This window comes from Culex pipiens, chromosome 1 (genome assembly GCF_016801865.2).
Source record: "Culex pipiens pallens isolate TS chromosome 1, TS_CPP_V2, whole genome shotgun sequence".
Classification (NCBI taxonomy): domain Eukaryota; kingdom Metazoa; phylum Arthropoda; class Insecta; order Diptera; family Culicidae; genus Culex; species Culex pipiens.
In genome coordinates this window covers 20,512,164-20,584,252 of record NC_068937.1, presented here as the reverse complement: position 1 = coordinate 20,584,252, position 72,089 = coordinate 20,512,164, and the positions used below count along the sequence as shown (strand labels likewise).

General features: G+C 36.2%; 3 protein-coding genes, 1 long non-coding RNA gene and 1 other non-coding gene across 5 annotated transcripts in view; 1 reads left to right on the top strand and 4 right to left on the bottom strand.

Annotated features, from left to right (window-relative positions):
• LOC120416933 (lipase 3-like) overlaps positions 1-2,946 on the bottom strand; it is an 8,491-nt gene extending 5,545 nt beyond the window's left edge. Inside the window, exons 1-2 of the mRNA XM_039578846.2 lie at positions 2,728-2,946; positions 2,256-2,663 (exon numbers count right to left, since the gene is read on the bottom strand). Of these exons, the coding sequence (XP_039434780.1) occupies positions 2,256-2,663; positions 2,728-2,847 (528 nt within the window). The 5' untranslated portion in view covers positions 2,848-2,946. The remainder of the gene's footprint in view (positions 1-2,255; positions 2,664-2,727) is intronic.
• A 708-nt stretch (positions 2,947-3,654) lies between these two features.
• On the bottom strand, positions 3,655-4,539 carry LOC120416921 (uncharacterized). Its single transcript, XR_005605402.2, has 4 exons — positions 4,378-4,539; positions 4,209-4,312; positions 3,847-4,034; positions 3,655-3,791 (listed from the first exon to the last, which is right to left on the bottom strand). It is a non-coding gene; the product is annotated as an uncharacterized LOC120416921 (long non-coding RNA).
• A 4,761-nt stretch (positions 4,540-9,300) lies between these two features.
• LOC128092606 (uncharacterized) lies at positions 9,301-9,831 on the bottom strand. The gene is made up of 2 exons (XM_052706812.1): positions 9,585-9,831; positions 9,301-9,524 (listed from the first exon to the last, which is right to left on the bottom strand). The coding sequence occupies exons 1-2, from the start codon at positions 9,752-9,754 to the stop codon at positions 9,383-9,385; spliced, it is 312 nt and encodes a 103-aa protein (XP_052562772.1). The 5' UTR covers positions 9,755-9,831; the 3' UTR covers positions 9,301-9,382.
• A 15,444-nt stretch (positions 9,832-25,275) lies between these two features.
• Positions 25,276-71,271, bottom strand: LOC120416906 (protein bric-a-brac 1). The gene is made up of 5 exons (XM_039578805.2): positions 70,317-71,271; positions 44,207-44,265; positions 29,856-31,265; positions 29,587-29,782; positions 25,276-29,218 (listed from the first exon to the last, which is right to left on the bottom strand). Exons 3-5 carry the CDS (start codon positions 31,232-31,234, stop codon positions 28,895-28,897), a joined length of 1,899 nt encoding a protein of 632 aa, XP_039434739.1. The 5' UTR covers positions 31,235-31,265; positions 44,207-44,265; positions 70,317-71,271; the 3' UTR covers positions 25,276-28,894.
• Positions 63,387-63,459, top strand: Trnav-aac (transfer RNA valine (anticodon AAC)). The gene has a single exon. It is a non-coding gene; the product is annotated as a tRNA-Val (tRNA).
• Positions 71,272-72,089: the final 818 nt, after the last annotated feature.

Below are 72,089 nucleotides of genomic sequence, written 5' to 3'. Positions count from 1 at the left end.
ATCCAAAAACATAGATCCGGACAAAATCGGTCGAGCCAGTTCCGAGAAAAGTGAGTGAGAAAAAAAATTCTACGTCCATCCACACGCACAGACATTTGCTCAGAATTTGATTCTGAGCCGATATGTATACGTAAAGGTATATCTTGGAGGCTTATTTAAAAAGTTCAATTTCTGAGTGATTTTATAGCCTTGCCTCAGTGAGGTGAGGAAGGCAAAACGTGAATTTCAATAACAAATTCCTAAAAACTTCACTTCAAAAATCGAACCATCATTTTGATTAAGGGTAAATAGATAAAAAAAATCAGTCTTTGAAAAATAACCAAAAGTTTTACAATACCTATTATTTCAATGTTCATTTTTAAAATTATCTAGCATAGAGTTTTTTGAAACTTTGATTCAGTTGGCTATGAAAAAGATATTTATTATCAAAGCTTTACACATCTTTACACTTGATTACAATTATTATTCGTTTAATAGATATTTTTACCAAGTATCCTTTAAAATTTTGTAAATTTGAATATTAATTTTTTTGAATCAATGTCGATTTATAGAAGTGTCAGTATCACAATTTTTAAACTTTTTTTTAAATGAAAAATCCAGTTTGATAACACTTTATATTTTATCACTTATTTTGTACGAATGTTTCTAGACAAAAGTTCTTTAAACTTATTTGTAATAACTCAAACAAATTCTTATTAATTTAATCAAGCCAATACAAATTAAAATCCAATTTGTCCCGTCATTTAAAAATCATGTGAAGTCTGCTATTAAGAATACATTGTATAACGTTTATTAATGAATTACTTAACAAAAATGAAGGCTTTTTAAATTTTTAACAAATTTTGTATTATGAGAGCACAAAACTGAAAAAGACAGAACTTTAGAAAAACAATATTTAAAACACATCTAATTTTAAAAACACTTTGATTTAAATTTTTACCAGCCATATTTGCAATTTCAAGATTTTGAAATGTATTCAAAGTGTATTTTTTTTCCTTTTTTTTTCATTCAGGACGAAAAACTTTTGGATTTTTTTTTTCGATTTTTAAGTTTTCCGAAAACTGAAGCTTTATCTATAGTTGTGGTACCCATAATCACACAAAAGTTTAAGGGAATCAAACATTTGGAAACAATATTTGAAATGACTGAATGAATTTAGTTTAAGATTAAAAAATATTTACTACAAATAAAAACTATAGCCAAACTGTAATTGGATTTGTTTTTTATTTATATATATAACAGAATCATAGCTATACGCTGATGTAATCGTCAAAATTAAACTCTTTTTCATATTGGCTTTGTTGTTGTCTAAAGTTAGATGGTACCTTTTGTTTGATAAACATAGTCAAAAATAAATAACAATCTATTGATTCATAAAAAAATATTTTCGAAGTTTGGGTCAAATACATGCCACCGTAATCATTAAATATTTCCCACTGAGAATTTCGGCTCGAGCCTCGAGTCGATCTGGCCAAAATTCTCAGTGGGTTATTAGGATTTTTAATGTCTTACGTCTTAAATAGCCTTTTCATTCTCATATAGACTGAAATAGTGAAAGGAAGCCGAAATTTAAAGTTAGATGCTGAAGACGAATTGTGTGAAATTAATTTCAAGTGTGTAAAATTATTTATTATTATTTTTCAAAATTATTTATGAGTTAAAAAATATTTTTAAACAAGGACGCTTTGAATTCAAGACTTTTCCCGACTTTCTAACAAAAAATAACAAATTCCCGACTTTTTCCCGATTTTTCGTGGATTTTGGCGAATTCCCGACTTTTTCCCGACTTTCCCGATTTCCCGACTTGAGTGGCCACCCTGCTTTAAAGGCTATAAAAACAATAACAATCGGCGGCCATATTGCTGGATGAGCGATACGGGAAATTTTGACAGCTCATCCCCTCTGGGTGCACCCGTCAACGGTTTTTAGAACAGACCGTTCCCCATCGACACGATTTCTTTACGTGTGGGAACGTAAACTCTCATCGTTTAGTTTGATCTCTCATTTTATCTGATGTTTGCACGTGCTCAAAATCTGTTGCACAAAACTGCCCATAAAATCAAGATTGGAGTGCAACTAGAATGCGCTCATGGGGGCAGCAGCTGACTCTCAACACCTTTTGTGGGAGATTTTTACTTCCTGTTTCACTTTTCAAGCATTTTCCTTTTATATTCTCACTTTGTATTTTCTTTGCTTTGTTAGTAACTAGTTGAATCACATTTTCTTCTTCTTTTTTGTTTGTTTGAAGGACTCACCTGTGAATATCCAACATAGTGCAACTTTTTCTTTCCACTCTTCTCCAGCACATAATCGATCAACGCGGGCACATCGTAATATCCAATCTCGTGAATGCTAAAGTCCCAAAACTGTTTCGATCGCACCTTAAGCTTTTGATGCCTCCGCGAGTACCGATTTCCACGGGCATTTCCCAACCAAACGTCGTACCCTCGATCGGCCAGCAGGTATCCGAGGGCGTTTCCCGGACCAATTAGGACATAATCCGCGCAGCTACTGAACCACGAGTGCATCATTAGCACTGGATGGTTCTTGGATATTGTTGAGTTTCTTTTTCCCGGAATTCGGTACAGTCCCAGGAGGTAACCGTCCTCGGTTGGAACTTGGTGTTCCTCCATTTTGTAGCCATATTTTTGGATTAGTTGGGGCTGAAAATTTAAAAATTATTAAAAGTACATGAAATTTTGAAAAAATACCCTAAAATTCACTCACCACCCTCAACTTGGCGTCCCGTTCCTCCACGTGAAACGGGCTGGAGGCCCAAATCGAACTCCTCGCTAAAAGCGCCAAAATCACACAAAGTAACTGGAGAGCAGCTGCTGACAGTTCCATTTCTTACCCCGGTCATAGCACTAATGCTTCTGATGACCGCGCGGTGACGGACCCTCCGCTGATTAAACTGATTTAATTGTCGTCGTCGTCGTCCCCCCTTAACGTACTAAGTCTGAGGCTGGAGAGCTCCCCCTTCAAAATGTGGAAAATTGATACAATCAGTTTTCCATATCATGCAAGTGTTAACTAGCGAGCTGCGGCAATTACGCGCTGGCAGTGCGTAGCTGGTGTGACTTAGTAGTCACCTGGATAGCGCGGCTACTGTGCCGGGGCAGGGCACAGACAAGTGTACACAGAAAAAAAAAATTAGGTAAATTTACATCATTTATGATGTACCAAAAGTGCACGTCGTAAATGATGCTAATTTAAATTAGTTTCATTTTAAATTTACATGTCATCCAACGTAAACGGGCCGTACGAAAAGGAACTTGAAATCATGTAAATTTCCGATGAAATCAACGTAAATTTACCAAAGCTGAAATTTTTTTACCCCGTTGAATCTAGAATCTGATGTAATTTTCAAAAACATTACGATTTGTGTTTGCACGCAAAATACTTAAACAAAGCGTTTATTTGCAAATGCTCAACACAAAACTCAAAATCAATGCTTATGAAAACTGTCTATCAGAATCTCAATTCAACGGGTTTAAAGCAGCAAAAAAATAAAAACGTTTCGTATTGTCACTTAAACTATCATCTCGGTCGTGAGCATATTCTGAATAAGTAGCATTTTGTTGACTAATTCACAGTTATACGTCATCGTTTAACCATAGTTCAACCGGTCGGTCGGATTTATGCTGGCTTGCTTTGAACGTCCTAGGGGATTTAGAGTCGGCAATCACCTTGAGCCGCTTAGACGGCATTCGAGAGGTCGGTCCAACAGGTTGACAATGTTCGACGATCTGATCTGTCGAGCTCCGCAGCGTTACGGATTCGATGTCGGGCTATTGAAGAGGGAAAATGTTTTAAATTTTCTTTTTTATATCATAATAAACTTACCATTGCCACCGTACTGCTCGTCATAAGTCTTGCTAAGGATTGCCGAGAGTGTGTCGCTCATAGAATAGTTGAACATTTTACACGAGAAGACTTGCGGCATGATGTTGAAGGCCACGATTGGTACAATTGGCCTAAAGTGACGAATCAGTGATGAAAAAGTCGACATTTGGAGAATTTTCCCGTCACATCTGAAATAAATCAAATTTGTTTTATTAATTTGAAAATTAAATTCAGTTGAAAAGCACACTAAGAGCATTTATGTGATCTTTTATCTGTCTTTGCTGCTTTGTACAATATGTAAGTACTTAAGCACATTCATGTAAATTTGAGCTCACTTTACAAAGTTTAACAAAATTACTCACTTGCTTTCTTAAACAGCTCAATGAAAGATCTGGCTTTCTTAAAATCCAGCATACGTCGTCATCTTCGAACAGCGGTGAAACTATCGGGTCGACCTTCCGTTTTTCTGGAAAATATTTAAAAATATTCATATTTAAATTGAAGAGATTCATAAAAAAAAGATTTACTTACCGGTGGTCCTGTTGTCACAAATGGAACGTTAGAATTTGATCATTATCAGAATAAGATCATTCTATGCTACAATACCTAAAAAAACGTATGAATTGAAAGAAAAAAATAATTCAAAATCTAAAACAGACCAAAACACTCGACCAAAACAACAACATACACGTTTCACGAAGGTTGTAAAGAAGCTACCGAAGATGACATTAAAACCCTATATAAAAGTGTAACAATCAGTCTCTAAAAAGTTAAACATCCGAAACGTGTAATTTGCTAAAATCCTCTTCCCTCTTGCGGTTAATGTGAGAACTAAGTATCCAAGACAACCACCAGAGAGAACACGTTTCTAGAAAAATACTGACTTAAGATGAAGTTCGAGTGCTGTAACTCTTCGAAAACGTGTAAGTTTTTTGTCATCATTTTCGCATTTTCTACTACTTCTCCTGCAGCGTGCCGTGCTTGTTTACTTCTTAAAACCTTTAAAACATGGTGGTGAAGAAGCTTTGATTTTTATCGTTGATTGTTGTGTGTTAACAATAGTTGGGCTACCTTGATTTGAAGTAATCTTTCTAGACTATCAAAATTGGGCGCTGGCACCCGATCACAGCATTTTGCTATCGCAATTGCAGCTTTTCGTGATGTTTGCTTTCTCCCGACTTCTCACCGGAAAAAAGCCCCGAGCCCAAGGCAGGAACCGGCATGGTCTATCTACAGATTTTCCATTATTCGGAACAGTACACGAAAGAACCACGCAAGGTGAGGGCTGTCGTGATCCGGAAAAAGACATCTTATCGCTAAGGGAATCAGCGGCGGAACTAAAAACAGGTAAAACTGCGTTGGGTTAGCGACGGAGCTGCGGAAGAAGCGCCGCTGATCTAAAACGTTGTCCAAGGCAACAATTCCACCCCTCGCCGTAGAGGACCAACATTTACCCGTTGGGAACATCTGGATTCATTACTTGGAAGTTTCTTGGCCAGCCGGGTCGAAACGGCTTGGTTTTGGTTCAACAATTCTTGATGTTGGCCTTCCTCAGGACCACCGACCGTCCGGAAGCCAATGTTATAGCACCGGGAAGAGAACTCTAAGACGATTTCGCCGGATACCGATCCAGATACCGGATTTTGCCGGAAGAGATCCGGCCGCAAGTTTTTACTGTATGACGTACGCTGGGGGAGTTGCGACAGTTGAATGTTTACATTTGGTGCATGTTTTTAAAGTTGAGTTGTCTCCAAATTCCTAAAAAACACATCAGAATCTGATAATTATTCAATATCCCGACAATTAATGCTCTTATCATATCAAGCAACACAATGCAAATGATCGAATTGTAAACAAAGAGTATCCTGCTCATGTCAGTTGATGTTTACATTAGGAACGAACAGGATAGACTCTTTGTTTACACTTCGAGATTGGCCGAATTACATTGTTTTGCTAGAATATAACTTTTATCTTGAGTACAATTGTTTGTTTATATCAGATGCTAAGACTTATTTCAAATTTTCTGAAATATCGACGAACACCAGACGATTCTTGCAAATGAGTTTTCTAACACCACCAACACTTCCACTTCCATCTAAATGATATGAAAGTCAACAAACAAATGCTTAGATTATTGTTTTAAATGTTAAATCCAGCTATTTACCTTTGACCTCTTTATTCCACTCCGCACAAACAAACATCAGCAGATTTGTTCTCGTCTTCTACTTGAGCTGTCATTTGCGAAACAAATTGAAATTTAAGTGGTATTTAATTTAAATGTTCAAATTTTTAAATCAAAAGTGCATTTACATGCTTTTCATATTTTCAAATTTTAGATTTTGCGAATCCAAAACATTCATTTACATGATATTTGTGCGTTACGTTTAATCTCATTTTAAATTGGGGCTGTTTAAATGCAATACAACTTTTTACATTGAATTTCAAAATTACATTGAGCATGTTTACGATAAAAGCATGGTTTCAGTGTCGGGTAAATTTACATTTTTTTTTCTGTGTATGCCTTTAATTATTTTCTTTTGAAGTCCTGTTTTTCCTCTGTTGCTCATGAGAAATCGAGAAAATAGCGCAGGATTTGTCACCAGAAAACAGGTCTTCTCATTCCTCCTGTTCATCTTCTTGGGCGCGTTTCCGTCACCTTCTTCTTTTCTTCTTGAGCCCCAAAAAATCTTCCGATTCTTCAACTTCACGACATCTCCTGGGCTTTTAACGCCACGGTTGTTAACTGGCAGCCCTGTGAGCAAGATGTTAGCATTTTCAGTGACGGGTATTTTTTTTGACAGTTGATTTTTTTTTGTTTATGTCGCGGCATCTGATGTTTATGTTCATTGCTTGTTTACGCTTCAATCACTCCAGTCGCAAATAAATTGCTCTTCAGTTTCAAGCTACAAACCCCTGTTTTTTGCTGCACCTGCTGTGGTGGCAATAACGGTCACCAGATCTGATCTAGCCGTTTTCAACCCGGTGTCCCACCGAACGCGTGCCGCCGGCCTGGGATTTTGTGCCGCACGTCCCTCAGCTCTTCTCGTTGAAACATAATAAAACTACTAAAATTAACATCAAGCAACAAAAACAAGACTCCACATTTTCTTTTTTCCCCTATCTTGTCAAAACCACTTTTCACCAGTTTTCTTTTTTGACATTTTCACAAATTCAATAAGCATTCAGAGGCATCGATTGGCAGAGTTCGTCGTTCACAAATGTGCCCGCAATGCTTTATGTGCCTTAAGATTTTTGAAACAAAATAAAAAATATACACACGCGCAGCGATTTTTTAACTTTGACGCAACGAAACAACAATATTTGAAATGTGTAAAACAAATGTAAAAATCACGATCGTTTGACAATTCAGCCCTCAAGAAACGTAGCACTCGCGTACCGCTGTGATCGATCTATGGCTCTGCGTACCGCTATCAACAAACTGGGCTTGCTTTTCCTGTCATGGCAACCAAAACATTCATCACAAGCCAACATTATTTTTGCATTATTCTACGCACAACACTTAATTTCTATTTGAATTTAACTTTTCCTTGCTAGCAAAACTTCTTTTTTAATAGATCCTGCAATTTTTTCCTCAATCCGAAGCAAAATTCACCACCAATTCAATTAAAAATTCGGAGCACACTTAACAACTAAGGGTAAATCACTTCGGATATACCACATACTCATGTTGGCTAATATACCGGGCGGTCAACCAAAAAAAAACGGCTTGATGTCGCCTGACAAAAAACTTTTGCTAAAAAGAGATAGGAAATTAGATGCAAAAAACCGTCCAGCTGCCATGGAAATATACCTTGAATGTGTTAGTAAATTTTTGACTAGAGAGTCTTATGAGCATGGTTGACTGCCAAATGAGTTGCTACTCCGTTATTGACAGATCTGCTGAAGTTAACTGAAGTTTACTGTTTAACCCCAGAAGACCCCTATTTTATTAGTCAATACCGGCGCCCTGCCAAGAAGCCTACAGCCCAACAAGGGTAGGAATGTTAGTCCAATACTTGAATTTGCAGACCCTTCAGACATGGAGTTTGTAGCTCCATTCCTGACGACACCGAATGAAACCGTTGAACTAGTACATACACCCGACGTCGAGCCCGCCGAGCTACGAAGCTATGGTATCTAAATATTGCAGAATCTTGAGAATTCATAAGCGTGGAATTTCTAAAGAATTTGGCTGGTTAGGACTAGATTTGTAAGGACAATTCGTGGAAAAATATATTCTAAGACAAATTAACCCCTTTTTATGTTTATTTTATATTTTTGGAGGATAAAAAAGAAATAATAATAATAATAATACAATAAACTTTGAGCTATCAGTAGCAAAGTCAAAATTTGTTTAGCAGTGTTGCTAAGTTTATGAGAAAAACATTTTTTTGGAAACCTTTTTTTTAAAAAAAAAAACAATCGAAAAATAAATTTCACTTCATTTCTAGATGCAAATGATCTGATTAATTTTGCATCGTTTGCGAGGTAAATTCACCTAAAGTTGGATTGTGTTCGAAGTGTCTATGGATGTCAAAGTTTGCCTAAGAAACTTTAATGAAGAAGAAATAGGAAAAATGGAAAATTGTGATAAAACTACAAGTAGGCAAACAAGAATGATTCTAGTTTGTTAAATAGGCTTAAAAAAACCAAAAAGATTTTTTTTTTCGTGTTTTTGTGAGTTTTTGATTTTTTTAACATGAGCATTTGTTTCGATAAATTACGCCGTTTTCAGGTAATAGGGATTCCCTTGTATTTTATTTGAAAAGTGTTCAACTTTATGCATTTTTCAAGAAGGAAAAGCACTTATTCAAAGAAGAATTCCTTTCCTTTCCTAAAACAGCAACTAATGGTCCGATTTTCAATGTTAAAATATGACACATTCGTGAAATTTTCTACTCTTTTCGAAAAAAATATTTCAACATTTTTTGAATCAAGACTAACATTTCAAAAAAATTAAAAATAACATGGACAAACATGGACACTAATTTTAAAAAAATAATGACTGCGACTATTTTCAAAAAAGTAACCACACACAAAGAAAAAATACTCTAAATTTAAAAAGATCGTTCGTTGCATTAAAAGTTCGCGTTGGTGAATATTCGTAGAAAGTTGAAAATTTTTAATTTAAAAGTTGGATAGTTTTTGATACTACCATGCATTTATGGAACAAAATCGTTGTATCAGTAAGAGTTTTTTACTTTTAATATAAAAATAAAACTTTTTTTTGGCAAAAATAAACAACATTTAATACTACAGTATCATTTTTAGAAAAATGTGCTGGATTTTATTTCACTACTTTTATATTTTAACAGTATGATTCAAAAACAAAACATTTTTTTTATTTTGTATTTAACGCTTCGGCTTCGGGTTGGCCAACTTCCGAGTCCAAGCTGTATCGATCCTTCCGGTCACGTCCGAATACCTCAGGCAGAGCCGGATCCGGATGACCGTTCGTTGCGCAGTAGCATCGCAGCCTTCATTTTAGAGCGTGTCAGCGATGTAGAGAACAGGGTGGTCATGTTTTCGGCCTTCATCAGGACAGGCTCGGAGGAGACGGCCGTTGGCGGATTCGGGAAGGGTAGTCGACTTTTCCCGGCTGGGAAGTAATGTGCCTGGGAGGTTCATTCGGCCGAAGCTGCGCCATCGCGAGGTGATCGTTTGCGAGCGGGTAGTTGCTGAAAGAGTTTGAAAATAAGTAAAGTTGGCTAGACACTGAACAAGTTCTCAATACTCACCAGTGACTTCTTCGGTATTCCGGGAAGATGTTCTTGATCAGATTCTTCAGATCTCGTTCCAACTTCCGTCGAAACCGAGTGCAACATCCGGGCTGACCACCTCCGATTATGCTTCTCGTCGTCCTCCTCTTCCGCCGGATCCTTCTCCTCGCCTTGAACATTAACTTCATACTTGTCCAAAAACTGGTATAAATCGACTTCAATGCAACGCTTGCAGCATTATCTTCTCGATGATCTCCGGCCACCGGCGCAAATTCACATCGCGACCTCCGATCTTCGGTAACTGCATGAAAGGCGTCCTACAAAAAAAAAAAAACAAAATCAATCACAAATCCTACAAAACATCGATGCTTCCTTCTTACCAACTCTGGTCGTAAAACAGATGCAGGTCAAGCAGGAAAATGGCCTTGTCCTTTTCGAAACCAACTTTTCCCTAACCCCCTGAGTGCAACATCCGCGCTGACCACCTCCGATTATGCTTCTCATCGTCCTCCTCTTCCGCCGGATCCTTCACCTCGCCTTGAAAATTAACTTTTTCGTACTTGTCCGCACCGGCACCACCCACCTTCCGCTGCTGCTGTTTTGACTCACAACGGTGTACGCGTACGACTCTTGGCTGCGGCCGTGTTCGGATTTGATTCGCGTGCTGAACAACTCACTCACCACCGGCACTACCAAAATGTTTGTTTACATTTGGGACTTAGGCATGCGTACACGATTTCACGAGAACGACAAAATTAAGGAAATTAATCCAGTCGTATTAACCCTTTAAGTACCACGTGGAAATTTAATATTCAAAAAATCATATCTTGGCTCAAACACAACCAATTTTCGATGTTTTGGGCTTGTTCGCTCAGGATTTTAATACGGAACACGATGCAATCGGAAAAATCCGGATTCCGGTTCCCTGGCCGGAGATATTCCGGATTTCCCAGGGCCAGATTGGGGCTACGCTAGCCTGGTCATTTTTCTGATTACAAAAACCATCCAAAAAAGATGAATACGAGTGAAGTACTATGGAATTTTATCATCTGCAATCAAACGAAGGCCATTTTATTGAACTAGAACCATGTTGGACACGGGAAACCTGGTCAGTAACCTGGGACCGGTTCCAGGGTCCCGGTCATAATCCGAATATATGGCCAATACACTTTTCTTGTCCAAAGTGGGCATGCGACATGTCTATGTTCATGAAATTGTGTAACAAGTTCGGAAAAACTAATGCAATACCAATCGGACCGACTGTGGCCACCCGGAACCGGTTCCAGGTTCCCGGCCATAATCCGAATATATGGCCAATACACTTTTCATGTCCAAAGTGGGCATGTGACATGTCTTTGTTCATGAAATTGTGTAACAAGTTCAAAAAGACTAACCCATTGCCAATCGGACCGACTGTGGCCACCCAGAACCGGTTCCAGGGTTCCGGCCAAAATCCGAATATATGGCCAATACACTTTTCTTGTCCAAAGTGGGCATGTGACATGTCTATGTTCATGAAATTGTGTAACAAGTTCAAAAAGACTAACCCATTGCCAATCGGACCGACTGTGGCCACCCGGAACCGGTTCCAGGGTTCCAGCCATAATCCGAATATATGGCCAATACACTTTTTTTGTCCAAAGTGGGCATGTGACATGTCTATGTTCATGAAATTGTGTAACATGTTCAAAAAGACTAACCCATTGCCAATCGGACCGACTGTGGCCACCCGGAACCGGTTCCAGGGTTCCGGCCAAAATCCGAATATATGGCCAATACACTTTTCTTGTCCAAAGTGGGCATGTGACATGTCTTTGTTCATGAAATTGTGTAACAAGTTCAAAAAGACTAACCCATTGCCAATCGGACCGACTGTGGCCACCCGGAACCGGTTCCAGGGTCCCGGCCATAATCCGAATATATGGCCAATACACTTTTCTTGTCCAAAGTGGGCATGTGACAAGTCTATGTTCATGAAATTGTGTAACAAGTTCAAAAAGACTAACCCATTGCCAATCGGACCGACTGTGGCCACCCGGAACCGGTTCCAGGGTTCCGGCCAAAAGCCGAATATATGGCCAATACACTTTTCTTGTCCAAAGTGGGCATGTGACATGTCTATTTTCATGAAATTGTGTAACAAGTTCAAAAAGACTAACCCATTGCCAATCGGACCGACTGTGGCCACCCGGAACCGGTTCCAGGGTCCCGGCCATAATCCGAATAAATGGCCAATATACTTTTCTTGTCCAAAGTGGGCATGTGACATGTCTATGTTCATGAAATTGTGTAACAAGTTCAAAAAGACTAACCCATTGCCAATCGGACCGACTGTGGCCACCCGGAACCGGTTCCAGGGTCCCGGTCAAATCCGAATATATGGCCAATACACTTTTCTTGTCCAAAGTGGGCATGTGACATGTCTTTGTTCATGAAATTGTGTAACAAGTTCAAAAAGACTAACCCATTGCCAATCGGACCGACTGTGGCCACCCGGAACCGGTTCCAGGGTTCCGGCCAAAATCCGAATATATGGCCAATACACTTTTCTTGTCCAAAGTGGGCATGTGACATGTCTATGTTCATGAAATTGTGTAACAAGTTCAAAAAGACTAACCCATTGCCAATCGGACCGACTGTGGCCACCCGGAACCGGTTCCAGGGTTCCGGCCAAAAGCCGAATATATGGCCAATACACTTTTCTTGTCCAAAGTGGGCATGTGACATGTCTATTTTCATGAAATTGTGTAACAAGTTCAAAAAGACTAACCCATTGCCAATCGGACCGACTGTGGCCACCCGGAACCGGTTCCAGGGTTCCGGCCAAAAGCCGAATATATGGCCAATACACTTTTCTTGTCCAAAGTGGGCATGTGACATGTCTATTTTCATGAAATTGTGTAACAAGTTCAAAAAGACTAACCCATTGCCAATCGGACCGACTGTGGCCACCCGGAACCGGTTCCAGGGTCCCGGCCATAATCCGAATATATGGCCAATACACTTTTCTTGTCCAAAGTGGGCATGTGACATGTCTATGTTCATGAAATTGTGTAACAAGTTCAAAAAGACTAACCCATTGCCAATCGGACCGACTGTGGCCACCCGGAACCGGTTCCAGGGTTCCGGCCAAAAGCCGAATATATGGCCAATACACTTTTCTTGTCCAAAGTGGGCATGTGACATGTCTATTTTCATGAAATTGTGTAACAAGTTCAAAAAGACTAACCCATTGCCAATCGGACCGACTGTGGCCACCCGGAACCGGTTCCAGGGTCCCGGCCATAATCCGAATAAATGGCCAATATACTTTTCTTGTCCAAAGTGGGCATGTGACATGTCTATGTTCATGAAATTGTGTAACAAGTTCAAAAAGACTAACCCATTGCCAATCGGACCGACTGTGGCCACCCGGAACCGGTTCCAGGGTCCCGGTCAAATCCGAATATATGGCCAATACACTTTTCTTGTCCAAAGTGGGCATGTGACATGTCTTTGTTCATGAAATTGTGTAACAAGTTCAAAAAGACTAACCCATTGCCAATCGTACCGACTGTGGCCACCCGGAACCGGTTCCAGGGTTCCGGCCAAAATCCGAATATATGGCCAATACACTTTTCTTATCCAGTGTTCATGAAATTGTGTTACAAGTTTCAAATAAACTAACTCATTGAAAATCGGACCGACAATCTGCAACTGGTACCTTTTTTTTTGTCCTAATCCGAAGGTGTGGTCATTAGTATTTATGTCGAAACTAGGCATTTGCCATGTCTTGGTTTACTAAATCGTGTCAATTTTACAAAGAAATTCACAATCACTCAATTTATAATAATATAATTTTATAATTTTATAATTTTATAATTTTATAATTTTATAATTTTATAATTTTATAATTTTATAATTTTATAATTTTATAATTTTATAATTTTATAATTTTATAATTTTATATTTTTATAATTTTATAATTTTATAATTTTATAAATTTATAATTTTATAATTTTATAATTTTATAATTTTATAATTTTATAATTTTATAATTTTATAATTTTATAATTTTATAATTTTATAATTTTATAATTTTATAATTTTATAATTTTATAATTTTATAATTTTATAATTTTATAATTTTATAATTTTATAATTTTATAATTTTATAATTTTATAATTTTATAATTTTATAATTTTATAATTTTATAATTTTATAATTTTATAATTTTATAATTTTATAATTTTATAATTTTATAATTTTATAATTTTATAATTTTATAATTTTATAATTTTATAATTTTATAATTTTATAATTTTATAATTTTATAATTTTATAATTTTATAATTTTATAATTTTATAATTTTATAATTTTATAATTTTATAATTTTATAATTTTATAATTTTATAATTTTATAAATTTATAATTTTATAATTTGATAATTTTATAAATTTATAATTTTATAATTTTAAAATTTTATAATTTTATAATTTTATAATTTTATAATTTTATAATTTTATAATTTTATAATTTTATAATTTTATAATTTTATAATTTTATAATTTTATAATTTTATAATTTTATAATTTTATAATTTTATAATTTTATAATTTTATAATTCTATAATTTTATAATTTTATAATTTTATAATTTTATAATTTTATAATTTTATAATTTTATAATTTTATAAATTTATAATTTTATAATTTTATAATTTTATAATTTTATTATTTTATAATTTTATAATTTTATTATTTTATAATTTTATAATTTTATAATTTTATAATTTTATAATTTTATAATTTTATAATTTTATAATTTTATAATTTTATAATTTTATAATTTTATAATTTTATAATTTTATAATTTTATAATTTTATAATTTTATAATTTTATAATTTTATAATTTTATAATTTTATAATTTTATAATTTTATAATTTTATAATTTTATAATTTTATAATTTTATAATTTTATAATTTTATAATTTTATAATTTTATAATTTTATAATTTTATAATTTTATAATTTTATAATTTTATAATTTTATAATGTTATAATTTTATAATTTTATAATTTTATAATTTTATAATTTTATAATTTTATAATTTTATAAAATTTATAATTTTATAATTTTATAATTTTATAATTTTATAATTTTATAATTTTATAATTTTATAATAATCTAATTTTATAATTTTATAATATTATAATTTTAAAATTTAATAATTTTATAATTTTATAATTTTATAATTTTATAATTTTATAATTTTATAATTTTATAATTTTATAATTTTATAATTTTATAATTTTATAATTTTGTTTATTGCTGAAAGTTATAGCTAATTTGAACTTGTTTCAAAATTTCATGAACATTGACATGTCGCATATTTTATCTTGTGATGCAATGTCATGAACATTTTCAGAAAAAAACGATTCCGGGTGGCCACAAACGGTCCGATTGGCAATGGGTTAGTCTTTTTGAACTTGTTACACAATTTCATGAACATAGACATGTCACATGCCCACTTTGGACAAGAAAAGTGTATTGGCCATATATTCGGATTATGGCCGGAACCCTGGAACCGGTTCCGGGTGGCCACTGTCGTCCAATTGACAATGGGTTAGTCTTTTTGAACTTGTTACACAATTTCATGAACAAAGACATGTCACATGCCCACTTTGGACAAGAAAAGTGTATTGGCCATATATTCGGATTTTGGCCGGAACCCTGGAACCGGTTCCGGGTGGCCACAGTCGGTCCGATTGGCAATGGGTTAGTCTTTTTGAACTTGTTACACAATTTCATGAACATAGACATGTCACATGCCCACTTTGGACAAGAAAAGTGTATTGGCCATATATTCGGATTATGGTCGGGACCCTGGAACCGGTTCCGGGTGGCCACAGTCGGTCCGATTGGCAATGGGTTAGTCTTTTTGAACTTGTTACACAATTTCATGAACATAGACATGTCACATGCCCACTTTGGACAAGAAAAGTGTATTGGCCATATATTCGGATTTTGGCCGGAACCCTGGAACCGGTTCCGGGTGGCCACAGTCGTCCAATTGACAATGGGTTAGTCTTTTTGAACTTGTTACACAATTTCATGAACAAAGACATGTCACATGCCCACTTTGGACAAGAAAAGTGTATTGGCCATATATTCGGATTTTTGCCGGAACCCTGGAACCGGTTCCGGGTGGCCACAGTCGGTCCGATTGGCAATGGGTTAGTCTTTTTGAACTTGTTACACAATTTCATGAACATAGACATGTCACATGCCCACTTTGGACAAGAAAAGTGTATTGGCCATATATTCGGATTATGGCCGGGAACCTGGAACCGGTTCCGGGTGGCCACAGTCGGTCCGATTGGCAATGGGTTAGTCTTTTTGAACTTGTTACACAATTTCATGAACATAGACATGTCACATGCCCACTTTGGACAAGAAAAGTGTATTGGCCATATATTCGGATTTTGGCCGGAACCCTGGAACCGGTTCCGGGTGGCCACAGTCGGTCCGATTGGCAATGGGTTAGTCTTTTTGAACTTGTTACACAATTTCATGAACATAGACATGTCACATGCCCACTTTGGACAAGAAAAGTGTATTGGCCATATATTCGGATTATGGCCGGAACCCTGGAACCGGTTCCGGGTGGCCACAGTCGGTCCGATTGGCAATGGGTTAGTCTTTTTGAACTTGTTACACAATTTCATGAACATAGACATGTCACATGCCCACTTTGGACAAGAAAAGTGTATTGGCCATATATTCGGATTTTGGCCGGAACCCTGGAACCGGTTCCGGGTGGCCACAGTCGTCCAATTGACAATGGGTTAGTCTTTTTGAACTTGTTACACAATTTCATGAACAAAGACATGTCACATGCCCACTTTGGACAAGAAAAGTGTATTGGCCATATATTCGGATTTTGGCCGGAACCCTGGAACCGGTTCCGGGTGGCCACAGTCGGTCCGATTGGCAATGGGTTAGTCTTTTTGAACTTGTTACACAATTTCATGAACATAGACATGTCACATGCCCACTTTGGACAAGAAAAGTGTATTGGCCATATATTCGGATTATGGTCGGGACCCTGGAACCGGTTCCGGGTGGCCACAGTCGGTCCGATTGGCAATGGGTTAGTCTTTTTGAACTTGTTACACAATTTCATGAACATAGACATGTCACATGCCCACTTTGGACAAGAAAAATGTATTGGCCATATATTCGGATTATGGCCGGAACCCTGGAACCGGTTCCGGTTGGCCACAGTCGGTCCGATTGGCAATGGGTTAGTCTTTTTGAACTTGTTACACAATTTCATGAACATAGACATGTCACATGCCCACTTTGGACAAGAAAAGTGTATTGGCCATATATTCGGATTATGGCCGGGACCCTGGAACCGGTTCCGGGTGGCCACAGTCGGTCCGATTGGTAATGGGTTAGTCTTTTTGAACTTGTTACACAATTTCATGAACATAGACATGTCACATGCCCACTTTGGACAAGAAAAATGTATTGGCCATATATTCGGATTTTGGCCGGAACCCTGGAACCGGTTCCGGTTGGCCACAGTCGGTCCGATTGGCAATGGGTTAGTCTTTTTGAACTTGTTACACAATTTCATGAACATAGACATGTCACATGCCCACTTTGGACAAGAAAAGTGTATTGGCCATATATTCGGATTATGGCCGGGAACCTGGAACCGGTTCCGGGTGGCCACAGTCGGTCCGATTGGCAATGGGTTAGTCTTTTTGAACTTGTTACACAATTTCATGAACATAGACATGTCACATGCCCACTTTGGACAAGAAAAGTGTATTGGCCATATATTCGGATTTTGGCCGGAACCCTGGAACCGGTTCCGGGTGGCCACAGTCGTCCAATTGACAATGGGTTAGTCTTTTTGAACTTGTTACACAATTTCATGAACATAGACATGTCACATGCCCACTTTGGACAAGAAAAGTGTATTGGCCATATATTCGGATTTTGGCCGGAACCCTGGAACCGGTTCCGGGTGGCCACAGTCGGTCCGATTGGCAATGGGTTAGTCTTTTTGAACTTGTTACACAATTTCATGAACATAGACATGTCACATGCCCACTTTGGACAAGAAAAGTGTATTGGCCATATATTCGGATTATGGCCGGGACCCTGGAACCGGTTCCGGGTGGCCACAGTCGGTCCGATTGGCAATGGGTTAGTCTTTTTGAACTTGTTACACAATTTCATGAACATAGACATGTCACATGCCCACTTTGGACAAGAAAAGTGTATTGGCCATATATTCGGATTATGGCCGGGACCCTGGAACCGGTTCCGGGTGGCCACAGTCGGTCCGATTGGTAATGGGTTAGTCTTTTTGAACTTGTGATACAATTTCATGAACATAGACATGTCGCATGCCCACTTTGGACAAGAAAAGTGTATTGGCCATATATTCGGATTATGGCCGGAACCCTGGAACCGGTTCCGGGTGGCCACAGTCGGTCTGATTGGTATTGCATTAGTTTTTCCGAACTTGTTACACAATTTCATGAACATAGACATGTCGCATGCCCACTTTGGACAAGAAAAGTGTACTGGTCATATCTTCGGATTATGACCGGGACCCTGGAACCGGTCCCAGGTTACTGACCGGGTTCCCCGTGTCCAACATGGTTCTAGTTCAATAAAATTACCTTCGTTTGATTGCAGATGATAAAATTCCATAGTATTTCACTCGTTTTCATCTTTTTTGGATGGTTTTTGTAATCAGAAAAATGACCAGGCTAGCGTAGCCCCAATCTGGCCCTGGGAAATCCGGAATATTTCCGGCCAGGGAACCGGAATCCGGATTTTTCCGATTGCATCGTGTTCCGTATTAAAATCCTGAGTGAACAAGCCCAAAACATCGAAAATTGGTTGTGTTTGAGCCAAGATATGATTTTTTGAATATTAAATTTCCACGTGGTACTTAAAGGGTTAAAAGTTAAAACTTTTAAATATATTGGTAGTGAGATTTTCAAAAACTTTAGCATAAAAAGTTTTCGTTTTTAAAACAAGAAAAAAACTTTTGGTGAAGCAAATTTTCAGCACTTTTTAATTCAAAAGTAAGATACTTTTGTCATTACAGTAATATTTTTTTGTGTGCAACAAATGTGCTATCGAGCTGTCAAATCGCAACATGGAGTTAAACTTTCTGTGCAGTTGCTGTGAAGCTTACCAAGGCTTTTCAAAAAGTTTAACTCCATGTTGCACGCACACACTCTCACTTTTAATTTCTCGATAACTTGAAAACGGTGCACAAAATTTCACTAAAAATTTTTTGATTGCAAATTCGATTTTACTTCGAAAAATGAAGTTGAAAAATTTTTGCGACTAGTATTTCGGTTTTTTGAAAAAATCAGTATCTAATTTAATCTAATCTAACACAAACGCAGCCAGTCCGATGAAAGCATGCTGGAAAGTCTTGTGATTAGATTACGCCCCAAGCACTTTTCTTGTCCGAGAACACTCGAAAATGAATTGCAAAAATGAAAGCGGCCAGCCCTACTGCGTTGTATTTACCGCAGAGAGGATTCTGTGAACGGATCACATTTCACAGAATCTACAGGGGAGGAAGGATGCGTGGACATACCGTACCAAACGCTCCGAATCAGTTGTGGTTGGGTGTGTAAGTGTAAATTTGGCAAATAATTATATTTTAAGGGGGGTTCGTGGAAATGGAGAAATGGGGATTGGGAAAATGGAAGATGGAGAAGGGGTAGGAAAGATATTTCATTTAATCAATAGAATATAATTTGTATTGGTTTAGTATGAAAACAAATTATGGAAAGATCAAACCAAAACCTGGATAACTTCAATAAGTAGCTTCAATCTTCATTTTCCTGCAACCGGAATTGGACACAGCCTGACGGCGTGACGATCGTCACCTCCTCTGGGTTCTTGATAGTTTTCGGTCGACGAACCGAATCAAATAGAATCTGCTTCCATTTAGGGGCTGTTTAAGTGAAGGGACAGGCTCCGCAGGTTGCAAACAGCTTCTGGCTTTGCCGGAAAGGCTGGAACCATCAGGAAATCTTCACCGTTCCGCCATACGAAAAGGTTCACGGAGAGCTTCACTTTTGTCTTCAGCCACAGAAAGATTCTCTTACAGAATAAAGTCATCCGAAGAACAAATCCGAAACCGTCGTGGAATTTTGTAAAAATTGGCCAAAAGATGCCAACGAGAAATAACTTGAAAAAAAAAACCGGAGAAAACGTCAAATTTACGGCACCGAAAAAATTTTACGTCCAAACCCGCGCATGGCTACTTCGATCCCCTCGGTTTTTTGAAAAAATCAGTATTGATTAAAAAAAGTCATAACTCGGTCTCTAAAACATATTAGAAAATGAAAAAAAATAATAAAAATAGTGTTTTTATCAATCCAAGTTTTATTGATAAAAAGTGAAATTAAATATCACCAAAAAATTATTTAACGCGTATCATTTTCATTGTAGTCCTTATCCATACCTACAACTTTGCCGAAGACACCAAATCGATCAAAAATTCCTTCAAAAGATACAGATTTTTGCATTTTCATGCATCGTTTTTGTATGGACAGCTGCCAAATTTGTATGGAAAATTATATCCAGGTTTTTAAGCGAAGATGACGTTCGAATGTTGAACGTCTGAGATGTCAAAATCGCGCAGTTACACCAACATTAGAAAAAAAATGCGGCTGTCATGCCATGGCACACTTTTTTCGTAATGTTGGTACCACTGCGTGATTTTGACATTTCGGGCGTTCACCATTCGAACGCCATTTTCGCTTAAAAAACTGGATAGACAAACTAATGATGCAAAATGGCTTCTTTGGGCATACCGAAGGCACCAAAAAAGTTTCAGTCGGATTAAAAAATATCATTTATTTTATGCTCATTTGATTTTCATGAATTAAAATTGAAATCTAGATTAAATTTTCAAAACAACCTATCCCTCATGGGTTTCCTATGCAGATAGGGCCTATTGAAAATTTAATCAAGAAATATAGTTTTTCAAGACTGAAACTTCTAAAATCTGTGCTGTTTCCCATAACTTGTACTGTTATTTAACGGCAAACGGTTAATATTCCGGCCCTGTTGTATGTGTCAGAGATGCCGGGAATTGACCCCCCCCCCCCCACATGGCTTTCTACCTAAGGTACTCGCGATTGAGTGTGTAGTAGTGCGGTTGTCAAAATCGTTATCTCTGACTCTCTCACTCCACTGACACTGACATTGTTTATGTTTTGGTTTTCCTGGCACGGTCCATTGTTCGTTTGTTATTGTTTTGGTTTTAGTGGCACGGAGTCATGCACTCACACTAATGCAAAGCAAGATGACGAGTACCTTTGATATACAGCCTTGCCCCCCCCACTACCTTTGATGCAAACGATCCCTTAATTGTGTTACACCGTCGTTACACTGATCAGCGATCATTTAGCTAATTGCACTGTTTTCGCGTGCAAAACCCCTGCCTGTTGTAAGTTGAGCTTGAGATGCAGATTTCGTCATGAGGGCGGAAAACTCGTTTTATTAATTAAACATACGGCGCGGCATACGGGTTTTGATTTCGTGGAATTAAAAGGGACATATCTCACGGTGTGATGAGTGATGAGGTTATGGGAAACTTCCCATTGTTGCACTGTGACACAGTGGGAAAGTTTAGCAAAGGCATTGATGACTGTAACGGCAGGTGGAGAGTTTGATGATTGGGACGTTCACCCTAAATCGACGACTAAGTGAGTAAAAAGTAAGCATTTAATTGAATCTTATCGGCAGGCGGTGTGGTGGCCGGTGTAATTTTATAGCATTTGTGGAGAAGCACAGGTGAAAAACAGTGTTATCCCGTTGATTCCCATGTAAATCAAGAATAGTACTTATTATCGCTGTCAGTGGGAATGTTAGCAATTGCGTCAAGGTTATTAACACGATACATTCTACATTCCCCGAATATTGTTTGGGGGAAGGAAGGGGTGAAATGTATTTTTTAGATTGTTTTACATTTTTTTATTTCTTAGACTGAAATACAGTTTTTGTTTAATATTGTTGTTTGATTTTTACACTATTTTACTGCAACTTTTATTATAATTTTTCTCTTTTTTCATGAACCCCTTTTGAATTCTAGATTAAATTTTCAAAACAACCTATCCCTCATGGGTTTCCTATGCAGATAGGGCCTTTTGAAAATTTAATCGAGAATTAATCATCTTTGCGTTCAACTTTACATAGTAGGCCTGACCATTTAAAGGAAGGATATCGAACAGTATTCTTCAGAGAGATTCAGAATGATTCAATGATTGATTTGGTAAGATTAGATTAATTTTGATTAGATTCAATCAAGTTGAAACGAAAATAAAACGTCCTTTTCGGTTATTTTCGTTCTTACCAAACTCCCTGTTGATTAAAATTTATTTCTGCACTCGACAGATTGCTTCGTCCTATCTTTCGTCTGCAACACAAATAACCTTTGTAATTTATGCTATTTTCCTTTTAAAAAAATGCTTTCAATAGCTCGAGCCGAGGCTGGCTTCACGTTTCACCTCAATACCTTAGAAGTTATTTCGAGTTATTGGAGACCTTACGCATCTCTTTATTTTGCTTTATTAATATTTGGGATAGTACATTAGAATTTGGGATACTCATTAGCAATTCGGAAATTTAGTGAACCTTTGATAAACCTGAAATAAAATGCCCTAAGTTTTTTGCAAAAAAAAAAACCATTTCTAACTCTATTGTCGAGTGTTTTTTTTTTTTAAATATTTCTGTCTAGTTAATTAAAATACAATTAGATGCCATTGAAAAATGTTATATTGAACTCTCAAAAAAATCTTTAAATGATGGCAATATTTATTTATGCAGAAAAATCAAATAATATATTAACAATTGGTGGAAGCGCGAAGCCGTCACATAAAAAAGGATTCCCATACGAATTTTGAGTTGCATTTTTAACGGACGAGTTACGACGCCGTCTGTCGGTGGATACGCGCAACTAATAAAAACTGTCAACTTAGGGTGTATTTTTAAATTGAAAAAAAAAAAAAATATAAAAACAAATATTCAAGCGCTTAAAAATATTTGCATTGAAAGTGTATTGAACTCCCGACTTTTCCCGCCGTTTCAATTCTTTTTCGATTTTTGAGGATTCTTGGCAAATTCCCGACGCTTTCTCGACTTGAGTGGCCACCCTGATCCTTTTAACTTGTTTAATTTTTTGACATTGTTTTCAAAATGCATAAAACGTTATCAAATATTTTAAACATTTTAAGATCAAGAAAAATACTCTTATCTGATCGACATAATTCGCCAATTTTTTCTCAAGGATTTATCATAAAATAATGTTTTTATATAGAAATAGAATTTCATATAAATTTGTCCAAACAATTAATTGAAAACACAAAAAAGCATTTTTCTATTCCTACAAATGATTTGTTGTACCAATTGTATGATATTATGCAATTTAAAAATATATTTATAAAATTAAATATAATTCAAAAATCATTCGTCGTTCAATTTTTAAAAATTTGATGGTAACTTTTGATAAGCAATTTTGATGGGAAAACTGACTACTTGTCAGAAATTTATTTTTCGCTAGAGCTAAAAACAGCATTGTATCAACAGAAAAAAATTAAAAGTCAAGTAGCTTGAGTCTTTTACACAGTATCAAACATAGTTTTTATTCCAAATTATTCATGTAGAGAAAAAAATAAATACATTCAATTAATTTAATAAAAGCTTGCCTGAACAACATTTTCCGGGTCTGTTAGTCGAATTTCCAAGATTTTCTCGTTTTTTTTCAAGAGGTAGCCATCCTAATATAAAGCAAGAGAATTTAAAGTTTTCCGTGCAACAAGAGTTCTCAAAGAGGGAAAATACAAAAATGGCAGTGGAGGGGTCCACCAATGATTATTTTTGACATAATTTGTTCATTGTTTTGTGATTATTTGTCTGCAAAGATATTGTTGATCAAATTTACGAGTAATCACAAGATTTTTAATATATTTTAAACATATTTTAATATATTTTAAACATTTTGTCCCGCCCGTGTGGATCAATCGGACCGCGCACTGGACCCACAATCCAGAGGTCGCCGGTTCGAATCCCGCGGCGGGCGCACTAAAATTCTTTGTGTAAATATGGGTATTCGGCGCCGTCGCTCCGTGCCATACTTTCATACACTTAGGAGCCCAGGGCGGCGAAGTCCTTGTAGATAAAAAAGGAAGACACTAGTGGTTGGTACTAGCAATGGTGGCCGACAGCTATAAAGTCAACTTCGTTTTAAACATATTTGTTATGATTTTGCGTGACACAAAATCCAGAATTTTTTAGCACATTTTCGGAAAAACAAAAAATAATTAGGAAATATGAACATATAAATTTACTTGAAATTTACCACTACATTAATGATCAAAAAAGAATTACATGTACTAGGAAAAAGATGAAAATTTTACGTCGCTGATGTAATTTTACTCAGTTTCTGAGGTAAAATTAAACATTTTTTAACTACTTCAAGACTAACTACTACAGAATGGGTAAAATTTAGTCAGCGAGGTGAAATTCGTTGTACCGTCAACTGGGGCGAATTGGGACACATGGGGTGAATTGGGACAGCAGTTTTAACCATGTTGGAGCACAATATTTTTGTTTTGCTGACAGACCAACAAAATGTGTACATCCATTTCCAAATTTCAAACCTTTAAGTGCTCTAAACACTACTGTCCCTATTCAGACTTTAGTCTCCATTTGCCCCAGATGACAGCGCTACAAAAGCACGGTAACTCGATCAAATGAGAGCAAAGCTGAGAGAGGAGCGAGTGAGAAATAGGGAGAGAGAAAGAGAATTGCCCTCTTGCTCACTGTCTTGCACAGAGGGGAAAACGGCGTGAAAACGAAGTTATTATGCTGAAATCAAGAAGGATTTAAGATATTAAGAATTATTTCGGACAAATCAAACACACATTTGTTTAAATTTTCAATTCACCACGATCTTGTATTTTTTTTTCTTTTTATTATTTACGACGACAAAAAAACGTACTTCTTCCTTGCCATATCGGTAGTAATATTAGATACTTACAAAACAACTAGTTTGTCATTTAAGTATTTTGTCTTTTCTACGCTTCACAGTACTTACACGTTCTACCACTCTCCACTAGTAGCAGTAGTGAGTGTGCGTGTGTGTATTTTAGGAAACCATATAGGCACATTTTCACTTTTTATTTAAGTTTTGTTTAAATATTCTTTATGTTTTATCTTACGCTTGCTTTTTCCTCTTATAGTGCGTGTCTGTGTACAAATAAATTCCTCCGGTGATTAAATATGCACTTTTTTTTGCTTCGTATAGTTTACAGTAAGGTGATTGCACGTTCTTGTTTTAATATTTGTAGTTTACAAAATAAGGAAACTTTTGGAACCGGAGAATTGTCCAGTCTGCAGCAATGCAAGAGAATCGTTCGGCTTTTGTCTATTTTTTTTGCTACATCTTATATTAAGTTTTTTTTTGCTGCTTCTAATTGTAATAGAAAATAAAAATACCATTTTTTATCTGATTTGCTTTCAAGCTTTTTCGTTTTTATTCAATTTAAAGTTTTGTGTCTTTCCATGTATAATTTTTAAACAGTATTTTTTACACGAATAAAAAGAGAGAGAACTTTGCCTTACAAACTAATTAAATAGATTGATCTGCCTTCTTGGTTTTGCTGGATGAATTTGTTCGCAAATTGTTTTTTTTTCTTCTTGTAGATACACCAAAGTTTGGAATACTGTCCGGAATGCTTGATTGATTTAGTGTGAAATTTGATACTTAAAATTATGTTTTTTTTTTCGGAACTATTTACAAAGTTGGCGCGAAAATGGTTGGAATGTACAATGAGTTTGAGAAATCAGTCAAGTTTTTTTTTCTGAACTGATGAAATCCAAATGCTAACAAAAAGTTTTATAAAATAATTTAACAAAAAAAAAAATTGCAAATACGTCTAATTTGGCTAATCAAGAAGCTTCTACTTAGTTTGTCCCAAATTCATGGCAGATTTGCAAGACTTGGTCGCTAAATCCACGAGATGGCCGGGTCCTTACAGAAATAATAGTGGAAATTATACGATAAGTTTGTGTGTGTGTAAAAATAAGCACCTTTTTCCCCTTCTTTTTTTCCTGGCTGGAGTACGAACTAGTGCGAAATGACCTTAAACAGTTAAGTGGAACTTGTAACCTAGGCGGCGTAATTGTGTAGTTTTACAGGGCGATTGCGGGACAAATTTGATGTTTTCAGAATTACATTTTACAGAAAATTTTATGTTTTGAAAGAAATTTGGTTGGAATTGGCTTAAAAAAAACATGTTAAAGTTCAAAAACCAATTTGTTTAAACAAAAACAACTTTTGTTTCTTAGATTCGAGTAGTTTTGACAGTTAGTAAATTCGAGCAGTTATCAAAGAATTTTGGAAAAAAATATCAAAAATTTGTTGAAGCGAGGCTTACAAAAAAATGTATTTATTTAAAAAAAAAAACAATACAAAAAATTAAGCAGTTATTTTATAATTTTTGTAAAGAAAAAAAACTGAAAAGTTTTAACTTTTTTTTTCAATATTTTTAAACGAAATTTAATAATAACTTTTAAATATTTTTCATCTAAGGCTGGTACAAATATTTTTAAAAGTTTTTGTCACCCCCCCCCCCCTTCAAAATTGGCCCGAAAAATCAGGGGGCAAAAAAAATATTTTTACAATAAACTTCAAAATTTCAATGAAAATTCAAGTGCAACCAGCTGAAATCAAATTAAAATACATTCTTCTGCGTTTAAAATCATTTTTAGCATGTTTGGGTTTATTAAAAAATCTTAAGATTTTTGAAAATTTTCGATGCAGAATCTTTTTTTTCGATACAATTTTTGTTTTTGTCAGTTCTTAGATTTTTTTGAAAACTAATGATTGCAAAACAACTGAACTAGTGTAAAATGCATTTTAAAACACTTTTTTCATTTAAATGTGAAGACTATGGCTTGTTATTTAAATTTTTATATTTTTTTATTTTTTTGCTCCCCCCTTGACTTCGGCCAGGGCCGAGGGACAAAAACTTTTTTAAAGATTTGCATCGGCCTAATTCGAAATTAACAAAGTCAAATTTAGCTTGAAACTTCCACAAACCAACTGCTCAAAGTTGAAAATTTGTTACAAAATTGTTGAAAATTTAATAAAAAATTACGTTTGTAAATTAAAACATGAACTCAATAAAATTTTACATATTTTTTTAAAAATTCGAGTAGTTTTGACAGTTAATAATTTCGAGCAGTTATCATTGTATTTTGGAAAAAAAATATCAAAATTTTGTTGAAGCGAGGCTTGCCAAAAACAAGGCATTTAAACAAAAGTTTTTAAAAATTTGAAAAATCCATTTAATGATTTTCTGTAAAAACAAAAAAACTGACAAGTTTTATTTTTTTTTTAATATTTTTTTCGAAATTTAATAATAACTTTTAAATATCTTTCACCTAATTTGGAATTTACAAAGTCAAACTAAGCTTGAACGTTTCACAAATCAACTGCTCAAAATGGAAAATTTATTGCGAAATTGTTGAAAAATAATAAATAAAATTGGTAAATTAAAACATGAAATCAATAAAAATTACATTTTTTTTAAAGATTCGAGTAGTTTTGATAGTTAATAATTTCGAGCAGTTATCAAAGTATTTTGGAAAAAAATATTAATTTTTTTTTTAAGCGAGGCTTACATTTAACTTTTTTTTTAATATTCTTCAACTAATTCGGAATTAACAAAGTCAAACTAAGCTTGAAAGTTCCACAAGACAGATGATGATGATGACACAGATGACTTTTTGAATACTTACTTTAGTGTAAAAGAACTGTCAAAACTGTTCTAAATTGAAAATTTGTTGCGAAATTGATTATTTTTTTTTAAATTTCGTTCGTAATTTAAAACATTTCATCTTAAGAGAAATTAATAAAATTTTAAATATTTTCAAAAGAATCGAGTAGTTTTGACAGTTGATAATATCAAATAATGATTCGTTTATTTTCCAAAAAAATGAAAATCGAGGCTGCCAAAATTGTATTTTGCCAAGCCCTGAGTTTGAAAATAAGGATTTCCGCAATGTAGACTTGGAAAACTAATTTTAAAGGAGGTATTAGACTATGCCAAACAAACAAACTCGCACTTTTTCGTGTTTGACAGTTTGCGAATGCAGGCCAACTGTCAAACTGTAAAAAATGCGAGTTTGTTTGTTTGTCGTAGTCTTATACCTGCTAAGCAGACATTTCAATCCACAGTAGTAAAACCAACAAAAATGATTCAAAACTTGCGAAAACTTAAAAAAATTAAAAAAAAAATCTTTGAGAACGTTTAAATAGACTACAATGAATGTTCATCATAGAGAAATCGACTAAAAACTTAAACTAACTAAAAACTCAAAGTTATCCTGACTGCTCGAAATTTAAAATAAAAGTTTAAAAACACAAATGCAAAAATATTTTCTATGTAAATTTTTGCCTTCAGTAACTGAATACTTCAGCAAACAAAATTTTCCTAAATTAAAAAAAAAACAACCAAATTCAAAATAACAAAAGGAAATCAACCTTCAACAACTGAGTCAAAAATAAAAGAAAGGAGTGTCCGATTCAGGTGGTAGAAATTACAGTTCTCCCATAAAAATATTTAAAACAGAAAAAAGCTGAAACTACTCGAATCGAAGTGGTCCACTGTCAAAACTGCTCGAATTAAAAAAACAAAAGAAAATTAAAAAGTATATGTTCGTAATCTAAAATATGTCATCGCTGATAAAATCAATCAAATTTTACAAATTTTCAAAAAATCGAGTAGTTTTGACAAATGAGTTGCGGATTCGAGTAGAAGAAATTACTGCTTGAATGGAGGGGCTTCACTGTCAAAACTGCTCGAATTATAAAATGAATCTGAAAAAAGTTAAAAAATTACAAATTTTCTGAAAAATGAAATTCTGACATTTGTCAAGCAATCTTTAAAAAATGTTTTCGTGAGAAACTTAAAGTTAAAAATTTTCGCTACTCCTAAAATAAAAAAAATAAACCATCGTTGGGAGCGTTGCGCCATCGTTTCATTTTGAATGAAACACGAATTTCCGTTCTCCAATTTGCATTTTATCCAAAAAAATCGCAACAAAAAGGTAGAACCAATTAAGCTAGAGCAAAAAATATGCACAAAAATCACATTGAGTTTGCGGTTCCGTTTGCTACACGAAAAAAACAGAGCGAAAGCGTTATGGCCGTTACTTTTAAAAAGGCGTTTCCTCCGTAGCAAACGCAAGTGCTTCCACCTGGCGGCGAGTAGCGGGCTTAAGTATTCGTCGAAAGCTGCTGCGGCTGCGCCGCAGCCGACGTGGACGCAATGGCGCTCAGCGCGTTACTCAGGCTGGTACTGCTGCTGGTCGGCGCAGCCGACGAGTACGCAGCCGAGCTCGAGGGCGGCGAACTCTTCTTCAGCGCCGATATGCTGATTTCCGGCTTGATCCGGAGCTGCTGCTCGAGCTGGGCCGACATCTGGGGTGGCATTTGCGATTGTTGCTGGTGCTGACGTTCGTCTTCCGCGGCCATGCTCGCTACCGCCGAAAGCGCCGCCAGATGTTCGTGGTCGGGTTGGGCTGCGGCCGCTTCCTGCAGCTGGAAGAAGGTGGGAGAGGTTAGTGGGGTTAGCTTGCCCCACAGAGGGGGGCTGCGCGGCAAGCTTGCTAAGCTACTTGGACTAGAGGGGACTACGCGGGGTCTACGATCTACAACTTAGCAACGTCTACCACGAGCGAAGAGTTCCATGGTTGGTGCGGCCAGGACGCAGCCGGAGGCTGCGGAGCATTCACGATCGAGACGGTCACCGCAGCCGTTTGATCTGGGGACGATCGGCAGCTCATATCGAGGGCTTGATCTTGCTGATCGTCACCTGCGGTGACCGGGGTGACCGTCACGGCGGAATTCGTCAGCCGGCTGGCTGCGTCCTGATGGATTTGCTGCTGCTGCCGAACCATGGTACTTACTTGCTCCAGGTAGCTGCTGATGGTGGACGGGGTCGTGTGCATGAGTTCGGCCGCCCGCGGCAAGCTGATGATGCCGCGCTGAAGCATTCCGAGGATGTCGGTGGTGGTGGCGACGCCGGGATCGTTTGCGGAGGCGGCGGCGCTCGCCGACGCCGGCCACATGTTGTTCATCCGGGACGCGGCCATGAAGGGGCCTCTGTAAGAAGGGAGAAAAAAAGGTTGCGTTAGCGATGCATGAGTGGGAACGTTACAAATGCGTTCGAACTTACCGGTAGGGGTGCTTCAGGCAGCCGTACGTTTCGCGGTACCGTCCGTACAGGGTTCCGTACGACACTCCGAGCAGCTTGGCGGCCTTCTTCATCTCGAGGGTTTTGTTCTTGATGCCGTCCATGACCCGCTTGGTGAAGGGTTCCTCCCAGAACTGGGGCCGGCGGCCCTTGGTCAGGTAGTCGTTCATCTTGATCACGTCCTTCCACTCTTCCTGCTCCTGGGGCGTCAGGAACACGGAGTTGTTGTGGTCATTGGGGCTGGGCGGGGACTGGTCGTCGTACTCGAACTTGGGACCGGAACCGACACCGACCGCGGACAGGTAGTCTTGCGGGGTGTCGGGTCGCTCCATCTTGGGAATCATCTTCCGAGGGATGTGCGTGTCTTCGTCAAACTCCATCTCGTGCATCGCTTCCGGTGGCACCGTCCGGCTCTGCTGTTCCAAGTACGAAGCCGTGGCTGCGCTCAGCGGATGCAGGGGATGGTGATGGAGCTGCGAAGAGGCCTGCTGCTGCTGATCTTCCCGCACCTGATCGTTCGAGCTGTCGTCCATCATGACCGCCACCAGCTGCGAGCTGGACGTGAACGGCGTCGAACTTCCGGCACCTCCCTCCACGTGCGAGATCTTGGGCAGCTGCTGGAACGTGTCGTACTCTTCGTCCAGCGGAGGTCGACCACGTTTCTTCTTGTTGCTGCTACCAAAGTAGTTCATCGGGGAGGCACAGTTGGCGGGATTCCTGGGCGAGCCGGCCGTCAACGGCGTCAACAGGGGCAAGTTCGGCGAGTCGGAGATCCGATTCTCCAAACTGCTCACCGTCAGCGGCGTCAACGAGGACGACCTGGCAGCCAGCGAAGACGCGTGATGCGGAGCCATCAACTTCTTCGTCTCAACGATCTTAATACTGTTGTTGTTGTTATTGTTAGCACTGGCAGGGTTCTTCACCAACAAACTACCGTTGTTGTTGTTATTGTTCCCGCTGGCATCACTGCCCGCCGTACTCCCATTATCATCGTCCCGCCAGGAAACCTCCGCCAACCCCTTAATCCGCAACTCCTCAGCCGTCTTCAACAAAGAAGCTAAAGAACCATGTTCCACATTTATCTCCCCCTTGTACATGAACTCGATCAAGCACTTGATGTCCTCGAACTTGGCGTCCCGCATGATGATGATCGGATCCTTCTCGGTGGCGCCGCAGTTCGTCAGCAGCTGATCGAAGTAGGTGCTGCACGCGCACAGCACCACCCGGTGCGCCCGGATCGTCTGTCCCTCGCAGGCCAGCGTCACGTCGCAGAAGCAGCCCCGGTCGAGCAGCTGTGAGAACATGGTCTGCAGGTTGCTGTGGTGGTACTTCCACCGGAGGCAGTACTGCTGCGGGAGCATGGTTTGTGTCTCGGGTTGAAAGTGGGAGAACCTGGAAGGAGAGGACGCTGATTAGTCATTTGAATATCAACAAACAGTAGAACATTTGTATGGTTCTCTGTCAAAATTTGATGATTTGAGGCCAAATTAACGATTCAATATTTGAATAACATACAGCAATGGTAGAATACAGCAAGGAAATCATTAAATCTCATAAGGAACCTTAAAAGATGGTTTTATCCATCGCTAGCCCAACCTTTCTTAGCAAGCTTATGACAAAATTGTTTTTTAATAGCATTCACCATTAGATCTCAAGTATTGAAAATGTAACTATGAAAGCCGAATTGGACTAGCCCACCACCGAAATGGACCGAATAAAAGTAGTTTTAGGAAAAAACAAATAAATTTTGAAAACATTTGTAGTGTTCACTCTAACATTTTTGATAAGTGAAGGGCAACCAAACGGTTCGGGCATCATGCTGCAGTTGTAAGATATAGCTATGAAATTAAAATCTGTCATAAGAAACCTTACAAATGTAGTTTTGTTCATCGCTAGCGCAACCATTCTTATCAAGCTTAACCCTCTACAACCTAACCCCGCCTTTAGACGGGTTCGATCTAAAAAATCGCCAAAAATCAATTTTCCAACCGATTTTTGATCTGTAAAAAGCATTGGAAAGAAGAACTCTTAAAATTTTAGAAAATTTATTGGTTGGAAGTTTTACATGTTTTATGTGACTTTGCCAATGGTTTTAAAAATTTCCTTTTTTTAGGGGTCAACTTTGGCTGTGTTTTTTACTAACATTTCCTATATTTTCAGTAAAAAGAAGTTTGCAGTAATTTTTCTAGTGCCCTAGACTATGCCTCTACGCATTTATTTACAATTTAAATGATGATGGTGCCATTTTAGAGCAGAAAATGTGAAAAACATGCAAAAAATTGAAAAAGTTACTGTAAAAACATGAAAAAAATAGATAGGCAAAATGTAATGATAGGAGGTGGTAGGGTAGGCTAAATACTACCAAAAACAAACATAAACTAAACAAGATAAATGCAAATTAAAATACAAAAAATAAAACAAGAAAAACATAAAACAAGAGAAGTAAAGTTTTTCGTAGAACAAAAGTTGCTCAAAATGACCTCCTGAACACGGGAAAAATAAATATTTTCAAAAAAAAAAATTTGGGCAGTAGAGGGTTAAGTCAAAATTTACCTGATTTTTCAGCTTTTACCATTAAACCTCATGTATTGAAAAAGTAATTACGAAAGCCGACTCGGACTAACCCACCACCAAAAAGGACCGAATAAAAATAGTTTTAAGAAAAAAATATAATTTTTGAAAACATTTGCAATGTTCACTGTTTCAATTTTGACAATTTTGACAAAGCCAAACGATTCGATACATTGGCAACATGATACATTTGTAAAATATAGCTAGTAAATTAAAATCTGTCAAAAGAAACCTTACAAATGCGGGTTTGTTCATCGCTAGTGCAACCATTTTTATTGGGCTCCCCTCAAAATTTGATTGAATTTCCTGAGAAGTCATTAGTTATGCGAATTCGATCCACAAAAAAATCTATCAATATACAGATAAAAATCAAATTAGTTAAACATTTGTAAGGTTTTCGGTTACAATTGTGACAAGATACCCAAAAATTTAGCTCATCAACAACTATCAAAAACCCCTTTCGAATGCATCGATTAATCAGTATTTGCTTTATGATCACACCAAATTTTATTTGTCCATATAAAAGTTCAAATTAGAAAAAAAACATTTGTAGGGTTCCACATTATCTTTTTGTTTAAAAAAAAGACATCTAGTTTGACAAAATGTTTTAGCAAGTTGTAGATTTCAAAAACATTTCTCTAATCAAAATAGGAGCCTAGAACTCTACAAATGATGGTTCAAACAATTGTTATACGTCACTAAATCAACTGATTCAAAATTTATTAAGTAACAATCATTTAAACATCTTGTGCTAATCATCGCACTGTTGACATCAGAGCAAAAACGTGTTAGGAATATTAAATTGATTAAAAGTTGTTTTGATTTGCTCATTTTTAAACCAGTGTTTAAAGGGCTTCTTAAAATTTTAAGTAAATCGTCAAACATTTGTATGGTTCTATGTAGTCATTTTTTCTTTAGTTATATCCTGTCAAAATCGCTTGTCATTAGGATTGCTATTTCCAGCATTAACCTTCTAATAAAACTGTCAGTCTAGAAACCTACAAATGTTCTACTGAATGAGACGTTATGCGTCGCTAAGCCAACTGGTTTGACGATAATTATGGTTATTATCACTTATTGTTTCTAACAAACTAACAAATGCTTTGGCAAATAAAAAGCTCACCTTCGCTTATCAGAACACTAAAAATGATGTTTCAAACTATTCTTATACGTCACTAAATTAACTGAATCAACATTTATTAAGTTAAAATCATCATCAGAACAAAAACGTATTAGGAATATTAAATTGTTAAAAAGTTGTGCAATTTTCCCATTTTTGAACCCGTATTTGAACCCCTTTTCAATTAAATTTTAAGTGAATCTTTAAACATTTGTATGGTTCTAAGTTGTAATTTTTTTCTTTAGGTACATTTTGCAAAATCGGTTGTTATTAGGAATGATGTTTCCAGAATTAACCTTCTAATAAAACTGTCAGTCTAGAAACTTAAAAATGCTCTACTGAATTAGATGTTATTTGTCGCTAAAACAACTGGTTTGACGTTATTTATGATTAAAACCACTAATTGTTTCTAACGGACTTACAAATGCTTTGGCAAATAAAAAGCTCAACATCGCTTGTCTAGAACACTAAAAATATTGCTTCAAACTATTCTTATACGTCACTAAATTAACTGAATCAACATTTATTAAGTTAAAATAATCATCAGAACAAAAATGTATTAGGGATATTTAATTATTTTATTGATAAAAAGTTGTTTAAATTTGCACATTTTTGAACCCGTATTTGAACCACCCTTTTTTTATAAAATTTAAAGTGAATCGTCAAACATTTGTATGGTTCTATGTTGTATTTTTTTCTTTAGGTACATGCTGTCCAAATCCGTGTCAAAATCGGTTTTCATTAGGATTGCTGGTTCCAGAATTAACCCTCTAATAAAACTGTCAGTCTAGAAACCTACAAATGTTCTACTGGATAAGATGTTATGCGTCGCTAAAACAACTGGTTTGACGTTAATTATGATTAAAATCACTAATTGTTTCTAAAAAAACTGACAAATGCTTTGGCAAATAAAAAGCTCACCATCGCTAGTCTAGAACACTAAAAATTATGCTTGAAACAATTCTTAAACGTCACAAGAATAACTGATGCAACATTTATTAAGTAAAAAATCTATCAAACTTGTGCTAACGTTGCACTGTTGACTTCAGAACAAAATCTTGTTAGGAATTTTAAATTGATAAAAAGTTTTAAATTTTCTCTGTTTGAAACCCGTATTTAAACTTCTTCTTTTTTCAATAAATTTAATGTGAATCCTCAAACATTTGTATGGTTCTATGTAATCATTTTTTTTTGTTATTTCCTGTCAAAATCGGTTGTCATTAGGTTTGCTATTTCCAATATTGACCTTCTAATAAAACTGTTATTCTAGAAACCTACAAAAGTTCTACTAAATAAGATATTATGCATCGCTAAAACAACTGGTTTGACGTTAATTAGGATAAGAATTGTAATTTTTTTTTTAATCTATCAAATTCTTTGGAAAAAATCAATATCGCTAGTCTAATCTGCTAATTTTTCGCATCTCTTGTAGTTTGAAACCGCTAAGAGTGCAAATTTAAACATTTGTAGGGTTCCAAAATTAAATCTTCTATTCTCAGAGATCTGAAATAATCAAAACCTTTTTTCTGAGAGATTTTCGGTATCACAAACTTTGAAATTCGGATCCAGAACCATACAAATGTTCTACCAAATCACAAAAGCCGTTGTTAGACATCGCTAAATCAACATATCCAACAATGCTTAACTACAAAAAGCATAAAATTCGCGTCAGTTTCAAAAAAATAGTTTCCAGCACCCCCTTCAATTTCATCCGAACATGTCACTCTGCCGACATCGGAGATGACAAAAAAAATCCCCGCTGCATAAATTTAGGCGCACACGAAAATGGGAAATCGGGGGAAAATTGTGATGGAACGGTTTTATTTTTTTCCCGCTCGCTCGCTGAGATGCTTTTTTTCTTATTTCAATCCCATTTTTTTTGTTCGTTTGGTTGCTGAAAAAGTTGCTCCGGTGAGTTTCGAAAAAAAAAAATTGAAAACCCTTTTTGCGATGTTCGGAGCCTGGAAATTCAATATTATATAGAGAAGAGGAACACGCGGGGGTTTATACTTTATGGTTTTTCCTCTCGGGTTTTTTTTCTCTCGCTCGCTGCATGTCGTCTGCTTTTCTTTTTCATATTGAATTTTCCTACCCGATCTAGGATGGGTTAGGAGGAGGGGTAGGGAAAGTAACAAAAAAGGGCGACCTGGCGGGCGAGGGAGGGGGAATATGACATTTTTCCCGACCGGTTCTCGTTTTTCATTTTTTTGTCGTGTTACTTCTTTTTTTTGGATTTTTAAGCATTGAGTTGCTTCTTTTTTTTTGTTTTCACTGTCTCCAGAGTGGTCCCTTTGCGGGGTTTTTCCTCTCTTCTTTTGGGTTGTGTGCTTGTTGGTGTGTTTTTTTCTTATATAATAAAATTTTATGACGGGAAAATCGATACTTTGGTTTTTTTTTTATTTTGCACAAGCGAATCTTGACAATTTTTCCGAGAAATAGACAAGTCGGATTTTTATGGGGAGGGTTCAACGTTGACTCATTGGAAGTGTCAAAAATAATGAATATTCTCTTTGAAAACATCACAGCATTCGATTTTTAACTTGCAACGAAAGCAATTCTTATACCAAATGAAGAAAATTATAATTTATTAAACATAAATGAAAAACATTACAAAAATCTAACCAAATAATTGTTTTTTTTTCAGAGAATAACTAAAAAGAACTGAAAAATAAATATAAATGGAAAATGAGACAAAAGAGGGCAAATAATGTTTAAGATATTAAGTTTTTTTGAATAAATATTTTTTTGATTATTTTATGTTTTTAATTTTTAATTAATTAAATAAAAGGAGAAGAATCTTTTGTCCTCTTTTCTAATTTATGATATTTTTAGTAAAAAAATAATATAAAAAAATTGTAAAAAATAAAAAAAAATATGAAAATGATGATATCCCTACATTTTGGCAGATCACACCCTTTCAAAATTACAAAAATGAAAAAAAATGCAGCTAAAAATAGCAATAATAGAAAAATATTAAAACAAAATAATTGTAATATAAATAAAAAAATAGGAAAACATGATATTACAACATATTAAGTTTTTTCAATTAACATATTTTATTTAATTTTTTTTAACAAGTGTCATAAAGTAATAAAAGGAGTTAAATCTTTTGACCTCTTTTTTCATTTATGACATTTTAATTAAAAAAAAAACAATGAAAAAGTTTATATAAAACCTTAATAAATGCAATTTAAATGATGATACCTAAATTTTTTTTTTGCAGATCACACCTTTTCAAAATTACAAAAATGAAAAAAAATGCAGCTAAAAATAACACAGCATAGCACAGCAAAAAAATAATTTTAATATAAATATAAAATGGGAAACAACAGGATTAAAAAAAAATTACATATATTTTATGAAAAATTTACAAATTAACATTGTATGATATTTAGATAAAAATATCAAAAAAATAAGTTTTTTTAGTTTTTATAAATTTATGACTTGTTATTTAAAATAATATCATTTTTTTTTAAATTAAAAGGAATATTTGATATAAAAATAAAAAAAAAACTTAATATTTTCAATTATTTGCCGTTTAATTATTAAAGCCGGCAAATAATTGAAAATATTATGTTTTTTTTTATTTTTATATCAAACAAGCTCTTCCCGGCAAACTTCGTCTTGCCCTTTTTAATTTTCCTGACGTTTAATGCTTGTTTGCTAATTCAGCCTCCTGTGATCAAAATTTGATTTTACGTAAATTTTCCCATACAATCTGCAGATGCTCCGGAATCGGTTCCAGAGTGGCCAAAGTAGAATTTTTTAGCATATAAACCTTCCTTGTACATATACGATCCCAACGCAACAAAGAGCACCTCAATCCGACGCTCCGTAGTGAACTGATTCGCGTTCGAACAGAACCATCGAATTTTTTTATATATATAGATATTCTTTTTTATTTAAAAAAAAATTGATATTATTTTAAATAACAAGTCATAAATTTATAAAATTGGGGGAATATTTTGCCTACGTTTTTTTAATGTATGACTTTTGATTTAAAAAAAATAAGAAACAAAGTTTTTTTTATAAAAAAAATAAAAAAAAACTGTGAAAATTATATCTCTAAATTTTGGTAAATCACATCCTTGCAAATTAACAAAAAATAAAAAAAATTGCAGTTAAAAATAAATAATAAAAAATGATTGAAAAAAAATCAATGTAAACAAGAAAAAAAGATTCGAAGAAAATAACATATTTTTTCATATAAATATAAAATTGGATGAAATTTAGAAAAAAATATTAATAAAATGACTTTTTTTTAATTTGTTAAAATTTTTTTTTGATATAATCAACAACGAAAAAATGTAAATAAAAAAAATAATAATATAAATCAATTTAATGGTATCCACATTAAAAAATCCTTGCTTTAAAGATAAAAAAGATAAAAAAATAAAAGAAATAATAAAAAAAAATAGAAAAGACGACGCACTTTCAATTGCATGAAAACAAATTATACAAATAAATGAAAAAAAAGTAATAATTAAAAATCATTCGAAAAAGATAAAGGTTTTAATAAAAAAAAAATGTGAAAATGATATCTCTAAATTTTGGCAAATCACATCTTATCAAAACAACAAAAATTAAAAAAATGGCAAAAAAACAATAATAAAAAAAGATTAAAACGAAAATAATTTTAATATTAATAAGAAATAGGAAAAAACTGGGCTTGAAGAAAATAACATTTTTTAAATAATAATATGAAATTAGATGAAATTTAAATAAAAATAGCTATAACATATTTTTTTTTCAATTTCATAAATTTTTTTTTGATGTAATCAACAACAAAAACAAGGAAATAAAAATTAAATAAAATATAAATCAATTTAAGAGTATTCACATCAAAATAAATCAATGCTTTAAAGATAAATAAAATCAAAAATATTAATATTAATTAGAAAAAACCAAAAAAAAAACAACGCACTTAAAATTGTACGAAAATAAATAATACAAATAAGACAAAATTATCTTTACAAAAGAAAAAAGTCATTAAAAATGTTTAAAATGAAATAAAATTTTAAATATAAAAGGAAATAAATTTAGTAATTCCAGTAATTCAGACTTCAAACTCTTGATTGAATAAAAAATCAGAAAATTTTAGGAAACAGAAAAAGAAAAGAAAATCCTTAATATCTAACAAATTTCAGAAATTAGACCTTTTTTCTCAAATATAATTGTAACTTTAAAATGATTTATCTAAAAATGGAAAATAAAAAAAAAAAATTGAAAATTAAATAAATCAACAAAAATGTGAAAATGTAAAAAAATAATTACAAGATAGAGCAACATATTCAAATGAAAATCAATCATTAGAAATCAAGAGAATGACAAAAACAAATAAATCTAATCTGATAATGGTATTTTAATATAAGTTCGACAAAAGAAAAAAAAGAACCAAAATTCAAAGAAAAAAAATAAACAATCAAGAAAAAATATCATTCAAAAATTTCAATTTAAATATTTCTTACGCAGTTACAACATTCAACTCGAAAAAATGAGGCCAAAAACCCGCACCCCTCTTCACAATCTAATCAATCGATCCAAAGTGTGCGTATTGTGTGGTGCGTTAATTCTTTTCGAAATTTTGACAAGACAAAGTCTAAACAAAATAACCGGATGCCCACTCATTCGACGTCGTTCGATAGCAACCAAACCGAACCAAGAGCCAAAAACAACAAAAAAAAATAACGCTTATCTACTCGATTTTTTGTGTGTGTTTTTCTCTCCGTCATTTCCAACGATTTTTTTTTTGACTCACATTCGAAATGTACCAGTTTTTTTTTGTAATTTCGGGAAGCGAAAAATTTTATTTGCCGAGTTATCGAACTTTACCAACTCGCGTCAGAGTTTGGCACAAAAAATGACGAATCCAGTTTTGCGCCGAGGGGTGCCACGATGCAACTGTCAAATGTGCCATAAAGATTGAGTTGGGGTTGCTATAATCGTGATTGACGAGCGTTTGAATCATGGTGACGCCATTATGGCGTTTTGATCTTTTTTATAGCAAAGTGACAGTTGCTCCCACAATCGAAGCACCCCTCGGTCGTGATAATTTTTTACTCCCAAAAAAACAATCAACGTTCGTCATTCTCCGAAAAAACGTCCAAGAAATCCGCCGAAAAAAAAAACGCTCACTCACGGTGGAGTTCTCCGAGGCCAAAACCCCGTTCCGAATAAAAAAATCCCCTTGCGCTCGCAACCAAAACAAAAACGGTCCAAAAAGAACCATTACTCGTTTTAATTTGGTTCCATGAAATTCGTTCGGTTTTTGTTGCTGGCGTGAGTTTTTTTTACTCCAGCAGGCAGGCAGACTGTGTTCTGTTTTGGAGTTTGTGTTTTTTTGTTTACTTCGGCCGAAATGGTCCGAATTGCGCGCGCCCTCGCGCCTTAAAAACGTCCCGAAAACGAGAGAGAGTGAGCGAGACAGACGGGGAAAGAGTAATAAGAGAGTAGAAAAAAAAACGAAATTAAAATTAAAAGCGAAGGTCGAAACGCGCGCGAGGTAATAAAAGATTGAAATGAGAGGAGCGGCGACGACGTCAGTTCTCGAAAAAAAAAGTTTCCCGAAAAAAAAATAACAACTCCGAAGCAACTTGGCAAAGCGGGATAAAAAGTTTGAACAAAAAATGGCTGAAAAAAACACCCCAAAAATGGGTAGAAGATAAAATGTGAAAAGTTCAAATCATGCTTCGCAACGAGGGGTCCACCAATCGCGATTATGGCAAACTTGACGTTTGAACATGGTCGCCATTATGGCACTTTGACGTTTCAACTGTTTAACATTGTAGGGTTAGTCACAATTATGGCACACGTTGACACCTCCACCCCCCATCATATTATGGCAACTTGACAGCTTCGCCAAAACTCGCCACCTTCAATTAAGGTGACAATCACGTCGTCGCCAAACTTTGCATATCCGATTTCTTATGGTTCTTGTTTTGCTTGCAAGCCGCACCGCAGTCGAGGACGGATGTCGGACCGCCAAACATGGGAGTAAAAACCCCGAAATGCCAAAACAAAAAAATGATTCAGCCCAATCGGCGCTCACACAGCACCACCACGCGGAAAGGGTGTAAACAACAACAACAACAAAGAGTACGAGCGAGATGGCGCGCCGTTTTCGATTAACTTTTTTATCGAAGTAAAAAATTGACCTCTGGACGCAAAAAAAATCGAGCTGTCATTGTTGGCAGTAGGCGCTGCGATTTTTTTCGCGTGCTGAGGTCACACCGGTGACGCCATTATGGCAAAAAAAACAAGTTTGACAGATGGGTGCCATTGTTGCGCGCAGCGCAAATGAAAACATTTGAAAAATAGGATTCCAGCGTTACAAAAAAACCCGATTTTTACGTAATCCCAAAAGTATGAAACGCGTCGCGAGTACTTGCGAGAGCGTCGCAATAAAAAAAAAGCCAAATCCATCAAAATAAGTAACAACAACAACAACACGGTCGAGCACGTTTTCTGGTCAGATAGTGTGGGCACGTGTAAGGTCCGAAAAGTGCGCGCGCAATTATGTTTGACGGAGCAAGTTTGCGGGTTCGAGCCTTAGCAGGCTGTGGAAGCATTCCGCACGAGGTCACGGCATTGACAGCTGTCGGCTGTGACAGCTGAGTTGCCATAATGGCGGCTGTTTTTGAGTGTCGCAGCTTGCTTTTTTTCTGTAAAGAAAGTTGCTTTGATTGCCATAATTGATTGTGGTATAAAAAATGTTGTAGACAGCTGTCAAACTCAGTAAGAGTTAGCTCTCTAATAATCAAACTCAAAAATAGAGTTTATAACGAGAAGATGCGACACTTTTTTCCTAGAATCGTAAAATAGGGCATTTCAAATTGACTTTTCCTGTGGTTTAATGAGCTTTTCATCAAAAAAAAAAGACGTGAAAATACATAAGCTGAGATTTTTCTTTTTAATCATTTTTATAAAGAAAAAAACTGACTCCAAACCCGCAAAAAAGCTTTACATAAAGATGAAATTTTCCTCAATTTTGTTGTTGTCAGTTTCGCTAGGGTGGCTCCTCAACGCGAACTGCTGCTGCCATCTGCAGGTCGCTGCATTTGACAGCTTCCAAGATGTGTGTCTCCATGTGGGGTCGGCTCCGGAGACACCCTGCCGGCGTAATATTTTTCCTTCTTTTCTCCTGGTTTCTTAATTTTATTGATTTTTCGCCAATTTTCCATTATTCTTCCCTTCCACCCTCCCTGGACCAGGGGTGGGTAATTTGTCTGGACCGTTCAGGGTGGCGAATTTTTGCTCTTCTTCTTCTTTTTTGATAAGTCTTGCCCTCCTTTTATGGCACATTATTTTATTTTTGCTACCTTTTTTCTTCTGGCACACAAACACACACCAGAAAAGGTGGGGAAATAACGAGCGATGCTTTTGGGATTTTCGCTTGCTTTTTTCTTCTTTTTTTTGGGTGGGCTGTTGATTTCGTTTTTCAAGGAATCGCCACATCCTTGCGGAGGAGGAGGAAGTTTACTTTTTTTTGCGGTCCTTTGGGGAGAGTCAAAATCCATTTTGGAGGAGGAAATTTGATTGGATTGTTTGCAAATTTTGGCTTTTTTGTGTCGAAAATGTTGAGCAAATTTAAGCCACCACCCTAAAACATCTTTTGACAGTTTGATTTTATAGCAAATTTGACTTAATGGCGTCGTTAAAATACGTCTTTTTTGCTTGAAAAAAAAACTAGTGTTGCCATAATTTTAAGTAGGCCCACAAAGTTTTGATATTTTTTTTCCTTTCCGAATTAAATTTTTTGACTGCTGAAGTTTATGGCAAATTTGCCATAATGGCAACCTCAAATAAATGTCTTTTTGCCTGAAGTAAAAAAGTGCAATTTTAACCAGACACCCTAACTTTAGATATTTTTTTCCAAACAAGTCGCAAAATACGAACAAGAAAAGCTCCCATTTTTCGCTATTTTCTTTTCGGAAAAAATGTGAACACACGACCTCTAGGAAGGAAAAAAAAACGCGGTGTGAAAGCAGACATGATTAATGTTTTCGAATATACATTATGTACAAGAAATATTTTTTTGTTGGCTTCTGGAGACCGTCCTTGTTCCGGATGTTTTTTTGCTTTCCTTCTGGGAAAGTCGGAGTAAGAAGAAGTTTTCTTTTTTTGGGATTTCAAGGGGATCAGAAAATGGAAATGGATTTTCTTGCTCCCCGAAGAAATATGGAGGAATTATTGATCCAAACTTGGCGAAAGACAAAATTCACTTTAAAAAAGTGACAGCTGTCAAATTTGACGTTTGGTGACGAGGGGTGCATCAAGCTTGCTGCTATTAAACATTTTAAATGCAGACTGATGTGAATTACTGAATTTTTGTATTGCCTGAATTTCACCATAAAATTTGACGTTTAGTGATGAGGGGTGCACCAATTCCACTGCGATAAACAGCTATAAAGAAAACAGCTGTCAAACTTAAGATTTAAAGCTTATTTTGAAGAATTCTCGAGGGTAAAGGACAAATTTCCCCATAAGTGTCAGATGTCAAATTTGACGTTTTTGTGACGAAGGGTGTATAAACATTGCAGCTTTAAAATTTCTAATATAGACGATTTTCTTAGCAAATAAGGGAGCGTTCTTTTATTACGTAACGCGAAAAATCGGACTTTTAGACCCCCTCCCCCCCCTCGTAACAAAATTTCCATACAAATTTTAAAAATTTTGTATGGAGCGTAACACGGCCTCCGACCCCCCCTCCCCCCCTACTGCGTTACGTAATAAAAGAACGCTCCCTAAAGTGACGTGAATGAAAGAGTTAATAAAAACAACTTGTTAAAATTTCACCATAAAAAGTGACAGCTGTCAAATTTGACGTTTGGTGATTGTTTGGTATCGAGAGGTGCACCACTTCACTACTGTAAAAAATATAAGTTGACAATTTTCGCAGCCAAAAAGCTTCATGACTCGCTTTGTTGGTAAACAAAAAGATTGACAAATCTAGCAATTTTGGCAACTTCAATGGGCTAAAGACGAAGTGTAAACAAGCTTTTCGTTCCAAGCACAAAAATCACGTGGACATTTTGTTTACATTTCGTCTTTGGCCTATTGAAATTGTTTTGGTTGAAATTTACCATAAAAATTGACGTTTAGTGACGAGGGGTGCACCGATTCCACTGCTTTAAATTTATTTTAAACAGATTTGTTAACGTTCTTAGTTGTTGTTAGTAAACAAAACAACTGTCAATCTTAAGATTGATGGTTTATTTTGAAAAAATACGAGGAGCCTCACGATGAAAACCCCAAGAATCTATTGATTAAAGCTTAATTAGAATACGGTTACTTGACCTCAGATAAAATCATCACACTTTTTTTTCAAAACGCAAGAAAAAGACCGCTAATTTGGTGTGAAATTAAGCGGCCAGAAATTTGAAATTCCAATTTGGGGGGCGCTGGGCAGCGAAAAAAAAACCAAAGCTCAACCTCTCATAGAGATGACCTTTCGTTCAAGAAACAAGTTTTAAGAAGGTTAGAAAAAAAATGTGAGCAACTGACTCAGCACTTTCTGCGGTAAATGAAAATGTTCGAAAAGGAGAAACGAAACGAACTCAAAACTTTTCAATTGATTTGTTTAGTGAAATTTGTTTGACGGAGACGCGAGGGGTCCACCAACTTTTTTTTATAGCAAACTTACCAAATTATCACATGCGCAGCGTATTTACTTTGTCAGCGGGTAGCGAATTTCAAGGGAATCTGCAAAAAAGGAAACAAAAGTTATGGTAAATGACTGGTGTCTTTGGTCACAATTCTTCGGGCAAATCTAATTACAACGACCCCAATCGGGCTCGATGTGAGGCGGTCTTTGTTGACCGGGGGGTACGCGACAGCAAACACAATCAATTTTCTTCGCTGGGCTGACGACCGAACGAAGAAGCTTTCAAAGCTGGTCAGGAATGTGAAGATGAATTATTTTTCTCTTTTCTTAAATATTTGAATGTTTTTTTTTCCTAGCAAAAAAGAGGGAGATATAAAATAAAAATAAGCGCTCGGGAATCGACCGAAGAGAGACGCGCAAGAAAAAGCTCGTCTAAAGATAATTGAACTTTTTTTTTCGTTGGTGAGTCCCCTTTTCCCACCACGTGTCTAGCCCCTCGTCCCACCGTTTTTTTTGTGTTCGCGCGCGCTGTCATCGCGAGTGTGCACAATTTTATAACCATTTCCATTGCATTTCTTCCCCGTCTCCGTTCGTCTCTCTTTTTCTTGGTAGGGGCTTTAATGTGTTCTTGCTGGGGAGATCCACACGTGAGGCAAGGGGTCCACCAACTTGGCTGTCAAATTATTTGACCTCGTTGCTATAAAAAGTTAGGTGTCAAAGTTGTCAACAATCACAAGTTTTGTCAAAATCGATTTGCTATAAAACTAAGATTTGTTTTTAAAACTTCAGAAACGTTTGACATTTGTTGCCATGATGACAACTAATGTTGCTATAAAATGTCTTTTCAAAAGGTTAATGACATCATGACACCCCTCGCTTTCCAAACTCTTTCCCGGAGGCAGCAGCAGAAGCATCGAAAAAAAAGGATGGTATAAAATGAAAAATCATCTTTTCCTAGGAGTTGTGTTCACCCTCCTCCGCGGACCCTCCCCGAACTCCGCTTCGATTGGGTCTTATTTTTTTCAATCTTTCACATTTCCACACATTTTCTCTCCATCATGTGGATATAAATATTTTTAATAAAGAGTAAAAAAAATCCTTCTTTTCCCCCTTTGCGCTTCCATCTCGACTGACGTTTTTTTTACTCCTGTACTTGTTTTTTTTTCAACCCGAACTTGCATCGGAGACTTCTTTCGTTCCGCCACCACCGACGCGGACCGTTTTTCCCTTCGGGAAAGTATTTCGCCCCTGTCAGCGCGATCGATTTTCATTTTCCCGAAAGAAAAAGTCCAACCGAATTTAATCGAGTTTTTCGTTTGACAGGCGGCCATTATGGCGTGCGCGAGCGCGCCCGCGCGCTTTGACAGCTCGCCATAAAAAAGCGAACGCAAAGTTGATTAGCCTTAAAAAACTCTAAACTATCACTGCTGACATGTAAAAATGCCATATTTGCGAGTTTTTTTTGCTGCTCAATTTCAAAAGCCTCTTTTTCGAGGGGGGCTTGTTATGCGTGTACGCAGCAAACAACCTTCCGACAAAAAAACACAAAACTGTCGAAACACACAAAAACAATGTGGCACACACGCACCAAAGTCCAAACGACGAGGTACGCACTTTTTTTTGTGTTGTTTTCTAAACACAAACTTCGACCAAGAATTTCTGACCGTGTGTGCGCAAACGTCAAAAAGGGTATACACGCTAAAGTCAGAAACAAAAAAGTATCCTTCATCGCACCTTTCTGGGTCAAAGAGTCGTCAATTTTGGGGAAGGTAAAAAATCTCTTGCCAAAAGGAGCCACATAACCTTAAATTTGTGCGTTGGAACAGGGGGGGAGGAGGAGGTTAAGCTTTTTTGTCTGCGCATAAGTTTGCGCTTCACGCAAAACAGCCTTACGAGCGCGGACACAATTTATTTCAATGACTTAAATTTAAAGAGGGGAGCCCGAAAAAAAAGAGAGGCGAATTACTTGGAGCAGCTTGAGATTGATTTTTTTTTCGAGTACACTTTTGTGTGGCATTGGTACGGGGGGAGCGTTCATAAATGACGTAAATTTGGCTGAATTTGTCCAAAAAATGAATGTCGATGACGTAATTGATGAATGACCCCTTTTGGAAGATAATGCCGATTTGGTTGGAGTGAACGGCAATAAAAAGGGAACCAGCAAATTGACATGAGTTCTGAAGGTCGGTGGATTTTGAATAGATTTGATTTGTTGTTGTTGTTGTGGTTGATCGAATCGACAGATGGTTTATTGCTGTCGCAAATTTGCTTTGCTCCGATTTGCGTTTTAAATTGCTTACGAGCTTGTAAATTTAGCAAGATTAGCCTGAAACGTTGATAATTTGCTCTAAATTAGAATAAATTAGATTAAATTTAGGGTAAATAATGCTAAATCACATTACACTCTCAATAAAAAAACTAATTGTTCAAATAACCTCAAAAGAACCCTAAATTTGAGTACTTTTTGACAAACTCCATAAAAAAAAAACAAAAACAGCAACCCAAAATTGACATGATTGCTCCAAGCCACAAAATAACCCAATTTCTGTTTTTCGTACTCAAAAATCATTTAAAGAGAAGTTACCCAAAATTGAGTAATCAGTAACAACCTTCTGTCGTAAAAAAACGATATAAAATAACCCAAATTTAATTTCTACGATTTGAAATATTTTCAAAATAAAATTTACCCAAAATTGAGTACACATTGTTGAAAGTAATGAATATACCCAGAAATGAGTTTTGAGCCAAATGTCAAATTTGGCTTATTTTATAATAAGTTTTACTGTTTGCTCACTTTAAAGTTAGTTTTTTTTAATCTGAGTACTTTCAAGGGGTTGCGGAGTTCTCAAAATGTTTGGAAGTGGGTCAAATGAAAATATTCAAGTAATTTGTTATTTTCGTCAAAAAACAAGTTTTCTTCAGAAGAATGATCACACTTTTTCTAAATACCAAACAAACTAACAAAAAAACCCCATCAAACTCGATTTCCTGGTAACATTACACGCTAAAAAACCCCATAAATACCACCTAGTATCGTATTGGTGCCCTTCAAAACGGGCTTCGCTAGTATTGGTTGGCCCCAACCAGTTGCAATCAGCGAGAGCAAAAAGCAAAAAATCGCGCGCGAGAGTTGTTTAGATGCAAATACTAGATGGAAAAGCCGCATATTTATTGCTAGCTGCAGCAACTAGTTGGAGTGATTAAAAAAGGCGGAAGGCGATCGGGGGTGGAGGGGGGAGGGGGCACATTTAAATGTAATGTTTCATAATTTTTATTATATACCGAACCAGCGAGACTGAACCTTGACAGTTGCCACGAACAATTAGGGTGAGGGATTTTACTGCGATTTGTTGGATTGTTTCATTTGTTTTAATTTTTGAGATTTTTTTATAGCTAATTTTTTTTTTGGTCGAAAAAGAGAAATAAAAAGCTTGAACAAAAATATTACGTCTGTTGAACTGTGAAGAATTGTCAAAATTGGGTAAGAACTGCACGCTTATTTGAGGTCAATCGAAGCTTAAATAAAATTAAACTCAATTTCGAATGTTACATGATCAACTCAAAAATCTGAGTTTTAATGACTCTGAAATTAGTTTTTTAGGATAAGATTATAAAGAACTGTCAAAATTGGACAATAACTGCACGCTTGTGAGAAGTCAATTAAAACATAAATAAAATAAAACTCAGTTTTTAATGTTATAAGATCAACTCAAAAATGAGTATTTTGAAAACTGTCATCTGAGTTAATGACACTGAAATCAGTTTTTTACGATAAGATTATAAAGAACTGTCAAAATTTGGTGAGGACTGCACGCTTGTGAGAAATCAATCGAAACTTAAATAAAATAAAACTTAATTTTGAATGTTACATGATCAACTCAAAAATGAGTAGTTTCAAAACTGTTATCTGAGTTTTAATGACTCTGAAATTAGTTTTTTACGATAAGATTATGAAGAACTGTCAAAATTGGGTTGGAACTGCACGCTTGTGAGAAGTCAATCAAAACATAAATAAAATAAAACTCATTTTTGAATGATATATGATCAACTCAAAATTGAGTAGTTTCAAAACTGTCATCTGAGTTTTAATGACTTTGAAATTAGTTCTTTACGATAAGATTATAAAGAACTGTCAAAATTGGGTAAGAACTGCACGCTTGTGAGAAGTCTATCGAAACTTAAATAAAATAAAACTCAATTTTGAATGTTATATGATCAACTCAAAAATGAGAAGTTTCAAAACTGTCATTTGAGTTTTACTGACTCTGAAATCAGTGTTTTACGATAAGATTATTAAGAACTGTCAAAATTGGGTAAGAACTGCACGATCAACTCTAAAATGAGTAGTTTCAAAACTGTCATCTGAGTATGAAGAACTGTCAAAATTTTAAACTTTCCTAAATTTAATCAAAATTCAAATAAATTTAACCCAACCTTGAGGTCCATCAACGCCTGACGTTTCAAACCATCTACTCTCCATTCAGCGTGCACGTTCCCTCAAATCTTCACCTTTCCCTTTGAAAATATACCCTAATTACCGAAAGTAGCTGCAACTTAAAGAGCACTTTCGGTTGAAGAAATCGATCCCCCGTCGCAAAACGCGCTGACTCACGACGACTCCCGGTCTTCAAAGCCCCTTTCAAAACATCAACAAAAAACACGCACACACACACAACAAAAAAGGACCTACTCTTTTTGTGAGTCCGCGCCGAAGATTAAAGTGCGTCAATCGGTGGGGTTTTATTGTAGGTCAAGCTTTTTGCGAAAAAAAAAATCGCTTCTCCAAAAAAAAAAAAAAACAATAACAACGCCGAAAGCACTCTCGCTCGCGCGAGAACTGTCATTATGACAGAAGGTGCGCGGCGGCGCCATCCGCATGAATCGATTAGGGTGTAAAACCAGAAGGGCATCTTCCAGAGAGTTGGCTTTTAAGACCCGGGGGGGCTACCGTATAATTTAACACCTAAGGTCCCGAAAAAGAAAAAACGCGGTAGCCAAGAATGGCCGCCGTGGCCTTCTTCGATCAGTTTTTTTTTCGTTCGATTTCTATTAGCTACCTTAAAATGTGGTATATCTTATTTTAGTTTAAAACGGCGGCGGCCGCGGCAAATCGCACAAACGCACCACATTGTTCGTCGCGAAGGTGGTAATTAAGGGGGAGCGAGAGAGAGAGCCCCCTAATGTGGTCGACCTCTTAAGACCTCTGTCTGGGGTCCCTGGCGGCACGTGAGCGACTGTAGGTCATGCCGACGTCGAAAAAAAGAGCGAAAGATGATCCCTGTCATTAGAATTTTTTTGCGGGATGAAGAGTTGGGGGTTTTAAAATTTAAGAAGAAGGTCGGAATCTGGGGAATCGGAGCAAAAGGAAATGAGTTTTCGAATTTTGAGTGACCTCGGGTCACCCGAAAATTGAGGTGAAATATTATTTGAAACGTAAATTGATTTTTAGTGTTTACCGATTTTGGGTTAGAATTACTCTTTCGGTGGAGATGCCTAAGTTGTAAAAGCATTCCAAATCAGGTTTTTGAATCGCAGTTTAAAATTAGGTGCGATGGAGATGCCCTTAATGACCAATCTTTTACTATCCTAAGACCAGAATAGACGAAGAAGTGGTCCTATGTAAGCTGTTGAAATATGATTTCAAGTACAAATTAATTCCTGATGTTGACCAATTTTGAGATCTCCCACGGTGGAGATGCCCTAAGTTGTCAAGTTGTCACTTTTTACGTTCGTAGTAAACGTTAATAAGAATTTAATGTAATTTTGGTTTTCAATGTTATCCTATTTTGGTTTAGAATTACACTTGCGGTGGAGATGCCCTTAGTTGTAATAAGTATCCAAAAAATATTTCAAATCGCACTATTGAATTAGATGTGGTGAAGAGCACTAAGGAGACCATTTTTTGCTATCTTTATGACCAGAAGATGAAGAAGTGGAGAATGTTATACTATTTTGAATTAGAATTACACTTGCGGTGGAGATGCCCTGAGTTGTAAAAGTATCCAAAAAAGTATTTTGAATTGGGTGCGATGGAGAAGACTAAGAAGTCGAGATGCCCTTAGTAAGCTTATGAAACATTCAAGTTAAGTGCGGTGTTGATGCCCTTAGTTGACTTTTCTTTAGAACTACCAAAAGCGAAGCAGTGGAGATGACCTAAATAGGAAAATGGAATGTGGTTTTGAATACAAATTGATTTGTTCAATTATTCAGTTTTGAGTTCAAATGATACCCGAGGTGGAGATGCCCTTAGTTTTCAAAGTTTTTCGTTCACACATGGTCAAACTAAAGTGTCGTAGTCAGGAGCGGTGGAAATGCCCTTGAATTTAAACTTTATATAGTAATAGAAGAATGTAGAAGAATTCAAATAAAGGCATAAGTTGTAAGACATCAGTTGTCAAACTGTTTACATTTGCTACAAAAGATCAAATAAAAGTAGTGCAAACAAAGTTGTTAAATCGCAATTTTTAAATCTTGTTCGGTGGTGATACCCTAATCTAGTAATTTTGACTTTGTTTAAAACCAAAGAAGGTGATGCAAAAGAGCTTATTTGTAATACTATCCTATTTTGAGTGCAAATAATACTCTCGATGGAGCTCTTACTTGTCAAACTTTACTACAAAACGTCAAAGAAAAGTATGCGGTGGAGATGCCCTTCACCTTCAAATTTGCTTGTCCTTAGAACCAGAGAAGGTGAAGCAGTGGAGATGCTCTAAGTAGGCAACCCTAAACTCAGTGCGATGCGGTGGAGATGCCCTTAGCTGTCAATTTTTGTCAATTTCTTTGAACCAGAAATTAGGAAAGCGGTGGAGATGCCCTAAGAAAGTTTTAATTTTAAAATAAAACCAATTTGAGTACGTTTAACAAATTGGGGTCAATTTCCAATCACATTACCCACCTCGCGCTCATTCCCATAATGGATTCTAACCTCAACGAACAAAAAACCACGCAAAAAACTCAAAGCTTCAATACTTTACACTTCACCCCTCAACAATTTAAATAAAATGTTCGTCCCATATTTCTGGGCTGGCTTTTGCTACACAACTCCACCACAACCTCGGGCATCGCTCGCGCGAACATAACCTTAAGTTGGGGCTAGAAAAAAAAAGTCTAGTGCATAGAAAAACTAAACACACCGCGCGCGCGAGACTTTGAAGCTTCGTCGTCGTTGAAAATGGCAATGAGAACTGCAAAGCGAGAAAAAACAACATACAAAAGTATTAAACTGTTGACGGGTTGGGAGAGAACAAAAAAAATGGTTAAGCTTGGTGCAGCGTGCACAGTTGGAAAAAATTAGACATTTTGACAGCTGTCAGTTTGACAGTTCGTTGAATTACGGTTGTGAAAATGCTGTCAAATTTTTCTTCAGTGAATTTGACAGTTCCAATCAAGATTTTTTTTCAGCGTGCACCAAATGGAGACGAACGGTTGCTAGGCGACCCCCGCCCGCGAAGACGGGTGCAACAGAGTAAACAAAACAAAACTATGCACGCTGAAGGGAGCGTACCCAAAGCGTGCGTAGCGAAAAAAAGCTCCTCGCGAGAGGAGGGCGCGAGGGGTTCGCGTCGAAATAAATAATTCATTGTAATTGAAAAATACTGCTCCAACGTGCATAGACGAGAGTGCAAGAGAGAGGCAACAAAAGGAAAGATCGGAAAAAGAGGGAGAGAAGGTTCGGCCAAGGAGAAGAGCGAAAAAAAGAAGATTAAACCTTTTTTTGCATGTCGCGACGAGGGGTCCACCGAAGGTGGACGCGAACGGGGAAAATTTCTTTGACAGTCGTCCTCCGCTATTTATTAAATTTATTTTGTGCCCACAGAGTGCGCTGCGCGCAGCTGACGAGGGGCGCCCCGATTGCGAGTGACATGCGAAGCAAAAACGACGCACACACACTGAAATAAATGAGGACATGGAAAGTATAGTTCCATTTCGAGGAGGCAAGACAAAAAAAGTCGAAGAGACCCCGAACGTCAGAACTAGGATCGCAAAAAAGTATTTTCTATGTGCGGTGCTGAAAAGGGAGGTAAAAACGCTCTATGTACACGGGTGCAGCAGCGCCGCCAAGCGGCACACTAGCGCAATCCGACGCTAGTTTTAGTGTTGATTCTGACTGACATTTGTGAGCGATTTGAATGCTTGGGGAAAAGAGTGAGGGAAGCACGCGAGGGGTGCGCGGATATGTTTTTTATCATTATTTTTTTGTGCTCGCTCTTCTTGATTTATTTTAATGGACACTATGTACTTGGATGGAGTTTTTTGTCTTTTTTACCGAAGTTGAAGGTACTTTTCCGTTTTTCTCGTTTTTATTATTCCTGTTTGCTGGTGGCTGCTGTCGCGACGCGATTCTGCTCGACGAAAAAAACTAGTTTGGTCTAGTTTGAGTGAGTACTGTTTAAAACTGCTCAACGATTCTGTTTTATTCTAACAGATCTGAAAAAAATCAATAATTCTAATGTTAAAGTGTCGTACCCCTCGCACTCTAATCAGATCTGTCAAATTGATAGCTTTTGATGTCAGTTTGACAGATGTGATTAGGGTGCGGGGGGAAAGACACTTTAATTTCTTAAAAAAAATCAGTTTGACAGTTTGACAGCTCAAGTGACCGAGGGGTAGGACACTCCTCTCTTTTCAAAATTCACCTAACCTCAAATTAATTGATATTTTTACACATTTCACGCACATTTTCAAGCAGTTCTTCACCGCTCAAAGTAATCAAACGTCAGCTGATTGACTGCAACAGCTGATGCCCGGCTTTGACAAGCCAACATAATAACGCACACACACACCGGTTTCGGCGCCGATCACGTGCACGGAATAACCCCCAAAAATCGAGCAGAAACGTGCTCCCCAACGCGATGGAGAGGAGATAACCGGCCTGCGAGTGAGTGAGTGAGAAGCATTCAACAAGAGGTTGTTTTGTTTTCGACGGCCTGCTCCCCTCACTCCTCGCGAGAGATGAACCGGCGAACCAGTTGATGATTAATCCGCGGTCTCCTCCCTCTCTCTCACCCTCTTCTTCGTCGCCGCTCAGTAGGCTGTGATGAGAGTCGCGTGCTGCTGAATAGACCGCGCGAGTACGCAAATTTGCTCACCAATTTTCGGCAACGAGTGTGAAGGGGGTGAGCGGGTGAGAGAGTGAGAGAGGAAATTAGCGTGAATCAGCTGTTTTTGGGAAAGAACGTGAAACGAGACGCCGGGGAAGTTTTCGCTGTCTCGGACTGCATACTAAATTTGATAAGTAGAATAAATTTGCTGAAAAAGTGAATCATGGACGCGATAGCAAGTGCGTCGTTAGTGCACTTGGAAACGTTTGGTTTATTTGTCATGGAAAATTTCCGAAAAAGTTTATCAAACAAAATCAAATTATAACATGTTTTTGTGTAACAATTTAAAGCCTCAGTGTTTTACTTTTACATGGTTTGTTTTGTCTCATTCGCTCTGTCTCAATATGGTCAAAGATTCGTTTTGTCTCATACTGTTTGTCCCAATTGGTGCTAAGGTTGTCTCATCACTTCTGTCTCAATTTGGTAAACTTGGAAAAATTTGAGTACGTCTCATAATCCCGTATTACCTTGTTAAAAAATCTTTCTGTCTCACTTTGGTCAAGGCTTCGGGTTGTCTCATAACATCTGTCTCAATTTGGTAGAAAATGCGATTTTGTCTCATGAGATCTGTCTCACTTTGGTCAATGCTTTTGGTTGTCTCATTATATCTGTCTCATTGTGGTAGAAAATGTGATTTTGTCTCATGCAATCTTTATCTGTTTCACTTTGTGAGAGCTTATATCTGTCTCAATTTGGTAGAAACTTCGATTTTATCTCATACAATCTGTCTCACTGTGGGGAATGGTTCGATTTGTCTCATACTTTTTTTTTCTCACTTTGTTAAAAGAGACGTTTGTCTCATTATGTCTGTCTCATTTTGGCAAAAAAATGAGTGTTTTGTTTTGCAATCGAAGTAACTTTTCAACAAAATTCTTTCAACAACATCATTTCAAATCACCGCCAAATCATGTTCAGTGAGCAATTTCAATTGAGTAAAAAAAAGTCTCACCGCAATAACGGGTTCTGATTGCATCGATTCAATCTAAATTAGTTATTTATTAAATTGCCTCCAGTACTAGGAAGAGTGAGACAGACCACCTCCTCTAGCCAGATGGGCGCGATAAGAGTCGAATAATTTAAATTAATGAATATTAACTGATTTTCTCTGTAAGCACATCTCTCGCCATCATCATCATCATCATCAATGCGATGACCTCTGAGTTTTTCCCCGATTTTTACTTTGCTATAGCAAAAAACTACTTCTTTTTTGCAACATGCAACAATTCTCATCTTGAATTCTATCGCGCGAATCTCATCGCTCGCGATAAAAAGAGAGAGCGAAAAAAAAACGAAGAAAAACAAAACACAATCGAAATAGGAAAACGGCAAGCTCGTCAAGAACGGACGCGAAAAACAAGCAAAATAAAGCGCAAAAAGGAACGAAATTGAACTTCAGCGCGCGAAGCTTCACCGAGTGGGTTTCCCCTTGCACTCACGTGGAGTCCGGGATTCAGGGTGGTGCGCGGTGTGCTCTGAGCAAAAGTTTGCCGAGTTTTGCGGAAGTGATTTACTGACTGATTTATAATTCAGTTTTGCTCTTAATTCCGCATAAATATTTATGTTTTGTAAAAGCACGGCATAAAATATAATTTGCTGAGTTTTGCTGAAAACAAACAAACTCCGCAAATTCTCTGAGCAGTTGATTTTTTTCATCTAAAAAGTTCTTTTGAATGATTTTAGAAGAATTGTTCAAGAATACGATAGAAAACATGTGTTGTCGAGTTTTGCTCAAAATTAGCAATATCCGCAAATTATATGAGAAATGTTTATTCTGTGTTGAAGTGATTTAACAGATTTACAATAACGTTTTGCCAATTTTTTAATCAATTTTGCAAAAATATTGATTTTTTGCCTAAAACAAGATAGAAAACAAAGTTTGCTGAGTTTTGCTGAAATTTACAAACTTGACAAATTCTTAAAAAAAATGATTCTTTTCTCTTTAAAATGCCATTGAATGGTTTTAAAAAAATGATGTTTTTGTAAAGAAATCTGTAGCAAAAAAATTTGCTAAGTTTTGCTGAAAACGAAAAAATTCAGCAAATTTTCTTAACATTTGATTTTATTCTTACAAAAAGTTCTTTTGAATGATTTTAGAAGAATTGACTGAGATTTTTGAGTGAAATCGATAGAAAACAATGTTTGTCAAGTTTTGCTCAGAACTAGCAAACTCCGTAAATTCTTTACAACAAATGTTTGTTCTGTGCTGGATTGATTTAACAGATTTATAATTACGGTTTGCACAATTTTTCAATCAATCTTGCAAAAATATTGATACCTTATCATAAAACACGATGGAAAACAAAGTTTGCTCAGTTTGGCTGAAATTTGCAAACTGCACAAATTATTTGAAAAGATGATTTTATTCTCTAGAAAATTCCATTCCATGACCTTTAAAAAAAATTATTTTTTTGTAAAGAAATAGACACAAAATATTGTTTGCTGAGTTTTGCTCAAAATGAGCAAATTACGTGAATTCTTCAAAAAATCACTAATTGCATTTGTTTTGTTGAAATAATTTGAGTGGTTTATATTTCTGTTTTGTCGATTTTTCATTGAAATAATTAAAATCATTGATAATTTTATTAATACGATTTTTCACGATTAAAAACTAAGTTTGCTGAGTTTACAGATTAACAAACTCGGATTTTTTAAATAAACGTTGCTTTTATTTGTCCTAAAAATACTTTCTTTGATGTCTTAAAAAACATTTTTTTCAAAGGAAAACTCAAAAAACCATTGTTTGCTAAGTTTTGCTTTAAATGAGCAAACTCTGTAAATTTTTTGAAAATTAACTTTTTTTGTGCTGAAATCTTTTTCCGTTTTGCCAACTTTTCGTTGAATTCAGCCAAATTATTGATACTTTAGTAAAAAGCAACATAAAAACATAGTTTGCTGTGTTATGCTGAATTTTTACAAACTTCGCAAATTATTTGAAACGTTGCTTTATTATTTCCTGAAACAATTCTTCGAATGATTTCAGCAAAAGAAATATCATCTTGTAAAGAAAACAAGAGAAAACATCTTTTGCTGAGTTTAGCTAAAAATGAGCAAACTCTGTAAATCCTTTAAAAAATCGTATTTTATGTACCGAAGTACTGATGATACTTTTGAAAAAAAGCATGATTAAAAACAAAGTTTGCTGAAAATTTACAAACTCTACAAATGTTTTGAACGTTGCTTATTTTGATTAAAAACTACTTTTGTTAAGCAATCGATTCAAAAATATGTTTGCTAAGTTTTGCTCAAAAAAAATAAATGTGTTATGAAAACGATAGGAAACTTTGTTTGCTGAGTTTTGCTCAAAATGAGCAAATTCTGAAAATACTTTAAAAAATCGCATTTTTTGTGCAGTTCTGCCGATTTTTCATTGATTTCAGCAAAATTATTGATTTTGCTTGTGTGAAAGGCTTGAAACAAATCAATAAAAAAGCAAATCAGTGTTTGCTGAGTTTTGCTGAAAATTAAAAACTCCGCCAATTCTTTTATGATTTCAGCAAAAATGCTTTTTCCTTTTGTAATGAAATCAATAGAAAAAAAAGTTTGCTGAGTTTTGCTCAATGTGAGCAAACTCTTTAAATCCTCTAAAAAATTTTTTTATTAAAAAAGCTCTTAACCACCCCAAACCCCCACACAAATGCACTTCCCCGCCAAGCTTTTCAGCAAAGTTGTTGCTGTGGTAGATTTTAGCTGGCTGGAACTTTAACAAGTAGTTTTTCCGCCTTCCACCAGAAAGCCATCATCATCAACATCATCGCGAGGAGAAAAAAAAGTGTAGGAGAGCCTGTTGCAGCAGCTTGAATGCAGTTTTCAAAGGGGGTGGTGGGGTGGGTTGTAGGTCGGTGGTGGGAAGCAAAATTGCATTCGAACTACACAAAAAGGCCAGCGAAAAAGAGTCTAGCTAGAAAAAAAACGAACGATGTTAAGGGATGAGGGCATTGCCGGAGAGGGGGTGAGGGGAATTGTATAGTCGAGGTAATGGCAGCAAAAAAAAAAGTACACACAGCGAAGAAAAAGCACACACATCTTGAGAAACGAGAGAGAGAGGAAATCACAAAAGATGGAAAATTACTGAGCAAAAGTTTTGACTTAGGTTGGTCAAGAAGCTGATTAAATTTTAAAGCTTGGAGGAAGCTTGATTAAAATTGCGGTTAAATGTGATTTTTATGAATCATTGACTCTTGCGAGATAAAAATAATGGGTCACAATTTTATTTTGACATTTTCATTGACTCATTTTGAAGTTTCAATTTTTCAGCAAACTAGAATTGTTAAATCACATTTTCAGCAAACTTCTGTTCCGATGCTAAATTTTTCAGCAAACTTTAACTAACTTTTTTTTTGCAGAATTTTCAGCAAACATAAATTGAGCAGTCATCTTTTTTAGAAAACTTGAAAATTTTGAAAGAAATTTTTCAGCAAACTTCGATTTTGCGCATTTAAGCAAAACGATTTCATCAAGCGACGAACCTTCAAATTTATTTCATTTTCTTTTCAAAACTTCAGCAAAACCACGCTCAGAACGCTGACATCCTGTTGCATGCCACCGCCGGCCAGAATAAATCGTTTCAACTATTGAAACAAGGAAAAAAAGCGGCCTGCACCGTCCCGATCCCACATGATGCATTTTTATTTCCAACCGTTAAAACGAGGAACTAAAACGAGTTCCCCGCTTGCTCCACCCTCCCCCCAAAAGGGGCCTAGACCCAAAGTTGTGTATATTTATATATTTGTTCGATTTTTTTCCTCCCTCTCTCTCTCTCAACTCTTTTTCATGACTGCATTACTGGCCGACCCCCGTTCTCCAAACCTTCCCTCCCCCCCCCAACCAAGTTCAGTAGAAGTATAGAAAATAATAATAAAGGTGGCATGCAATTGCAATCATGCGAGATGGGGTACCGACAACCCCCCCCCCTTATCCATCCCATTAATTCTGATGGTGGTCAGGGGGGGGGGGGGTAGTTCCCCAGGTACACACCGTTTGCGCGCAAAAAAACCTTACCTAGAAAAGAATAATTTTAATAAACAAGCAAAACCCAGCGAGAAAAGAATAGTGGTCTTGATGGGGAAGGGGAGAGGGGGGGGGGGGTTACTAGCAAAACGGGGAAGAGAAAAACAAAATTACATTGATTTTTTTTCCTCTCGTTTTCACAGCTTTTTTCCGTCTTTTCTTACATGCAACAGAGGGTTTCGAGCGAGCAACTAGCAGAACAAGAGAGTGGAGAAGCGGTGTTAACCCTTGGGTGTCAGATGAGAGGGAGCTTTTTTTTTGGTGGAAAGCTTTGAAATTTCACGCAGCTGATTGAGTTTGAGTTGGACAGTGTTTATCAGTGTAGTTTGATTATTTCAATAATGTAGCATTTTTAAGTTAAGATTTTCAGCAAACTTTTGTTTTTCAGCCAGTTTTTCGGCAAACATTGTTTCCACCTTGTTTTCAACTGATTTCTTTATTTTTCAAGTTTATTTCTCAGCAAACTGGTTATTTATTTTGATTTTCATCCAATTAGAAATTTGCAGTGGTTTTTAAGCCAACTCTAGTTTTGTTGGCAGAATTTTGGCAAAACAAATTGTTAAATTTTCAGCAAACCTGATTTTTCGATTTTATTTTTCAGCAAACTTGATTTTTTTTAATTTCATTTTCAGCAAACATGAAAATTTTAGTGATGAGTTTTCAGCAAACATCAGTTTCAGTAGCAGGATTTTTGGCAAAAAAAGGTTTTATTTTTCAGCAAACTTGAATTTTCAATTTTTTTTAGTAGACTTGGTTATATGATTTAGATTGTCAGAAAACTTCTTTTTTATAAGCGAATTTTTGGCAAAAAAGTATAATTTTCAGCAAACCTAATTTTTCAGTTTTTTTAAATTTATTTTCAGCAAACTTGAAATTTTCAGTGATGCTTTTTTAGCAAACTTCAGTTTCATTAGCTTGATTTTCGGCAAAAAAAAATTCCAGCAATTTTGCTTTTTAAAATTGGATTTTCAGCAAACTTGAAATTTGGTGTGATGATTTTTAGCAAACTTTAGTTTTATTAGCAGGATTTCGAGCAATTAAAGTAGAATTTTCAGGAAATTAGATTTTTAGATTTTATTGTTCAGCAAACCTTCTTTTTTATTTTTATTTTCAGCAAACTTGAATTTGCAGTGCAAACTTTAGTTTTATTAACAGGATTTTTGACAAAAATGTTTAATTTTATTATTTTCAGTAAACTTATTTTTTTAATTTAATTTTTCAGCAAACTTGAGTTATCAAATCTGATTTTCAACCAACATGATTTTCGCAGTGATGCTTCAAAGCAAACTGCAGTTTCATAAGCAAATTTTTAAGAAAAAAAATTGTATTTTTCAGCAAACTTTTTGGCAAAAAAGTATAATTATCAGCAAACCTGATTTTTATATTTATTTTTTCAGCAAATTTGTTTTTTTTCAATTTGTAATTTGTAATTTGTTGTTTTATTGGGCACGTCAACTTGTTAGCATAACACTTTAAATCAAGTCAAGGAAGAATTTTTTAATTTGATTTTCTGCAAACTTAAAAATTTCAGTGACGGTTTTTAGCAAACTTCAGTTTAACTAGGCTATTTTTTTTGGCAAAAAAGTATAATTTTATAATTTTCAGCAAACATAATTTTTCAGCAAACTTGATTTATCAAATATGATTTCAGCTAACATGATTTTTGCAGTGATGATTTCAAGCAAATTGCAGTTTTATAAGCAAGTTTTAGGGCAAAAAAAATGTTTTATTTTTCAGCAAACTTAACTTTAAAATTTTATTTTTCAGTAAACATTTGATTTTGTAATTTTGATTTTCTGCAAATTTTTGACAGGCAATTGTATTATTTTTCAGCAAACTTTGATTTTTAGCAAAATTGAATTGTAGTTGAATATTCAGCAAAGACATGTTTTAGAATTTTAAAATAAATAAATTGTTATGCTTTTTAGGATTAATCAGATTTTGAATATTTTTCATTTAACAAGATATTTTGCAAGACATTTTTCAACAAAAAATGATTTTTCATTTTTATAGTTAAATGTTAGTATTTACTTGAAAAAAAGTTTACTTAAATACTTGAATGATTGCATTAATTTCAGTAACTTTTAAATCTTCCCTTAGTTTTTCAGCAAAAATGGTAAAATCAGGCTTCAATTTAGTTAAAATTTAGTTAAGAAAACTTTAATTTTGTCGTCATTACAGTTTAGTTTGATTTAAAAAATCAGCTAATTATTTGAGTAATTTAGAATTTATTAAAAACAAAAGAAGTTTTTGCTATTTTTTTTTATTAAAACTAAAGTGATGAAAAGTATAATTTCAAACGCTTGCCGAAAAACTTTTTAACAAAACTTTCAAATTGTTTAAAAATTAAAAATTACCTAAGCTTTCAAATTGTTTAACAAACTAATTTTTTAATATCAAATTTTTCAACAAACATTAAATATTTTAGTTTATTTTTTCAGAAAATTCAAATTTAAGATAATAAATGATTAACAAACATGAATTTTAAGAAAAGTTTTTGTAAATCTTTTTCGGCGTTTTTTTAATTTTTAAAGAATTTTTTACGGTAAATTATTTTTAATTTATTCAAGAAAAAAACATTAATAAAAAAAATGCAAACACTTCAAAATTATTAAAATGTTTTTATGCAGTTTGCAGGAACAACTCGAACTAGTGTCCACTCCGTAACATTTTTTTTCAAATTATTTTAAATAAAGTAAGATTACAAGAAAAATAACGTTTTGCAAAGTACTGAATTGATTTTACTTCTTTTTTTTTAATCAACATAAGTGGAGTCCATTTCAAGTTGATTTTTAATATAAACTTTTGACGTAGGACTACTTTTGGAGAAAAATCTGAAATTCAATAAAATATGCTTAATATTCAGCATAAAAGACTACTATGAAAAATGTTTAATAAAACTAAAAAAAAACAATGAAAAGGTGTTTGTTTGCTGAATTTTCGCTTATTAAAACCTGACGTAGGATTACTCACTAAATTGCTGATAGAACAACCGATTTTAAAATTAAGTTTTTGATAACAAACAAAACATGCACAATGAGAAAACAGAGCCTTTTGTAATATTTGTTGAAATTATCAGAAAAAAACATATATGAAGTCATAAAAAATGACGTAGGACTACTGTTTGATTTTGTTTTTGATCCTAATGACATCAAGTAATTTTTTATTACAGTATAAAATGACAACCAATGTGAAAAGAGAAATTACTTGAAATTACTAGTGCAGTTTGCTGTGAGCAATAAAATTGAAGTAGGACTGCATCTTGAACTAAGTTGTCTTCTGATTGATATAAAATATTTTTTTGACTGACGGAATTATGGACCAAACAGGAACAGTTTTGATAATTTGATAAAATGTTTCGAAAATAAATTGGATTGATTTTTAAACTAAAAATTTGACGTAGGACTACTTTTCAGGTTTATTTTGAATCCTTACTATTTAAAATGTTTTACTGATTCAACCTGAACCAGGTTAGAGAAAAAAAAACAACATATTTATTTTTTCTAGCGGGGAATTTTTTTCAGTGTTTAACTTGACGTAGGACTACATCTTGCACATGTTTTTTTAATACTAATTCTGATTCATGTTTTTGACTTATAGAGAAATGATATTTTTAGAGGTACTGAATCAGTTAATTCTTGGAAATTTGTTTTTGTTGATATGAAGTTTTTATTTAAGTTTTGCGAAACAAATTACTTTGACGTAGGACTACTCTTTCCTGTGATACGTTAATACTTGAAATTTCTAAAGATTTTTCCCCCAAGTCACTTGAGGGTTACCCCCCCCCCCCCTTACAGTAAAGTGGGAGGCTGCGGTTTAAAGTCTCTCTCTATCTCTCGGAGGTCCAGCGGTGGCGGCGGCGGCGGGTGGCCGGCTCTAGGTTAACCTTCAGAATAAATAGGTTTTTTTTTGTGTGTGCGGTGGAGATCGCGTACGTACTACAAATCCGCTGATTTAAAGGCTAAGAATAAATAATCGCGGCGGCGGTTGTGCAATGAGAGAAGATTGAGTGGAGTTTAAGAGGGGCGAGGGGAAACACACTCGCTTAAACTTGGCTTTGGTGGCTTTTCCAGCTTCCACCCCTGGTGCGATTCCGGATTGAGCGTTCTTTTTGCTGAATTTTTAAAGTTTTCGGCAAACTCTTTTTGACTTGACGAATTTTTAGCAAAATTTTATTTTGCATAATTTTTTTTAGCAAATTTGTGTTTAATTTTTTTAGCAAGGTATTTTTGTGTTTTTGTTTAATTCAGCCAACATTCAGTTTCAGCAAACTGTCAAATTTCATTTTCAGCAAACTTCTTTTTGGTCTGAACTTTTTCAGCAAAATCTTTTTCTTGCTGATTTTTTCAGCAAACATTAATTTCGCCATTATTTTTCCCCCAACAGCACACCTATTTCGCGAAATTGCCTCTCCACCGCACAAAAAACAGGTTTTTCGAGAGTGCTATTTTCATTTGAATTCTCTCGGGCTTGTAGTAGAAAAAAAGTGTATTGCCTTTGTTGACTCAGCGAGCCCTTGAAGCCCGGTTTTCCGTGAAGCCATTTGGTTTAGAGAGAGAAGGCAGAACAAGCCTCCTCCGGAGGAGGAGGAGGTGGAAAAAATGTGTCTAACTTAATGTTTTTGCTAGAACTAAAACTAGTCGTGCCGAACGGTTAAATCGACTTAGGGTGTGGGAGGGAGGAAGGGGGGAGGGGGTCTAGTAATTCTCCGGTAAGATTCCAAGGTTTTTGCAACAACGATTTTGCCCCGGTGATGCTGCTGGAGCCACTTTGGATCTCCGCTGGTGAGAGGTTTTTTGTTGTGGAAGTACTGAATTTGTAATTATAGCTAAACGAGCAGCATTATGAATTCTGAAAATTACGTCGCAAACAACGCTGGGATGATTGGAGAGGGAAAAAGTGGGCAAATTGACGCTTTTTCTGCGATTTCTGATGATTACGATTTAAACAAAATTGATCGTTTAGAAAGTTTAAACAATTAAAATTAATAAAGTTGCTGAAATTTGCTGAGTTTTGCTGAAAAAGATTGTTTCAAATAAATAAGTACAAATTGGTACATGTAGATTAAAATTTGAAGAAGTGTTCAACAAAATCAAAAGACTGAATCATCGGTTTCCGTGGTGTAGTGGTTATCACATCCGCCTAACACGCGGAAGGCCCCCGGTTCGATCCCGGGCGGAAACAAGTTCTTTTTTGAGACCTAAAGTGCATTTTATAGCAAAGTTTTAAAATTTGAAGTTTGGATGTTTCAAAGAACACGCAAAACTGCAAATGAAGCAATGCTCTTAAAATGTGGACAACAACAACTTTGACAGTTCGTTTTTATGGCTTCGCCATAATGGCGTGTTTTTCGGACAATTCCCTAAAATTGCGTTGACACACTTGACGAATGTTTTTTTTTTGCTTCTACCTCCTTCAACCAACATTACCGTCGCCAGTCGTAACCATTTCGTTCGAAATGGCACTTTACCAGACCACAGAAAAAAGCATGATTATGATTCATTTCACTACTTTTTTGCCTTTCCGCGTCGTCGTCGTCTGTCAAACTCCTCGCGTCCAACAAACCAATTAGCCGTTTTGTAGTAATAATTTTTCGTTTTTTCCACTATGTGTGTCTCTCTCTCTCTCTTAAAATTACGTAGTCACAACTATAAAAAGCAATTACCCCCTCGCCCCCACCCACCCTCTCTTTTTCATCGTGTATTTCCTCCCAAAAGTCGTCCGTCACTTTGACGTCCACGCGTCCCATAAAAGGAGCTATTTTGAAATTTTTGCTCCCTCTCCCTCTCTCGCTGCTTCTTTGAAATAGAGTTCAACATGTTGCTTCGTAGAAGGCCTCCAGCTAACTTTTTTTTCCTCTTGCAAAGCCTACTACACATTATTACAACTATTGCCGGTTGCCATAAAAAGCGAGCTGTCATCGTCGTCTTCGCGTGACACGTGTGTGTTGTCCTCCTCTTATTATGCTATTTTTTGCGCCTCCCTCTCCGAAGCTTTCGATGCTGTTGTTGTCATTGGCGACGACGTCTTCCCTTAAGGTAATGATGATTAGGCCCATTTGTTTGACTGTTTGTGGCGCTTTTTGTTGTCCCTTTTAGCTTTTTGTGTGTGACGTTTGAGTTGGAAAATATGAAAGTTTGCTGGCGAGCGTTGCCATAAAATTGTTGCGCAAACGTCTAAACACGTGGTTTTTATGGCAAACTGCGCTTGCCAGAATTCGTCGAGGTCAAGCTCAATTTTTCCAGAACAAAAGGTCCGATCTTTTTTGTTTCCCCGACTGCGTAAAGTTTCTTTTGCGTCACGTACAGCAACGCACAAAAGTAAAAATAATGAGAAATAACAACGCGGCGGCGGCCAAGAACGGCAACAACAAAAAAAGAGACACAAATTGTATTATATTGAAAAATAAGCAAAAAATTACGAGGTTAATAGCTATATTTGAATGAATGTGCAAAACAGTGCGCGAGGAGGAGAGGGGCAAAAAATAACAAGTCTCTCTCTTCTTTTTGCGTTTGGATTCTGTGAGGTGCTTTTTTTTGCGCTGCTCTTGGGTCCGTCAAATTTGGTTTAAAAGCACACAAAACGACGTCAAGAGAGAGAACTTGGAATTGCAACAAAAAAAACGAACGACAATGATCGGCGTCCAAGAAATTGGTTTTGGACCACGGAATGGTCGAAATTGGGGAAATTTCGTGCGAAAAGTTGTGCCGAAATGGTCAAATGTCAATTTTTTTTGTTGCTATAAAAGTTGTCATAAGGTTTATTGCACTTTGCCTTACCCCTTGATAAGGAAATACACTTTTAAAATTGTTTTTCTAGAGCTGCTATAAAAGTTGCCATAAAGTTTGGCCAACCCAACAAAAAATAAAATACAAAAAATGCACATTTTTTTTCACTTCAAGAATGATCTATCCGATAAAAACAATGAACTACACTAAAAAAAAATGTGCATACATTTTTTACAGCATTCGCTATAAAATTGTTAAAAGGTTCTAAATTTGACCGTCATTCAAAAAGCAGTAAGAATTTTTACTTTAAATTATTGGTGTTAGTATGAAAGTGTCCCTCCCCTCGCAAAACAATGAACTACACGGAAAAAAATAAACACAACATTTCGACAACATTCGCCTCACAGCTGTCAAAATTTTCAATTCCAACCATTTCCGTGCGCCTCGGCGCGCTGAAGGTCGTGGATCTCTCGCGGAGAGGAGGCCAAGTGGGGAGACACTTGAAGTAAACCAAATCAAAACAAAAAACAGAGGCGAACGAGTGTGTGCGAGAGAGAGAGAATTCAGCAGCCGGGTCCGAAAAAGGAGAAAAGGTTAAAACGATTTTTTGATTATGATTAATTTCATTTAAGCGCGAGGCAAATGGAAGGGGGAAAACGAGGGGTTTACAAAAATAATTTCGATCTGAAATCGAACGAAGCCGGAATTACGCATGACTTTGAGTTTTTTTTCCGACGATTTTTTTTCGGTCTCGCTCTGTCCATCTAAATTTTTATGGCGCGCCAGTTGAGGTCCCAAGTGTCAAACAAAAAGTCAAGCGTAGCGCTTCAATTACCACTTTTTTTTTGGGTTGTTGTTGTCTCGGGGTGTCCTAACCTCCAAAGCCACGTTTTTGACCGCTGTTCAAGCTTTTTTTTGTAACAATTTCCACTGAAGAGATGTGCACAATTTGTGGTAACTTTGTGAGACGAGCGTTTGGACGAAAAAAAAACTAACACCTTGGTACTGAGAGATGAATTCTGGGGCTCTTAACGGCCACGAAGTCGTCGACGACGACCAAGACGTGAAGAAGATAGTCTAATTGGGGCGATTTTTTTTAACGCGTTGAATTAGTTGAAGTCCGTTTTTAATGGGGTTTGTGTTTCATATTTTTCGTAAAGTTGAAGGGGGCCTTCGAGAGTGGCGGTTGCGTCACTTTGTGAGGTTAGGTTTTTTGTTTGCTGTCAAACAAAATGTTAAAAGAAATGGAGTACGGAGAAACGGAAAGCTGTGTTAGTAGAGCCAATTGACACCTGTCACACGATCGGGGACGATTGTTTACAGTTTTAATTAGGTGATGCCAAAGAAATTGTGACTTTTTTTTCTCTTTCCGGCTAAAATAAAAACAAAGTAAACAAAATAATTATAGCATTTTAGGTTATGTTGATTGTCATACCCCTCGAGGTATTCTTTCAATGTCTTACGTCAGATGTCAAACCTTAAATGAGTTAAATAACTTAAATGCTTTTGTGTTCTTATTCTATCAATAGATTTTGAATAAGTTTTCTGAGCCACACTAATCAAAATTCTTACTTAGTTTTCTTGAATAATTCAGTCAAAAATTCGTTTTAGCAAATGTCACATAGTAATGATGGCATAAAAACAAAATAATATGATTTATCTCAGCTTAATTTTAGTCAAATCACATCATCAAGCCTAACAAAATAGCGCTGTGAATCACGACCATGACAGCTAATTTTGCGTTCTTATCAAAAAAACCACAACCAGTGCACAAAAGTTCCATAAACAGTGATCTGACTAGTATATTTACGCTTGAAATAAAAGAAAAAAGAACGCGTGATGAGTAAACAATTCTGCGCGCGAACTCCCCCTAGCGGCATTATTCAAAATCGAGAGAACGGAAAAAATGTTTTTCAATAAACCCCGTCGTCGTCCAAATGCAAAACACAAACACGCAACTTTCCATGGAGGAGGCGGGTTGGGGATTTACTTTTTTATTTTCTTGGAAGAGCCGCGCGCACAAACAAGTTTTGTGCCCTACGAAATGGAATTACCTGGAAGTGTGATGACGTTTTGTCAAGATTAATCTCTGGAAAAAGTATGAATACACTGAACGAAATCTACATCTAATTTTTGTTGCTATAAAAAAAAGCAACAGTGTTGTCAAAAACAACAAATTTCATCATCTTTTCTTTAAATCCAAAACAAAAACACTGAAAAAAATCGACGCGCCACTTCCAACAACAAAGTCGCACCAACTGTCACCCGCGCTCAAAACAAAACAAAGCCGCTTCCGCTAACCTTGAACCAGAAAAACACACCAAATCGATCTCAATTCTTTGTCGCCTCCTTCGATTCAGCAAAATTTCCCATCTGCCCGGTGCCGGTGCGCACATTTTTGTTTTTGTTTATTATTTTGTGGAATTCTCACTCGCGCTTTGTGTCAAAACGCGATAAAATTTTGACTCACACTCACTCACTCACGGAAAGGTGTCAAAACTTGGAAATGGTCAGTCGGTGTGACGAACCGAAAATCGATTGTTTATAATTATAACAATTATCGATTAACCCAAAAAAGAAAAAGAGGAGGGATGCTGTCAAGCTGAGGGGTGAGGTCCACCGAGAACTGTTTTTTTTTCGATCGAAACGGAACGAAGATAGCGCTATAAATATTTTGCTAAAGTGTGACATTTTTGTCACTCGGGATGATGGATCCCAGCGGAGGCCGGTGACCTCATTTGCGAAATTGATTCCGGTGGTGAAGTGTGCAAAAATGTTGGTATTAACCCAATTTAGAGTGACGTTTTGAGAGCTGTCAAACTGGAAGGCGCCATTATGGCAACTTTGACAGTTGTGTTCAATGTTGCCATAAATGCTTTTTTGTCAACAAAAAAGTTGCATTCTTTCGAAACAAAGAAAGTCTGACTAAGAATTCCGCAAAAAAGGAGCAACCGCAAAACGTCAGAGCAAACATTCTCACCACCCAAAAAAAACAACAAATCGAAATTACAAAGACATTGAGCGTGAATTTGTTCGGAAAAAACACAAACAGCAGCGATAAGATCTTGTGCACAAGTGCACCACGTGAAAAACGGCAACGGCCACACATTGGAAAAGTCAAAATGGAACAGTGGAATGCTGAATAAAACAGGGTAAACAACGCCGAGCTGAGCTGAGGTGGTGTGAGTTCTGGCTTGGTAATCATCATTATGGGATCGCCACAAACGTCGTCAAATGTGTGGACATTACGCTATCTGATTTTTTTTGGAAAAAAGTAATTTTTCAACAAAAGTTTAAAAATATTTAAATTGACGTTTAGAAAATTTGGTAAACAAAGCAAGCTTGCCATAAAAATGTCGAAACGTCAAACCCAACAACTGTCACATCACCTTTGTTGCTTCCTCCGTCCATCCAGTGACGGGTCGTCCTTTACCCACACCACAAAACTACAATATTTCTATACTTTAATGCTCGCCAAATTGCCTCTTCTTTCCTCATTCCTCGCTTTTTTTTTATTGTTGTCGCTCCTACTGAAAATGGATTTTCCCCAGCGAGAGCAAAAAAAAAAGAACTCAATTCGAATAAAATAGACCGTTGTTCTACAATTTTCCCGGGAAAAAGGTTGGATTACCATGTCCAGGGGTGGCGCAGAAGGTGGAGGAGGTAGAAAAAGGAGAGCCCGTTTTTGCCACCTACTTACATTTTCTAAATTGTTTTTGCTAGGGTGGAGCCGAGCCGACCTAATTGCTTGTTTTTCTTGCGACCCCCCCTTGGTGATAAATGGCCGTTTCTTGGGGACAAAAAGTTGATGGCTTTCGTGTGAAATGTGAGAGAAAGGTACATTTTTGCGTTTTTGAAAGCGAAAAACTGGCAGCACTGTCGGTTTTCTAAAATTCTAAACTAAAATTTAAGCTTTTTGCTTGATTCCAAATAACAGTGTAGGAATGACAGCTCGCCATAAAATTTGCCATAAAACAACCAAAGTCAACTTTTTTCGAGAACCACCCTAGCAAATCTCCTTTTTCTCGGTTCCATTAGTAAAGTTCGCCCTAACGATCGTTTTTGTCGTGGAATTTTTGGAAAATTTCCACACAAATTTCCCCCGTTCCCTGCTTGGTATGAAAATTTCCTTCTCCGAATTCCAAGCAACTTGAGTGCCAACCCACGTGTGGGTCGTTTTTGTCCCGTGTGGTCATCGTCGGAGTGGGAGTTGAGGGGTTTGCTCTCGGAAAAAGATTGTCACTTAATTTTATTTATTGCAGTAATATTTCATAGAAGTTTAATATTATTTAAATAAAAGTATTTTTTGAAACAAAAAAGAACAAAACCTTCCAAAAAGTTATGCTAGCTTTCTAGTTTGACAGTTTTTAGTGGAATACCGACAAAATATGATCAAACTTAGGGTTGGGCGAGCAACGAGAAGGGAAAAGGGACAGTTTGGTCACAAAAACTTTCCACCACACTCCCACAAAACGAGGTCCTTTTTCAAGAGAGGGGAAAGGAATTTGTGGGGTGATCCCTAGAAAAATGTTTCAAAAGTTGGGGTCGTTCATCGATTACGAACTCGTTATTTGAATTTAAAGAAAGAATAGAAAGTTATTTGTAATTTTGACGTTTAGGGTACGATTATGGCAAATGTTTATGGCAGTTTGACAGCTAAACTAATGCTAACAAAATGCAAATTTCTAAAACAAAATTGACTTAAAAATATTAAAAAAGGGGTAAATTATGAACGACCCCCTGTTAAGGTAAATCGTCACCAAAAATATAAAAAAAAACAACTCAAAAAAAAACTTTTCCCTCAGGGACAATACACGCTGACCTGAAATAGGTTGCTTTATGTGTTAGAGAAAACCCAGTGGGGAGGAGGAAAAAAAGGGCCCGGCTTTTCAAGTTGGAAGAGGGGGGACGCAGCAAAAAACGCCTCAAATTACTCAGAAAAAGTGGGGAAAAATCAATACTTTGGGAAACTCGCCGCACACACACAAACACACGTGCACAATGTGTGGAGGTCTCACGACTCTTTTTTTGCAGCTCCATGTTTTGTTTGTTCGCCGCTTAGGCGATTGTATTTTATAGATAAAAAAAATGTGAACGTGGAAATTTCCATGAGTAATGCTTTGAAGCATTAAATTCTCATTTTCAAATCGATTTTGAGTGCTTTTTAAAGAGAATTTTGACGTTTGCGCAACGTCAAGTTGACTGCTTTGACGTTTTCTTACACGCTGAGTTTCGTCAACCCAAAATGATGTTCAATCAAACCCAACACCATATTGCACTTCCCTGCAAAAAGATATCCACTTGTTGACTTACCGAAAGTGTCTGCGAACAGGTTGCTGCGTTGTTGTTGTCGCCACTCACACTTCCTTATCAGCGTCCAGTGACGTTTGTTTGTTTTCGTTTGCCGCACGCTCGCTCCCCTCACAACGAGGGGCGTCCCAATTTTTTTTGTTGTTTTTTGTTCAAATCGCCGCCGCTGCCTCCTTTGTTATCAGTGTTTATTCAGCAAATACACACACATCCATACACAGAGTAGTATCACTTTTGATGGATCTGTTTGATTGACTTTTGAGTGAGAGAAAAGGCTGCACTTTCCAGCAATTTCCGGAAGTTTGTTGTTTCTTTTGTTTTCGAGTGTGTAACTGTTTAAAATAGTGATTCAGCAAGGTTTTGCGAACGCACACACCGACACGTGTTTGTTTGCTAATTTCTGTAGAATTGAGAACGGACGCGCGCGCAAAAACACTTATCTCCTCTGTTTTTGTGCCGCGGAATTTGTTTAGACTTCTCTCGTTACACGGAAAAATCGCACACACTAGCACAAACACCGCAATCTCACTTGAGCGTGTACCCAAAACAATGGCGAGAAATTCCGTTTAATTGTTTGTTTCGCACACGAACACACACACCTGTGTGACCTTAAACTCGCAAAGTGCAAGCTTCACCTTAATTCGGCACGTGAGCCTCTCTTCTGAGGCTGAGCAGGCTGTGATGATTCACACACGTGGGCTCCCGAACTGACACTTGTCGCGCTTATCAATAGATAAACACGCACGCACACTTGCACACAAAACAGCCTACTAAGATCGCTCACTGAGTGAACAAGTTGAGCAGCGAAGAAATTCCGGTGAATCACTCTCGCCTACTACGTTCTTTTATGTATATTATTTTTTTCAGTAAAATTCTTCGAAAAAAGCAGCACAACACACAAAAAACGTCACGCGAGTCTGGCGGGGCTCGAACTCGGTCCGTTCTCGCCGATGGCTGTTTCCGAAATGATCCAAGTTTGGTGCGCAAATTTTGCCCTCCGAACTGGTTTCGTTCGTTTTTCCGTTTTTTTTCATGTGCCACAAAACAAAGAGTGAGAGAGGAGAGGGAGCGAGCGCTCGTTTTTTACTCATTTTCAAATGTGTGTGCGTTTTTTGTTGTTGTTTGTGTCTCGCTCGCGCGCACCGGTGAGCCGGTATCGCGCGCTCTCGCTCTCGCAGTATATTGCATTCGGAGAGAGTGGCAAAAAACGTGCTTTTTTGTTGCGCTCGTGAGCGCTCTCTCGAGAGCGGTAGTGATAACAGCAAAAAATGCATTTTAGAAGTAATGTGTTTACATAAAGTCGGTTTCTTGAAAAAACTGAAATGTTTTTTCTTACTTTTTGCGCAAACTTAGATTATAACAGTGGAAAATTTCTTGTTTAAATAATAAAAATCATGATTTCTAAAAAAAATCATTAAAATATTGATTATCTTTAAAGTTACAATACTTTTAGTGTTGGCCTTTTTTACAAATTTCAACTCAAGGCTTTTTCCCCTCAACTGAGTGTTCAAATGAGCGCTGAGAGTAAATTGCTCCCTCTCCCTGCCTTATTCTCTCTTTCACACAACCTTCACTGCTCTCGTGCATTGAAGGGCAGCGCAACAACAAAAAAACTTTTATTAAAATTTATCCTTCCTTTTACGGCGGGTAAATAAAGAGGCACACACTCTCCGAGCAGGGGAAAGAACGTGTTGCGCGCCGAGAAGAGGAAAAGAGAGAGGGGGCAAGAATTTGGATTTTTTATTTTGAAAATATTGACACATAAAAATGTAGCCT

What these genes read in the sequence shown, in the direction of transcription:
- LOC120416906 (XM_039578805.2), bottom strand. Translation starts at nt 31,234, where the DNA reads ATGCTCCCGCAGCAGTACTGCCTCCGGTGGAAGTACCACCACAGCAAC. An exon ending in TGCCTGAAGCACCCCTACCG is followed by an intron (nt 29,783 to 29,855) that starts GTAAGTTCGAAC and finishes CCCTTCTTACAG; the next exon opens with AGGCCCCTTCATGGCCGCGT. An exon ending in TCAGCAGCTACCTGGAGCAA is followed by an intron (nt 29,219 to 29,586) that starts GTAAGTACCATG and finishes ACCTTCTTCCAG; the next exon opens with CTGCAGGAAGCGGCCGCAGC.
- LOC128092606 (XM_052706812.1), bottom strand. Translation starts at nt 9,754, where the DNA reads ATGAAGTTAATGTTCAAGGCGAGGAGAAGGATCCGGCGGAAGAGGAGG. An exon ending in GAATACCGAAGAAGTCACTG is followed by an intron (nt 9,525 to 9,584) that starts GTGAGTATTGAG and finishes AAACTCTTTCAG; the next exon opens with CAACTACCCGCTCGCAAACG.